This window comes from Nerophis ophidion, linkage group LG27 (assembly GCF_033978795.1).
Source record: "Nerophis ophidion isolate RoL-2023_Sa linkage group LG27, RoL_Noph_v1.0, whole genome shotgun sequence".
NCBI classification, from domain to species: Eukaryota; Metazoa; Chordata; class Actinopteri; order Syngnathiformes; family Syngnathidae; genus Nerophis; species Nerophis ophidion.
This window is the reverse complement of record NC_084637.1, coordinates 12914261-12986349: the sequence shown is the minus strand read 5'-3', so window position 1 is coordinate 12986349 and position 72089 is coordinate 12914261.

The following is a 72089-nucleotide window of genomic DNA, read 5'->3' as shown; positions in this document are numbered from 1 at the left end:
CGAAAGATATATATATATAACCCTGAAAGACATAAAACAAACACAAAATACATCAACATGGTTGAGATTTCCCAACGCCATTCCAATCGAGTGCCGTAATCACCCACAGCTCACTCAAGTCCATTTTTGCCGTCAGCAAGACAAATAAATGCAAATAATCGATTCAATAAGCTTTCTTGTTCTTGCCCTGGCATATCAATAAACCGGTGCGCCTACAGAATTGATTTTGAACACCACACAAAGGGAAGCATAATGTTGAGCAACTTCTAACCTGCTACTCTACCACACAATAGCCCTGGTTTCTTAAAGGTTTGTGTGTACTAAAATACATGCAAACTGGACTGCACATGCAAAGTTAATCTACAAACCCCGTTTCCATATGAGTTGGGAAATTGTGTTAGATGTAAATATAAACGGATTACAATGGGACATGTAAGCAAATATTAACATTGCTTTATGTATAATTTTGACCCGGCAGATTTGGTCACATTTTCAGTAGACCCATATTTCATGAATGTTTTTTTGTGACCAACAAGTATGTGCTTCAATCACTTTATCACAAAAAAGAAGAGTTGTAGAAATGATTGGAAACTCAAAACAGCCATGACATTATGTTCTTTACAAGTGTATGTGTCAGAGTTTGTTGTTGCAAGATGCAGAGATGGAGGCAGGCATTGGATAGGAAAACATGGTTTAATTCAAAATACTAGAACTAGAACAAAAAAAAGGGTACAAACAAAAAGCACGCACGTGGGCGGATAACAAACTAAGGGAGCTAGCCCTGGAGCTAGAAAACAAAAAGGGGCCTAGCATGGAAGCCAGAGGATAACAAACAGAAAAACTGGAAACAGCTAATTGCTAACAAGAACAGCTTACCGCTACGACGACCAGGAAAAAATGTAGCAGGACAGGTAGTAGCTGTAACGATGCCAGACACGACAGGTAGCAATGAAACAAGAGCGAAATTTGGCATGACAATATAATAATCCAGCACTGACTGGAGGAACAAAGCAGGTAAAATAGGAGCGGGCTGATTACAGGTGTGGCCAAGTGCCAATCAGCCGCAGCTGAGGGAAAAATAGGATACAGGGAGACAAACAGGAAGCTGAACCAAATTAAGAGTGCTGACAGGAACTAAGGACAGGGAATTCTAAACACACAGAGGTGAAACTAAAACACAAACAAACTGTCAGTGGCTAGCGTGACAGTATGTAAACTTTTGGTAAATGCTTAATAATGTGATCAAGTATTATGATTTTGACAGAGATTCTAGAGTCCTTTCTTGTGTTTCTGTCATGTCTTTTGATCATGTCTTGTTTGGCTATGTTCTGTTGACCTTTGGACTCTCTAAGTTCCTGTTTTTTTTCGCTCCCTTGTTTTGTTGCCATGGTTGCAAATTACGTTCACCTGTCTCTAAATTAGTGTTCGTCCGCTCACTTGCTACCCGAGCACTAATAAGAGGCATTATTTAAGCCTGCCATTGCCAGGCAGTCGGCCTGGCGTAATTGTGTTCGTTCCATGCTCTGTTCTTGCCACAGTAAGTCATACTCGTTTTTCATGCCAAAGTGTATGCTGTTCTTTTCAAGTTACAGTAAGTGTTGTTTGCGTTACGTTCATAGTTTATGTTAGAGTGTTAGTTTTGTTTCTTTAGCCAAGTTGTGCCACCGCAGTGAGCGCTTTTTGTTTGTACCTTTTTTAGTCATAATTAAATCATGTTTTTATCTTAACGCCATATCCCGAGTAGTCCGTCTGCCTTCCTGGGAGAACGATTCCGCAGCAAGCTGCGACCCCACCTTCATGACAGTTTCTTTATCTCAAGATCAATTTCTTGTTGTTGTTTATTTCTCAAGGGTAGGCATAATAAGCTTTCAGCTTCAGTCTATACCTTTTTGGTCAGGAAATGTATACCGATACTTTTATTTATTTATCTGCTATGCACTTGAAGTGTACTGTTTACATCAGGCCTGGGCAATTATTTTGACCCGGGGGCCAAATTTAGAGAAAACATGTGTCTGGGGGCCAGTGTATCTAATTTTAGGAAAACTAATACAAAACCTCACAATAAAGTTTTTTGAATGCTAAACATTTTATGACAGAGAGAGGCGGAGCCGACGGACTGACGGCGGGGCAGGACACGCTTTGGCCCTGCTCAAGATGGCGGACAGGAGGCGGAGAATGCAACGGAACGGGAGCGACGCTGCAGCAATCGAGATGAGGTGCGTGGCTCACACACCGGCTCACAATTTGCCTATCTCCTCCCAGTGTTTAAAAGGGGAGAAGGAGGAACGATCGGGAGGAAGAGGTGGAGTGTCAGCAGCACTGCAGGAGAGCAAGAAAGCAACGAAAGATCCGAGAATGAGCCCCAGAGGAAGACGACGACACCGGCAGCTGAAAAGCTGACCTTGACGAGCAGTGGAGGAGACCCGATTGACACAGACGCATGGCTACTTGAAAAAATAAAATAGTCAAACCTACTCGACACGATGTCCTTCCTGAATGGTCCATGCAACCCACACATCCACGGCTGGAGTCGTTCACAACCGCTTTAAAAATGGAATGGAATTTAATGTATTTCTATGAACGATAAAACCCTGAATATTGAAAACATATGAACGTTACACGCCTTCTCAATCGACATAATTTAAAATAAAGCAAAATGCAACAAACACAGCGAAATATGAATGTGAAAGGTAAAAAAACAAAAAACATCTACAATCTGATGTATGTGAATGTGACTAAACTTCAGAACTTTCTTGTAAAATTCTCCTTCCACGTCTGTCCCTGACACCCACATTTCCGGCTTTGGAAACACTCTGTGGAAACGCTCCCCACCCACACTGCTTGGTGCCTCGTCTGACCTGCTGTGACGTAGATCACCATAGTAACTAGTAGGGATATACGGGTATTGGTATAGTACCGCGATACTAATGAATCTTATTCGGTACCATACCGCCTCTGAAAAGTACCCGTTCGCCACACCCTAAGATTTTTTGTTAATACAAAGCCAATAATGCAATTTTTTCTGGTCCCTTTTAATTATAAAGGTACCGAAAAGTATTGAAATAATATTAGTATCAGGACGACACTAGTCACTAAAATATCATGCAAAAGCGCAGATTCCAACCATTGAAATATGTTGTATAGTTCAAGACTTATGGTTATTTGAAAACATCACTGCACATCATAATGGCAGCTACACTTTCCTTCTTAAAGATCTAAAAAAAAAATATTTGGTTATGTTCGGCGGGCCAGATTGAAAAGCTCAACGGGCCGCATGTGCTTCAATTTTGCCCAGGTCTTGTTTACATGAGTGACAAAGAAGTTGGGAAAGGTGGTAATAAATACTAATAAAGTTGATGAATGCTCATCCAACACTTATTTGGAATAACCCACAGGTGTGCAGGCTAATTGGGAACAGGTGAGTGCCATGATTGGGTATAAAAGCAGCTTCCATGAAATGCTAAGTAATTCACAAACAAGGATGGGGCGAGGGTCACCGATTTGTAAGCAAATTGTCGAACGGTTTAAGAACAATATTTCTCAACGAGCTATTGCAAGGAATTTAGGGATTTTACCATCTACGGTCCGTGAAACCATCAAAAGGTTCAGAAAACCTGGAGAAATCACTGCACTAAGTGATGATATTACAGACCTTTGATCATTCAGGCGGTACTGCATCACTAACCAACATCAGTGTGTAAAGGATATCACTACATGGGCTCAAGAACACTTCATAAAACCACTGTCAGTAACCACAGTTGGTCGCTACATCTGTAAGTGCAAGTTAAAACTCTACTATGCAAAGCGAAAGCCATTTATCAACAACACCCAGGAACGCTGCCGGCTTCGCTGGGCCCGAGCTCGTCTAAGATGGACTGATGCAAAGTGGAAAAGTATTCTGTGGTCTGACGAGTCCACATTTCAATTTATATTTGGAAGCTGTGGATGTAGTGTCCTCCAGAACAAAGTGGAAAATAACCATCCGGATTGTTATAGGCGCAAAGTTCAAAAGCCAGCATCTGTGATGGTATGGGGGCGGGGGGGAGTTTAGCGCACAAAGCATGGGTAACTTACACATCTGTGAAGGCACCATTAATGCTGAAAGGTCCATACAGGTTTTGGAGCAATATTTGTTATCATCCAAACAACGTTATCATGGACGCCCCTGCTAATTTCAGCAAAACAATGCCAAGCCACGTGTTACAACAGCGTGGCTTCGTAGTAAAAGAGTGCGGGTACTTTCCTGGCCCACCTCCAGTCCAGACATGTTTCCCATTGAAAATGTGTGGCACATTATGAAGCGTAGAATACGACAGCGGACTGTTGAGCGACTAAAGCTCTACATAAAACAAGAATGGGAAATAATTCCACTTTCAAAGCCTCAACAATTAGTTTCCTCAGTTCCCAAAAGTTTTTTGAGTGTTGTTAAAAGAAAATGTGATGCAACACAATGTGAACATGCCCTTTCCCAACTACTTTGACACGTGTTGCAGCCATGAAATTCAAAGTTAATTAATGTTTGCAATAAAAAATAAAGTTAATGAGTTTGAACATCAAATATCCTTTCTTTGTAGTGCATTCAATTGAATATGGGTTGAAAATGTTTTGCGAATGATTGTATTCCGTTTATATTTACATCTAACACAATTTCCCAACTCATATGGAAACGGGGTTTGCATAAATCCTGATTAGTCACTGGGCTTCCCTGCTTAGGCTGCTGGAAGAAGTGGAAGTGGAAGAAGACGGGTGTATGGATGGATAGTCACCGTTTTCAAATACGTCTGAATGTTGCCAATTTTTCATTAATATGATGTGTTTTCTGCTTTGGACCAGGTTGTCATTGCTATTCCTTTGCTCGATCCGGTTGCATCCTGGTAAATTTATGTTTCTTAGGAAGTGGTTGTGCACATTGCTTTAACGAGTTTCCACGAAGCGCCAGCCGCGCTTCACTGCCAGCACGTCTTGATGTTTCCACTGCGCCTCAGTTTTGCTGCAATAAAGACTCCTTTTGCAAAGACGTCATCCCATTCTGGGGCTCCACACTTGTAGAGCACACCGTGATACTCACCATCCGCATGGTAATTTCGGCTCGGGTGGAACGGAAACGCATTCATTTTTTTGTTTGATTATTCCATCATTCTTGTTTTTGTAATAAAAAAAACAGTCATAGGACCTGTCTGCTATGCTTTTGTGGGTGTCGTAAGAAAGAGGTGTTGGCGTGTCTCTTGCACATATCATGTAACGTATATAAGTTTCTTTTTCTTAGACACATAGTAAAATGGGCGGTTTAGCTCGGTTGGTAGAGTGGCCGTGCCAGCAACTTGAGGGTTGCAGGTTCGATTCCCGCTTCCGCATCCTAGTCACTGCCGTCGTGTCCTTGGGCAAGACACTTTACCCACCTGCTCCCAGTACCACCCACACTGGTTTGAATGTAACTTAGATATTGGGTTTCACTATGTAAAGCGCTTTGTGTCACTAGAGAAAAAGCGCTATATAAATATAATTCACTTCACTTCAATATATATACATTTCAAAATACAGTGTGCACACACACACACACACACACACACACACACACACACAATCATCAATTACCGGGGCTTTGATTTACTAATCGGTGACTCCTTGTCATGTCTTTCTGATCATGTTTTGTTTAGTTGTGTTATGTTACTTCAAGTCTCCATTAGTTCCTGTCTTTTTCACTCCATTTTTTTTGTTTCCATGACAACCCATTAGTTTTCACCTGTCCTCATGTCACGCACCTGTTTCACTTGGACTCATGCACCTGTTGTCAATCACCACGTCACTGTTTAAGCCTGTAGTTGCCAGGCAGTCAGCCTTGTTATTCATGCTGCGCTTTTTCATGCTTTTTTTCTCGTCCCAAGTAACTTTTCTTTATTCATGTCTTAGTTTGCAAGTTTTGTTTTATGTCCATAGTTCTGCCTTTGTGCGGATTTAGGGGACGGCATGGCGAAGTTGGTAGAGTGGCTGTGCCAGCAATCTGAGGGTTACTGGTTCAATCCCCACCTTCTACCATCCTAGTCATGTCAGTTGTGTCCTTGGGGAAGACACTTCACCCTTGCTCCTGATGGGCCCTGGTGAGCGCCTTGCATGGCAGCTCCCGCCATCAGTGTGTGAATGTGTGTGTGGATGTGCGAATGTGGAAATACTGTCAAAGCGTTTTGGGCTCCTTACAAAGGTGTAGAAAAGCGCTATATAAGTACAACCCATTTACCATTTACCATTACTATTTGTTTTCCTAGCCAAGCTTTGAACCTTCGCTGCGAGCGCCTTTCGTTTGTTCCTTTTTTCGAGTTAAGATTAAAATATGTCGTTACCTTCACATCGTGTCCGATCCAGTCGCTTTGCACCACGGAAAAACAAACCGCACCACAGTCCTCGTCATGACACTCCTTAAAAGACTCAACTCACACAATGTCAATGCTTTTGCTGCTACTGCAAGATGCCGCAGATTGTGCACATATTTCAAGACCATGTAGACCTATTTGCCCTAAGTGACGAATATTTATTTGAAGGCTTTAAGCTACCTTAGCTGTCCCCCCTTTCTTAAACTTATGTTTTGACATTATGTATTTCCCCCTCGGGATAAAACAAGTTTCTCTTCCGTAAACAGTTTGTGTTTTCTCCGTTTGTTTGATGTTTGGCTTTTCCGCCGTAATTGTGCACTTATATGCGGAATTAAGGGTGTTTAACTATGCAATTTATGGAATCAGGGAATTTACTAGGGCTGTGAATCTTTGGGTGTCCCACGATTCGATTCAATATCGATTCTTGGGGTCACGATTCGATAATATATCGATTTTTTCGATTCAATTCGATTCTCGATTCAAAAATGATATTTTTACGATTCAAAACGATTCTGTATTCATTCAATAAATAGGATTTCAGCAGGATCTACCCCAGTCTGCTGACATGCTAGCAGAGTAGCAGATTTAAAAAAAAAAAAAAGCTTTTTTAATTGTAAAGGACAGTGTTTTATCAACTGATTGCAATAATGTAAATTTGTTTTAACTATTAAACGAACCAAAAATATGACTTATTTTATCTTTGTGAAAACATTGGACACAGAGTGTTGTCAAGCTTATGAGATGCGATGCAAGTGTAAGCCACTGTGACACTATTGTTCTTTTTTATTATTTTTATAAATGTCCAATGATAATGTCAGTGAGGGATTTTTAATCACTGCTAAACTGAAATTATAATTAATATTGATACTGTTGTTGATAATATTCATTTTTGTTTCATTACTTTTGGTTTGTTCTGTGTCGTCTTTGTGTCTCCTCAATTGCTCTGTTTATTTCAATTCTGAGTGTTGCTGGGTCAGGTTTGGTTTTGGAATTGGATTGCATTGTTATGGTATTGCTGTGTAGTGGTTTGTGGGATCGATTAAAAAAAAAAAAAAATCGATTTTTTAATAATGAGAATCGATTCTGATTCGCACAACGTAAACGATTCAATTTGTATTCGAATTGATTTTTTCCCACACCCCTAGTATTTACATATGTATTTAGGGGAAATAAAGGCGTGTTTAAACGCAAATTATGATAGACACGCATGCGCTAACCATTCAGCAACTTAAGAACAGCAGGTGGGAACAATTTGTCCGTTTAAGAACAAGTCATGAATTTGAATGGACTCCTCTTAGGAAATCACTTAGGAAAAAAGAGGACAAGTTAGGAACTTATTGTTGAATGGGGCCCATTGTGTATTTGAAGCTGCACCGTTTTCCTCAGAATTTTGAACAAAGACGATTACTTGTGAGTTTCACGTTTTCAGAATATGCTTGTTCTATTTTTGGCAAAAGTAAAACACCTCTTTATTTTTAAGTTATCATGCCATGATTTTACCATTAAGGCCTACTTGGGAATACATTTTCCTCCATGCGGCCCCTCAGCTAAAATGAGTTTGACACCCCTGCTCTAAATGATACATATATGGTTATTGTGTCCCATCCGGACCATGGCTCTCCCCTGCTTTTTTTCTCTCATTTTTCTAGTTGCCGTGGTTTTTAAGGGAAGCGGGCAGTGATTGAGCACACCTGATTGTAATCATTCTCTACCCTACTTAGACTGATCAGACACACCTGTAGTTGAAGGATCTTTCCCTTGGGTTCCTGTCATGATATCCACGCCAACTCTGCTCCCTGTTTCTGGTGTTCTTACCTGCTGCTATTCAGGCATTTTTGTATTTTGTTATATTTTGCTCGGTTCTCCAAGCCTTCCCTTGATGCCACTCTGTAATGACCTGGTCATGTTTTATTGTTATTTTCCTAGGTTTTGTGTTTGGGGATAGTTGTAGGCTTCTTGCCATCCTCAGTAGAAGCATTTAAGTCTCACCTTAAAACTCATTTGTATACTCTAGCCTTTAAATAGACTCCCTTTTTAGACCAGTTGATCTGCCGTTTATTTTCTTTTTCTTCTATGTCCCACTCTCCCTTGTGGAGGGGGTCCGGTCCGATCCGGTGGCCATGTACTGCTTGCCTGTGTATCGGCTGGGGACATCTCTGCGCTGCTGATCCGCCTCCACTTGGGATGGTTTCCTGCTGGCTCCGCTGTGAACGGGACTCTCGCTGCTGTGTTGGATCCGCTTTGGACTGGACTCTCGCGACTGTGTTGGATCCATTGTGGATTGAACTTTCACAGTATCATGTTAGACCCGCTCGACATCCATTGCTTTCCTCCTCTCTAAGGTTCTCATAGTCATTATTGTCACCGATGTCCCACTGGGTGTGAGTTTTCCTTGCCCTTATGTGGGCCTACCGAGGATGTCGTGGTGGTTTGTGCAGCCCTTTGAGACACTAGTGATTTAGGGCTATATAAGTAAACATTGATTGATTGATTGATTGTTCACGTCCTTGTTGCTCAGAGGGCTTGAGCTCACACATTGGTTCATGTTTGTTGATGAGTGTCTCCACCTGCTGCCGTCACTAATCAACCACCCGTTTTATACCCGGCCCGCCGTTTTTGCTTTACGTGACCATTATGTTTACGTTTTTCTTGCTGCTTGCTGCTGTGCGTGTCCAGCTTAATTAAAGACAGTTTAAGTTCTTGATTTGCCAAACTCGTATAGCTTCTGTCTTTTGCATTCTGGGAAAACGAGTGTTGTTACAATACGACCGTAACGTAAACATACCCATTGTTACTAGTTAGTTCATTTGTACTTTACTCCTGGTTTTTCATACTATTGTCTGTCTCTCGCCAACAATGACATTATTTTTGTTTTCTTACCCCTTTTAACTACCCCTCTTAGCATAGTTAGCTTGTTCTATGATTATTTTATTATCACTCGGTTTTTGTAATATTAAATCTTGATTTTTTATTTTTTTTGCTATACAACCTTTCAACATTTTTTGGGGGATCCAACCTGAAGAAGATTAATAAGGACCACCGACGTAAACAAGTTGAAAAATGTATTCGTGTGATACTATTTAGTGGTCAATTGTACGGCATATGTACTGTACTGTGCAATCTACTGATAAAAGTCTCAATCAAGCAATCAATCAATCAATCAAGAGTGTAACAATAATAATAAACCCACTGAGCTAACAAGCATTGGAGAGCAATCAGTTCACTCATAATGGCTGTGCTGCCGGGCACAAAATGGCACACAATGGAATAATAAAACAAGATTTGGTAAATGAGTTGAATTAGACTTTAATAAATTACTGTTTGAGCAAGCTGCACTTCATTTAGATTAATATGTTGCTTTTTGAAATTAAAACAAGTAAATCCCAAGTTGTCTACTGTAATAGGAATATATTGTGTTTTGCTTTTTTGATTCTAGACCTGATTGACATGCTTTACCTCCTGCTTGATTTCGATTTTTTTTCCCCCCAGTTCTTTCAGACCACTACTTGCTCGACTCTTTTTTAACTCTACACTTTGGTCAATATATTTGTTTTCCCCTTCTACTGCTCTTGTTGCCACGTTTTTATTTGACCTTATTGTATTAAATAGGCATATTCCGGGGATTAAAAGAAGACAGAGAGGGAAATTGTGGGGACAAAACAGCAAAATAAATAAATAATTCCATCCATCCATCCATCCATCCATCCCCTTCCACTTAGCCAAGGTTGGGTCGCGGGGGCAGCAGCCTAAGCAGGAAAGCCCAGTCTTCCCTTTCCCCAGCCACTTTGTGCAGTTCCTCCTGGGGGAACCTGAGGCGTTCCCAGGCCAGTCGGGAGACATAGTCTTCCTGGGTCTTCCCCATGGCCTCCTACCGGTCGGACGTGCCCTAAACACCTCCTTAGGGAGGCGTTCGGGTGGCATCCTGATCAGATGTGGAGGAGCAGTGACTTTACTTTGAGCTTCTCCCGGATGACGGGATGATGAAGGGAGAGGGAACTCATTTCGGCCGCTTGTACCCGTGATCTTGTCCTTTCGGTCATAACCCAAAGCTCATGACCATAGGTGAGGATGGGAACGTAGATCGACCAGTAAATTGAGAGCTTTGCCTTCCGGCTCAGCTCCTTCTTACCAAAACGGATCGATACAGCGTCCGCATTACTGAAAATGCCGCACCGATCCGCCTGTCGATCTCACAATCCACTCTTCCCTCACTCGTGAACAAGACTCCGAGGTACTTGAACTTGAACCGAGGTTGGCAAGATTTCCTCCCCAACCCGAAGATGGTGCTCCACCATTTTCCGGACGAGAACCAAGGACCGGGACTTGCCGATTCCCAACCCAGTCGCTTCACTCGGCTGCGAACCGATCCAGTGGGAGCTGAAGATCCTGGCTAGATGCAGGACCACATCATCTGCAGAAAGCAGAGACCTAATCCTGCAGCCACCAAACCGGATCCTTTCAAGCCCTGACTACGCCTAGAAATTCTGTCCCAAAAAAGTTATGAACAGAACCAGTGATAAAGGGCAGCCCTGGCGGAGTCCAACCCTCACTGGAAACAGGTGCAACATCAGAAAATATCATATGTAAAAATATGATACCAAAAAGTTATAAAGAACACATTCGTAAAAAAAAAAAAATATTGCACTACAAATGGAACAATAAATATGCCAAAACAAATATTAGTGATAATAAATGAAAAAAAATACCTCTATCAACATTACAGTTGATTAAAACGCAATAAATACTTGAAGTACAAAAGAAAGCACATAAAGGGTGGAGGAGGGTAATATTCCTAGACTATAGTACCTTTTACATTGTTGTGCTAAAAATAGGTTAAGCGTTTGCCTTGTGCCGTTTTTTGTGATTTGGGTGTTTATTTTTATGACTATGAAAGTGCACATTTGTGTGTATGAATATAATATATGTTTAATGAGGTTTGATTGGAGGCATGATATAGCCAAAAGTATTTGGCCACCTGCCTTGACTTACATATGAACTTGAAGTGACATCCCATTCCTAACCCATAGGGTTCAACTTTTTCCGCTATTGACAGCGTCAACTCTTCTGGGAAGGCTGTCCACAAGGTTGGGGAGTGTGTTTATAGGCATTGGTGAGGTCACACACTGTTGTTCAACAAGGCCTGGGTCTCAGTCTCCGTTCTAATTCATCCCAAAGGTGTTCTATCGGGTTCAGGTCAGGACTCTGTGCAAACCAGTCAAGTTCATCCACTTCAGACTCTGTCATCCATGTATTTATGGACCTTGCTTGGTGCACTAGTGCACAGTCATGTTGGAAGAGGAAGGGGCCCGCTCCAAGCTGTTGCCACAAGGTTGGGAGCATGGAAAATGTTTTGGTATCCCGGAGCATTCAAAGTTCCTTTCACTGGAACTAAGAGGCCAAGCCCAACCTTGAAAAAAAAAACCCCACACCATAATTCCTCCTCCACCAAATTTCACAATCGGCATAGTGCAGTGCGAAATGTACCGTTCCCTCGGTAACCTCCAAACCCAGACTCGTCCATCAGATTGCCTGATGGGAAAGCATGATTCCGCACTCCAGTGAAGGCGTCTCCACTGCTCTAAAGTCCAGTGGCGACGTGCTTTACACCACTGCATCCGACACTTTGTATTGAACTTGGTGATGTATGGCTTAGATACAGCTGCTCGGCCATGGAAACCCGAAATCAATGAAGCTCTCTGCGTACTGTACGTGGGCTAAATGTAAGGTCACATTAAGTTTGGAGCTCTGTAGCAACTGACCGTGCAGAAAGTCACCAACCTCTTTGCACTATGCGCTTCAGCATCCACCAAGTGGCCTACCACTTGGTGGCTGAGTTGCTGTTGTTCCCAAAATCTTCCATTCTCTTATAATAAAGCCGACAGTTGACTTTGGAATATTTAGGAGAGAGGAAATTTCACGACTGGCTTTGTTGCACAGGTGGAATCCTATGACAGTTCCAGGTAGAAACAGTCTCCATGCCTAAATGTTTGATTCTATACACATGTGGCCAGGACAAGTGATTAGGACACCTAATTCTGATCATTTGGATAGGTGGCCAAATACTTTTTGCAACATAGTGTACGTCTATGTATGCATGAATATACGTCTGTGTGTGCATGTGTTTGTTTGTATGTATGTATATATGAGCTTATGTATCTATGTTTGTATCTACAGTATATTCCATTGCTCCTCGTAAAAGGAGGACTGTGTGTCTTTGTGTAGACATTGTTGCTGATCACTGCTTTTTCAAAACCATGTCTATTTCTTTATCATACTGGATTTCACCTAAGGAAAATTAAGTACGATTTTTGCTTGTTCCCTGTGGAGAGACGGAGCCGACAGCAGGCTAGGAAGTATTATTGTCCTGACCACGATGGAGGCCAGGAGGCGGGTCATGCAGCAGAGCGGAGAGGCGGGGCACGCCTAGAGCGACATTACAGCCATCCGCGTCAGGTGCGTACACAACACTGCTGCAGCGTAAAAAGGGGCAAGGAGGAGCAATCTGGGAGGAAGTAGTAGGGGACAACCAGACGGAAAATCAGACGAGCGCACAGACGAGCGAGAACCACGGAGAGCCAGACGGAAGACCAGACGAGCACAGGAGGACGGCCGACTGAAAAGGAGACCGGCGCAAGCAGAGAAGGAGGCACCGAAAGAGCGACCGACGGACTGCGAGCGACTTTTATTTACAAAAATAAAGAGTCAAACCTCTGCAAAGCGATGTCCTCTGTTGATGATCCATGCAACCCACACGATGGCGACAGGAAGTCCGTTACATTCCCATTACCACTGTTACACTGCAAAAACTGAAATCCAAGTAAGATTAAATATCTCAAATAAGGGTGATATTTGCTTATTTTCTGTTTGATAAGATACATCTTCTCACTAAGCAGATTTTATGTTAGATTGTTTTACTTGTTTTGAGGGATTTTGGTCCTAAATGACCTCAGTAAGATATTACAGCTTGTTGCTGAGATTTTATGACCTATACTGAGTAAAACATGCTGTGGAGAGAGGGAGCTGGCAGTCCGACAGCGAGGCAGGCCACGCCGGAGCCCGGCCCAAGATGGCGGCGAGGAGGCGTGGCCGGCAGTTCGACAGCGAGGCAGGGAACGCCGGAGCCTGGCCCAAGATGGCGGCGAGTGGGCGTTGACTGCAAGCAAGCAGCGAGGCGGGGCACACCGGAATCAACCCCGCAAATATTACCAGGTGCGTGGGTCGCCCAGCTGGGCACAAGTAAAATCTCCTCTCGTACTGTATAAAAGGGACGGAGCGATAAAGAGCCAGAAGAAAGCCGATGCTGAGCCCAAGAGGAAAAGAGCACAAGGAAGATGACGCATGCAGCCAAAAAGCTGGAGATAAAAATAAATGAAGTCAACACCTGCTCGACAGAATGTCATTCCTTGGCGGTCCTGAAAACCCGCACGACGATGGCTCGAGGCCGCCACACATGCTTGAAACTAGAATATCAACTGTTGCAAAGCTGTGTCATCAACACTCACAAGTAAAACACTGCTTTTTTAAATTCATAATTTCTTATTTCAAGCATGAAAAATAAATCATGACTTTTACACAATTGTGTCTCATACACCTTCCGTCCGAATGCAGCTGAGATGGGCTCCAGCGACCCCTCGCGACCCCAAAATGGACAAGCAGTAGAAAATGGATGGATGTAGGTAGGTCTTTATTGTCATTGCAACAAGTACAACAACATTTTTGTTTACAGCACTAACCCGTTGAAGATTAGTCAAACAAACAGTGTACAGCAGTGGTTCCCAAAGTGGGCGGTACCGCCCCCCTGGGGGCGGTGGAAAGATCTGGGGGGGGCGGTGAGGAAGAAGGGGACGGTAGGGGGGCGGCAGTCCGAAGTCGAAGTCAGAAGTTCGAACGTTTGTTTGACGATTTGTACACAACACGTGCAGCAGGACGAGTCAGTGGACGAAACATCAGGGTCCGGTTACCACACGCCGCTCTGGCCCAGTCAGATCCGACAGCATGGACTACAAAACAAAAGCTCAGGTTTGTAATTTCAAGCTTGTAATGTTCAGAATTTTATCTTATAATAAAAACCGCATTCTGGCGGTCAACATCATCTTGAGTTCAAGTCAACATGAAATTGGGGACTCGCCAGAACGCGCCGTGTTGTGTTGTGTTGAGCTGGTTAGGGTGGTGTGTTCACTGATATATATTGTTACGAATGTATATGACTTTGTACCTGTGTGTGCATGTGTGTGTGTGTGTGTGTGTGCATATATGCCTGTTCGCGTGTGTGTCATTGAGGGTGGCGTGCCTTAGATCACGTCCGCCACCATTTTCTGTGAGTAAATGGAAGAAAATGAATACGTGAGAGGGTAAATTGCTTTTCATACCTTCAATGTTGTCATTTTTGTCTTTAAGTAGGCCTATTTATGAAATGTGATACAATGCTGTATTTTACAATGACATTGAGCTAAGGCCAAAGTTCAAAAAGTCATATCAAGATTTTTGGTTACAAAAAAAAATCTCTGACTGCTATCAAGTGCTGTGGAACAAGGTCAAGATGTACTTTATTGCCTTCCCAACCTCATATTTAGTAGAACGGGGCTTCAGTGCAGTCGCCTTGCTTCTTTCCAAACAAAGAAACCGACTGAAAATTACTGACCGCGGAGATCTACGACTTCTTCTTAGTGAGTTCCAGCCTGATGTTGAGAAGCTTATGTCCCTGCACCAAGCACATCCATCCCATTAATATTAAGTGTGAGACAATGAAGGTTACTGGTGGAATGTTTATTTACCATTCTATGTTGCTGAAACAGTTAAAACTGCTAAAAAATTAATTGGTTTACTAAATTGGGTTTTATTTGTGAAATACACATTTGTGTTTAACCTTTCTCTTTTCAAATTGCAGCATACCAAATATCAAGAAAGAGGTGTTTGTTTCCATATGTGTCTGTGGAGGGGGGGGGGGGGGGGCGCTAGGAATTCACTGGGGAGCCAAGGGGGCGCCAGCCTGCAAAAGTTTGGGAACCATTGGTGTACAGGGTTACAGAACAGGAACGCTGATGGGTCACCACGAGGTGCCCCGTAAAAGATGGGAAAAGGTAAAACGCTGGGGAAGAAGATGAGTAAAAAAATACAATCTAGACTGGGCTCCTAAGCGGGGGCCTAGTCTGGAGTGGGAAAAAACCTCCGTGCAATGCACACATAAACACGTTACATTTAATCACGAAAAACTCGTAACAGAGGGGCAGGGAGTTGGGGCCCAGGAAGGTGATTGCTGCTTTGAAGCGCTGCCATCCGACCATCACCACGAGGGGGAAAAAGCGGTGGTGAAGGCGTGGGGTGTGTGTGCGTGTATGCCCAATTGTCTCGGGTGTGTTGATGGAATGTTTTTTCAGACTGAGGCTGATCCGCAAAAGTTCGACTCCAGGTGTCGTTGAGGAGGGAGGGAGGTCAAAAGCGTCTATCATTGAGGTGTCCTCGGGGGTGTTTTCAGATCAGCCTGGTCCTGTTTCCACAGCGTCAAAGCCGTTCCAGGGAGTCGAATCGTAGATTAGGATGTTTGTTTTCCACGAGCAGACAAAAACAATGACTTGTCTGTTCTTTTCGTCCATGCAGGGTGCTCCATCAGGGCAGCTAGGCTCCCCCGGACCTCTTTTGCTCGTCGAAAATATTTTGTCAATTGCGTCGAGAGTCCAACTGATCATAACAATGTCTGATATTTAGATTTGAGGACAGCGCAAAGAAAGAGACTTCAAAAAAGTTCAGACAAGACAAAAATCAAAGGGTGCAAGCTGGGAAAAGAGGGAGCGGAAAAAATGCAAGCGCCCTCACCAGAGTCAAGACAGAAAAATGGATGGATTAAAACAGATGACAGCCAAATGGACTTTGCTGTTTTATTTTCAAGGAAACAATAGAAAATACGTACTCGTATAGTAGTACAGTGGTTATTAGTGAGAATATATATTTTTTAAGGTATTTTTGGGGTTCATTGAGGTTAGCTAATTTTACTTGTTTTGGAAAGTCTTCCATCCATCCATTTTCTACCGCTTGTCCCTTTGGGGGGAAAGGGGGGTCGCTGGAGTCTATTTCAGCTGCATTCGGGAGGAAGACACATACACCCTGGACAAGTCGCCACCTTGACAAGCCAAATGTTCTTGTTCTATTGGCAGATAATTTGGTTTACCGTATTTCCTTGAATTGCCTAGAATTACTGCCGGGTCAAACTCGTTTCGCAAACTAATTAGCACATGCTTAGCATTACCGCTGGCTCAGGATTAACGCCGGGTCAAACTCGTTTCACAAAATATTATTTTTATTAGCGCATGTCTAGAATTTCCGCCGGGTCAAACTCGTTTCGCCAAATAATTCGCATACGCCTACAATTTCCGTCGGGTGGGACTCGTCACGTCACGAGTGACACTTCACCTGTCATCATTTTCAAAATGGAGGACGCCGATTTCAATAATTTGAAATCGCATAAAGGGAATAAGATTAAGAGCTATTCGGTAGGATTTAAGGTCCAAGCTATTGAATATGCTAAAAGGAACAATAAGTAGCTATGTTTTATTAATATACCGTAGCTGCGTGTGTCAAATATGAGTCATTAAATGACTCCCGCCTCCGAGTGGTAGAGGGCGCTAGTGATCCTTCTTGCGACTACTCGGCTGCAGAAGAAGGGACAACAAGCAGCAAGAGAGAGCAGCGATGGTTTATTTTTCCTCTTGCTTGCACTTTTAACATGGAGGATTACATATCTAAAATAATACCGTTTTCTAAACTGGACTTTCAACCGAAGCAGGAGGTATTAAAGGAAGATCTCCATCCAGACAGAGATACTTTTAAAACTGAAGAAAGATAAGGAAGACTTCAATAAACAAGTTATTGATGCTTTTGATCAGAAGAAGCTGCGAATGGACTTCATTTATAAGTAAAGGTAAGACCATAATAACGTTTTTTTTAATTAAATGTGATTTTCATGATGGTATCCTTACATCACACTCAAATTTATAAGCGCGGGCCTAAATTTACCGCATGCCTTTGGTAAACGCCGGACTGAGAATAAGTTTTAAATTAATTAGCGCCCCGGCTGTTATTCAAGGAAATACGGTAGTTCGAATGAAATACCCCTCATTTTTTTATTTTTTTTTTATTGTTTTTGAACACAAACTTTTTGCAGTGTAGTTAAAGAAAAAGAAAAAAAACAACAATTTCGTCTTTCCTGGATCATATTGCATGGTTCCTTTGTATTGATCGTTTCTATTGTCGGCGTAAAGAAATACCTGCCGTTGAAAGCGGCGTCGGCTGTGCACACAATGATAAATAATATTATTCGGGCGTCTGTGATAAATAAAAAGAGCCCTAAGGCAGGACACAGGCAGATAGTTCTTGGCTGGCGTTCGGTGTGTCCCACATATATTTGTTTTGAAAGGTAGGATGACGTTAAGTAGTAAAAGAAGAGAGGCAAATGCACGGGCCGTCTGAGAGAGTGCTCTACAGCCCGCAGCATTGGCTTGTAAAACCCCATCCTGCACTGATTTAAGACTTCCATCAATCAGACCTCTCCAAGTTGCGGCTGACATAAAGTTCTATTATTGTGGTCAGCCTCGGGTGGATTGAGCCGCTGGGACTTGGATGCAGCGACTTCCTTTGCCTCATTTGGCTCACCTAAGCAGGAGGTTGAGGGTGAAGCGCCAAGGGAGCTGTGGCCCTACTTCCGTGGTCTGCTTGTGCATCTATCGATCTCACTCAGGGCCCAGGCAATGGCCCGTGGACCTCGCTGATTTAATTCTTCCGTGCCTTAACGGCTGCTCCGAGCAACAAGTGTTGAATTTTGTCAGCCTTCACTTAATAAAAAATGTCAGACAATTCATTGCCTCTGTTATTTTTATATCTCAAACGGGGGCGTCCAAAGTAAGGCCGAGACCCATTTTCGGTCCGAAGCTTGATTGTTTTTTCGGGGGGCCTTTCTGAAAATGTAAATGATGAATTATTCCTCTTAGCTGTGCAATATTAAGGACATGTTTAGTCAGAGAAAAGGAAAATGTGATTAAGGGTGCGATTTATTAAAAATGTCCGTCCATTTTCTACCGCTTGTTCCTTTCGGGGTCAGGGGCATATTTGCCAACCTTGAGACCTCCGAATACGCGAGATTGGGGTGGGAAGGTTGTGGTGGGTGGGGCGCTCCAGGGGGTGAGGTTAAGGGGGCAGGTGTATATTTAGGCATAGCTCGGTTGGTAGAGCGCCCGTGCCAGCAACTTGAGGGTTGCAGGTTCGATTCCCGCTTCCGCCATCCTCGTCACTGCCGTTCTGTCCTTGGGCAAGACACTTTACCCACCTGCTCCCAGTGCCACCAACAATGGTTTCAATGTAACTTAGATATTGGGTTTCACTATGTAAAGCGCTTTGAGTCACTAGAGAAACACGCTATATAAATATAATTCATTTTACAATTCACTTAAAGCTAGAAACCACTGAAATTAAAGTATTTATTTTATATATATAAATATATATATATATATGAAATACTTGAATTTGAAATTCTGAAATTCAAGTATTTCATATAAATATATATATATATATATATGGATATACTGTATATATATGTTTATATAAACTGTATGTATATATATATATATATATATATATATATATATATATATATATATATATATACACACACATACATACATATGCATTTATATATATATATATGTATATATATATATATATATATATATATATATATATATATATATATATATATATATATATATATGTGTGTGGGTGTGTAACAATAGCTCGTGCTTGGGTTCTCTAATCACAGAAAGAGCAGTACACTTCAGGCAGCGTTTACAATCTTTTAATGTCTTTCTCGTCACACTCAAACATTGGTTCGGCCTTTTCAGACCGTACTTGCATTCCACCTTTACTCTCCATCTGTCCATGCATTTGGCTTTTCAGCCGATTGTCCTCCTTCCTGTGCCTTCCTCGTCCTTCCTCCTGTCAAGGTCTCCCACGCTCCTAATAAAGGAACAGGTGATTAGATAACTCGTTCCAGCTGAGATTTTATATATATATATATATATATATATATATATATATATACATATATACAAACCCCGTTTCCATATGAGTTGGAAATTTGTGTTAGATGTAAATATAAACGGAATACAATGATTTGCAAATCATTTTAAACCCATATTCTTGTGAATATGCTACAAAGACAACATATTTCATGTTAAAACTGATAAACTTTTGTTTTTTTGCAAATAATCATTAACTTTAGAATTTGATGCCAGCAACATGTGGCAAAAAAGTTGGGAAATGTGGCAATACATACTGACAAAGTTGAGGAATGCTCATCAAACACTTATTTGGAACATCCCACACGTGTGCAGGCTAATTGGGAACAGGTGAGTGCCATGATTGGGTATAAAAGCAGCTTCCGTGAAATGCTAAGTAAGTCACAAACAAGGATGGGGCGAGGGTCACCAATTTGTAAGCAAATTCTCGAACAGTTTTAGAACAACATTTCTCAACGAGCTATTGCAAGGAATTTAGGGGTTTTATTATCCACGGTCAGTAAAATCATCAAAAAGTTCAGAGGATCTGGAGAAATCACTGCACGTAAGCGATGATATTACAAACCTTTGATCCCTCAGAAACTACTGCATCAAAACCCGACATCAGTGTCTAAAGGATATCACCACATGGGTTCAGGAACACTTCATAAAACCACTGTCTGTAACTACAGTTGGTCGCTACATCTGTAAGTGCACGTTAAAACTCTACTATGCAAAGCAAAAGCCATTTATCAACAACAACCAGTAACGCCGCCGGCTTCGCTGGGCCCGAGATCATCTAAGATGGACTGATGCAAAGTGGGAAAGTGTTCTGTGGTCTGATGAGTCCACATTTCAAATTATATTTGAAACTGTGGATGTAGTGTCCTCCAGAACAAAGAGGGAAATAACCATCCGGATTGTTATAGGCACAGTTCAAAAGCCAGCATATGTGATGAAATGGGGGTGTATTAGTTCCCAAGACTTGGGTAACTTACACATCTGTGAAGGCCCCATTAATGCTGAATTGTCCATACAGGTTTTGGAACAAAATATGTTTTCATCCAAGCAAAGTTATCATCTTATTTCATCTCATCTTATTTCAGCAAAACAATGCCAAGCCACGTGTTACAACAGCGTGACTTCGTAGTAAAAGAGTGCGGGTACTTTCCTGGCCCGCCTGCAGTCCACACGTCTCCCATCGAAAATGTGTAGTCCATTATGAAGCGTAACATACGACACCAAGACCCCTGACTGTTGAACAATTTAAGCAGTACATCAAACAAGAATGGTAAAAAATTCCACTTTCAAAGCTTCAACAATTAGTTTCCTCAGTTCCCAAACGTTTATTGAGTGTTGTTAAAAGAAAAGGTGATGTAACACAGTGGTGAACATGCCCTTTCCCAAATACTTTGGGATGTGTTGCAGCCATGAAATTCTAAGTTAATTATTATTTCCACAAAAATATAAAGTTTTTGAGTTTTTACATCAAATATCTTGTCTTTGTAGTGTATTCAACTGAATATGGGTTGAAAAGGATTTACAAATCATTGTATTCTGTTTATATTTGCATCTAACACAATGTTCCAACTCATATGGAAACGGGGTTTGTATATACTAGTACAAAATATTTTGTAAATGATTATTTACATACATTAATTGTTTCCAAACGGTGCTTGCCACACGGCAGTAAAACGGCTGATCAAACAAAACAGAAGTCATCGTCATGGACCCACTAGCTGCAGAAGCCCGTTCTCCAATCAGCTAAACAGACTCAATAACGCCACGTGACGTGTTGGTGAATTTACAAAACTGAAACAATACATAAAGATTGCATTGTAAAAATACTAACGCAGACATTCGTAAATTTGTTTGCATACTCGCTAATGCTAACGACATTAGCTTGATAATGAAAACACTCATGCAGACAGAGTAATTATGAATTATTTTGGTTACATTCTAAAATGTTCAAAATGTAGTTTGGAGTGACGAATGAAGAATCATTTTGAGCAATGTATGGTTATACTTCCGGTTCAAGGCACGAAACAGGAAGTACATTTGTATTTAATTTTAGTATGTGTAAATCGCTGAACGTGACCTGCTGTAATTCAAATCCTTCAAACTACCGGGGCTTCCATGTTTGGAACATATATTTGATAGGAGCCTCCAGGCATCAATTACCCCTCTGCAGTAAAACACATGTTATGCAAAGAGCTTATGAAAGTGTCAGCGGCAAGGATCAATAAAGCATCTTTATGACAACAGCTTAAGAAAATGCGCTCTCAGAGAGGCACCGTGCGGTGGTTTGCGGTGATGAATGGCTGTGGCAGGTCAGAATTAATTTACTCGTGTGAACGTTGAAAACGCCACACCGATAAAGAGGTAGGGAGAGGCTATTAGGAGGCAGCTTGCACGCTTGTCCCCCCCACAACATAAATACTAAAATACATCATTAGTGGCCGTGAACAGAAACATCAATTATAACGATTATTGGCGATGGAGACATGTAAAAGGGAAAGTGCACAAAGCAAAGTGAGCTCAAGGGACTTTAATGGTTGGCGGCAAGTTTGCGAGCACGTCTATAGAAATATGACATGATGAAAGTAAGGTTGATCATTTTTAGTTCCCCCAGGATTTTGGGGCTTTTTTTTTCTGTGATTTAGCAGCAGCATTTTCAAAAAGTTGCAATGTTTAAGGCTTATTTTTTCCAATAACAAATATATCCTTGTGGAGAGACAGAGCCGACGGGCCGACGGCGGGGCGGGACACGCTTTGGCCCTGCTCAAGATGGCGGCCAGGAGGCGGAGAATGCAGTGGAACGAATCAGGTGCGTGCAATCAAAATCAGGTGCGTGGCACACACACCGGTTCACAATCTGCCTATCTCATCGCAGTGTTTAAGAGGGGAGAGGGAGGAAAGATAAGGAGGAAGAGGTGGAGTGTCCGCAACCGCAAAAGACCGATCCGAGAATGAGCTCCAGGGGAAGACAACGCCACCGGCAGCTGAAAAGCCGACCGAGACGAGCAGCGGAGGAGGAGGAGCTGAAAAGCGACCCGATCGACGCAGACACTTTCCTATTTGAAGCAATAAAAGAGTCAAACCTGCTGGACACGATGTCCTTCCTGAATGGTCCATGCAACCCACACAGTGTCGGCTGGAGTCGTTCACAACCTCTTGTAAGTTTATAAAAATGTTTTAAGTGTTTTTGTAACTCTGAGCCAGAAAAAGCACGCAATTTCAACACTGACAAAATGTGCTTGAGGGGGAGGCGTGGCCTGCAGACCTGCAGCAAAGCAAGGTGTGTCAGGACCGGCTTCGAGATCAGCGGCAGGTTTCTAGGTGGTCCACCTGGGCGCGTTCAGCTCATCACCTGTCGCTCTGTTAAAGGCAGCTGCCGGGGAGGAGAAGGAGGAGATTTGTTGGTGGATGGCGGAGCAGGACGAGAGAGAGAGAGAGAGCGAGACCGACAGACAGACCAAAGACACTTGCTGAAAAGCACGAAAGAGACTTTATTGGTTAAATAAAACCGTGTTTACACTTGGTGGTCAGAAGAACCTGGAAGCAAGAGACTTCCACAATGCTTTATTTTGCATCTGAAATTAAATGTTTTTGAATATTGACAATCATTTATCAGTACCGCCGGGATCTTGCGGGCTGTTTTTTAAGATGCCTAAATTTGCAGAAGTTCATCCCAAAAATTGCAATAGAAAGTGCAGATTGTGTTAAAAAGTTCAAGTCCCAACGATAGTCACACACACACTAGGTGTGGTGAAATTACTCTCTGCATTTGACCCATCCCTTGTTCACACCCTGGGAGGTGAGGGGAGCAGTGAGCAGCAGTGGTGGCCGCGCTCGGGAATCATTTTGGTGATTAAACCCCCAATTCCAACCCTTGATGCTGAGTGCCAAGCAAGGAGGTAATTGGTCCCATTTTTATAGTCTTTGGTATGACTCGGCCGGGATTTGGACTCAAGACCTACCGATCACAGGGCGAACACACTAACCACAAGGCCACCGAGCAAGTCCTCACAACCGCGGGAGCCCTTAATCACAAGTGTCTCAAAGGGCTGTACACGCCACAACGACATCCGCGGATCGGCGCCCACAAAAGGGCAAGGAAAAACTCACAACCCAGTGGGACGTCAGTGTGAATGACCATGAGAAACCTTGGAGAGGACCGCAAATGTGGGTAACCCCCCTCCTCTAGGGGAGACCGGTGCAATGGACGTCGAGTGGGTCTGACATAATATTGTGAAAGTCCAGTCCACAGTGGATCTAACATAATAGTGAGTGTCAAAAAAAAAAAAAAAAAACGAGGGCAGTGGGAGCGATTCAGATGTTATTAGACACATTTACTAGGATAATTCTGGAAAATCCCTTATCTGCTTATTGTGTTACTAGTGTTTTAGTGAGATTATAAGGTCGTACCTGAAAGTCGGAGGGGTGTGGCCACGGGTGTGGTGACCGCCAGTGTCTTCGATGGAAGCCAAGTTTCTCAGTCGGGCTGAGATTTTTTTTTTTCCCCTCCTCAACGGCATAAGCATCCGACGGTGGGGGCAGGCAAGAGAATCCGCAGCTGCAGGAGGCGAGGCACGACGCAAGCTCTCTCCTCATAACTACGGTAAGAGCCGACTTAATACCACCATTTTCTCACCAAAACCTGCCGGTTGACATGTGGTAGGGAACCATGTTCGCTTGACCGCTCTGTTCCATAGTCAAGCTTCACCATCAGCTTTCGGGAATGTAAACAAGGAAACAAGGAAACACCGGCTGTGTTTGTGTGGCTAAAGGCAGCCACAATACACTGCTTCCCACCTACATCTTTCTTCTTTGACGTCTCCATTATTAATTGAACAAATTGCAAAAGATTCAGCAATACAGATGTCTAGAATACTGTGTAATTATGCGATTAAAGCAGATGACGTATAGCTGGGATCGGTGCAGGATCAAAATGTCCGCGTTATCATACGCGCGCCATCATACCGCAACGTTTTCAACAGGATACTTTGCGCAAAATTTAAAATTGCAATTTAGTAAACTAAAAAGGCCGTATTGGCATGTGTTGCAATGTTAATATTTCATCATTGATATATAAACTATCAGACTGCGTGGTCGGTAGTAGTGGGTTTCAGTAGGCTTTTAAAGGCTAGAGTATACAAATGAGTTAGTTTTAAGACGGGACTTAAACGCTTCTACTGAGGTAGAATCTCTAACTGTTACCGGGAGGGCATTCCAGAGTACTGGAGCCCGGATAGAAAACGCTCTATAGCCCGGAGATTTTTTTTGGGCTCTGGGAATCACTAATAAGCCGGAGTCCTTTGAACGCAGATTTCTTGCCGGGACATATGGTACAATACAATCGTCAAGATAGGATGGAGCTAGACCGTGTAGTATTTTATACGTGAGTAGTAAAACCTTAAAGTCACATCTTAAGTGCACAGGAAGCCAGTGCAGGTGAGCCAGTACAGGCGTAATATCATCAAATGTTCTTGTTCTGATCAAAAGTCTAGCAGCCGCATTTTGTACCAACTGTAATCTTTTAATGTTAGACATAGGGAGACCCAAAAATAATACCTTTCAGTAATCGAGACGAGACGTAACGAACGCATGAATAATGATCTCAGCGTCGCCATTGGAAAAAACGGAACAAATTTAAGCGATATTACGGAGATGAAAGAAGGTCGTTTTAGAAACACTCTTAATGTGTGACTCAAACGAGAGGGTTGGGCTGGAAATAATACCCAGATTCTTCACCGAGTCGCCTTGAGTATTTGTTTGGTTGTCAAATATTAAAAGTGGTATTATTAAATAGGTGTCAGTGTCTAGCAGGACCGATAATCAGCATTTCAGTTTTCTTGTCGTTGAGTTGCAAATAAGTTATCCATTGTTTAATTAAAATGGGAACTGTCAGGATGCTGCGGGGTCGTTCTCCCAGAAAGGCAGACAGACTACTCAAAACATGGCGTTCAGGTAAAAACATGATTTAATTTTAACTAAAAAAAAGGTACAAACAAAAAGCACTCGCAGCGGAGGCACAACTTGGGTAAAGAGACAAAATTAACACGTTTACAAACTATGAACATAATGCAAATAAACACTTACTATGGCTGGACAAGAGTAGCAAGGACTTTGACATGAAAAAACTGGCATGGACAGAGCATGAAAAGAAACACAATGACGCCAGGACGACCAACATACAATGACAGGCTTAAATAGAGATGTGGTGATTGAAAGCAGGTGTGAGACATGACAGGTGAACTGATTGGTCGTCATGGTGACAAAACAGAGTGGAAAAAAAAAGGAACTTAAAGAGTCCAAAGGTCAAACAGCACCTGGTATTCCTAGGCAGTCTCCCATCCAAGTACTAACCAGGCCAGACACTGCTTAGCTTCATGAACCAACAAGATCGGGGATGCTCAAGGCAGCACAGTCACAGAAAATCATGATCAGACATGACAGGAACATTATCACCAGACCTATATAAGCGTCAATATATACCTTGATGTTGCAGAAAAAAGTCCATATATTTTTTTAACCGATTTCCGAACTCTAAATGGGTGAATTTTGGCGAATTAAACGCCTTTCTATTATTTGCTCTCGGAGCGATAATGTCACAAAGTCACCTAGGTAGTCAACCGCCATTTTCTCAAACACATTATAAACATTGAGTCAAATCAGCTCTGTTATTTTCCGTTTTATCGACTGTTTTCCGTACCTTGGAGACATCATGCCTCGTCGGTGTGTTGTCGGAGGGTGTAACAACACTAACAGGGACGGATTCAAGTTGATTTACGCAGAATGTACATCGATTAACACGGCATGCTAATCAATGCTAACATGCTATTTAGGCTAGCTGTATGTACATTTGTAGCTATATTTGCATCCAGCCTTTCCCTCCACCGACATTTAATGCCAAACAAACACTTACCAATCGACAAATTTAAGTTGCTCCAGTGTCACAAGATGCGAAAGTCCCGGTCGTTTGGTCTGCACATTTTACCGTCGATGCTAAGACAGACATGGCACGGATATGTATGGATATCCTGCAGATTGCATTTCCAACGATAAAGTCAACGAAATCACAAAGGTGAATTTTGTTGATGTTTTTGACTTATATGCTAATCAGACATATTTGGTCGCGGAATGACTGCCAGCTAATTGATGCTAACATGCTATTTAGGCTAGCTGTATGTACATTTTTAGCTATATTTGCATCCAGCTTTTCCCTCCACCCACATTTGATGCCAAACAAACACTTACCAATCGACAGATTTAAGTTGCTCCAGTGTCACAAGATGCGAAAGTCCCGATCGTTTGGTCCGCACATTTTACCGGCGATCCTGAGGCAGACATGGCCGAATAGCCTCAATAGCTATTCGCTCAATAGCTTCAGTTTCTTCTTCAATTTCGTTTTCGCTACCTGCCTCCATACTCCAACCATCCGTTTCAATACATGCGTAATCTGTTGAATCGCTTAAGCCGCTGAAATCCGAGTCTGAATCCGAGCTAATGTCGCTACATCTTGCTGTGCTATCCGCCTGGATAGCATGTATATCACTGGATGACGTCACAGATAGCGAAAATCAGGTACTTTAAAGCCGTTTTTCGGGATATTCTATGATGGGTAAAATTTGGAAAAAAACTTCCAAAAATGAAATAAGCCACTGGGAACTGATTTGAATTGGTTTTAACCCTTCTGAAATTGTGATAATGTTCCCCTTTAAAGTAAATACATTCCTATCACTGAAGGGGAGTGCTGACTTATCACATGATGGCGTCCCAGCCTGAATCAATCAAAGTGTTCTTTTAGCCAAGCATGACGTATATTTCGAGCTATTCTCCGTTCACCGATTCAGAAATAAAATGCACGTTGATGGTTTTGGCATTAATGTACTTTCAAATGAGACGGGTGCCACTTAAACTTACCAAAAAAAACATGTGAAATCCACATGGAGTTGGAAGAATAATAAAAAAATGCATTTGGGCAAAATACATGCAGTCCGCAGTGAGAATCAATTATCACGGCCTAAACTGTGTGGTAATAAAAGATTCTTTTCACAGCATTTTGCATTGATAGTCCATAATGAGCTCTCGCTCGCCATGGTGTCTGGCAAAAAGAAAGTGATGTAAGAGCGTGCAAAGTGAAGAGTAAAACAGGAAAAAGAGCATGACTTCCTCGCTTGCAATACTCTGTAGCCTGCAGCCGAAAGTAGTGAGCATGAATAAGAACAGGAAGATACAAACCGACAAATCCATCAGAGCCACTTAGTGCGTGTAAATATCTACAATGGAGCAAAATAATAGTGGATTTAAAATACTGAGCTCTTTCTGCATGGTAACTTTTTCAATAATATTTTGTAGGAATGCACTATTTTTGTTTTTTTCAAGCCAACCAATATTTTAAGTATAAATCCCGTTTCCATATGAATTGGGAAATTGTGTTAGATGTAAATATAAACGGAATACAATGATTTGCAAATCCTTTTCAACCCATATTCAATTGAATGCCCTACGAAGACAAGATATTCAAACTCATAAACTTTTTTTTTTTTGCAAATAATAATTCACTTAGAATTTCTTGGCCGCAACGCGTGCCAAAGTAGTTGGGAAAAGGCATGTTCACCACTGTGTTACATCACATTCTTTACCATTCTTGCTTGGTGTACAGCTAAAGTTGTTCAACAATCCGGGGTCTTGTTGTCGTATTTTACGCTTCATTATGCACCACACATTTTCGATGGGAGAAATTTCTGGACTGCAGGCGGGCCAGGAAAGTACCCGCACTCTTTTACTACGAAGCCACGCTGTTGCAACACGTGGCTTGGCATTGTTTTGCTGAAATAAGCAGGGGTGTCCATGATAACGTTGCTTGGATGACAACATATGTTGCTCCAAAACCTGTATGGACCATCCAGCATTAATGGGGCCTTCACAGATGTGTAAGTTACCCATGCCTTGAGCACGAATACACCCCCATACCATCACAGATGCTGGCTTTTGAACTTTGCGCCTATAACAATCCAGATAATTATTTTCCTCTTTGTTCCGGAGGACACCACGTCCACAGTTTCCAAAAATGATTTGAAATGTGGACTCGTCAGACCACAGAACACTTTTCCACTTTGCATCAGTCCATCTTAGATGAGCTCAGGCCAGCGAAGCCGGCGGCGTTCCTAGGTGTTGTTGATAAATGGCTTTCGCTTTGCATAGTAGAGTTTTAACTTGCATTTACAGATGTAGCGACCAACTGTAATTACTGATAGTGGTTTTATGAAGTGTTCCTGAGCCCATGTGGTGATATCCTTTGCACGCTGATGTCGGTTTTTGATGCAGCACCGCCTGAGTGATCAAAGGTTTGTAATATCATCGCTTACGTGCAGTGATTTCTCCAGATTCTCTGAAACTTTTGATAATTTTACCGTAGATGGTAAAATCCCTAAATTCCTTGCAATAGCTCGTTGAGAAATGTTGTTCTAAAACTTTTTGACAATTTTCTTATAAATTGGTGACCCACGCCCCATCCTTGTTTGTGAATTACTTAGCATTTCATGAAAGCTGCTTTTATACCCAATCATGGCACCCACCTGTTCCCAATTAGCCTGCACACCTGTGGGATGTTCCAAATAGGTGTTTGATGAGCATTCCTTAACTTTATCAGTATTTATTGCCACATTTCCCAACTTCTTTGTCACGTGTTGCTGGCATCGAATTCTAAAGTTAATGATTATTTGCCAAAGAAAAAAAAGTTTATTGGGTTTAACACCAAATATGTTGTCTTTGTAGCATATTCAACCGAATATGGATTGAAAGTAATTTGCAAATCATTGTATTCTGTTTACATTTAGATCTAACACAATTTTCCAACTCATATGGAAACGGGGTTTGTAAATTGATGATTTTAGGTTGATGCCAACTGGGTTTGGTTTTACTGGCTGAAATTGTCACGATGGACAAGTTCCTGCGAACGGATTCATCTGCTCATCAATGGAAATGCAATTCTGGTCGAGGCTAAAACTTGCAACCTTTCAGAATGCGGTTCAAACAAGGCCTCACCTTCCAGAATGTATTACACTCTTTCAGATCTTCTTGAACATCATCATAGCTCAGTATGGGTCCATGCACTAAATTAGGAAGAATTCTCAAACAGTGCGGCTGTAGATAAGCCTCCTACAAACCTTAAGAAACATCCTTAATCCGATCATGTTCGGTTTCTGAAAAGTAGGACTACGACAACTGGATTATGCATTTGGAAACAAGATCTTTTAACGGGGTGTCTGCACCGGAGGTGGCCCTTCCTCAATCAATCAATCAATCAATGATTGTTTATATAGCCCTATATCACCAGTGTCTCAAAGGGCTGCACAAACCACAACGACATCCTCGGTAGAGCCCACATAAGGGCAAGGAAAACTCACCCCAGTGGGACGTTGGTGACGGTGACAATGATGACTATGAGAAACCTTAGAGAGGACCGCATATGTGGGCAACTCCCTTCCCCCCAGGGGACCGAAAGCAATGGATGTCGAGCGGGTCTAACATGATACTGTGAAAGTTCAATCTGTAGTGGATCCAACATAACCGTGAGAGTCTAGTCCAAAGTGGATCCAACACAGTAGCAAGAGTCCCGTCCAAAGTGGAGCCAACAGGAAACCATCCCAAGCGGAGGCGGATCAGCAGCGCAGAGATGTCCCCAACCGATACAAAGGGGAGCGGTCCATCCTGGGTCCCGACTCTGGACGAGCGGTCCATCTTTGGTCCCGACTCTGGACAGCCAGTACTTCATCCATGGCCACCGGACCGGACCCCCTCCACAAGGGAGAGTGGGACACAGGAGAAAAAGAAAAGAAACGGCAGATCAACTGGTCTAAAAAGGAGGTGTATTTAAAGGCTAGAGTATACAAATGAGTTTTAAGGTGAGACTTAAATGCTTCTACTGATATTGCAAATGTGCCAGTCTCAATGTGTGAGATATAACCTGAAAGCAGATGCCATTCAATAAACACATAGGCAACAATTTTAATGAAGAGTAGACTGTTTATTTGCATCACAAATTAAAATAACAGAACATTTTCAAGTGTCTCCAAGGTAGCAAAGAAAAAAAGATTTATTGAAGGTAACCTAGAAAATGGAGAATGCCAGCTTAACATGGACTGGCAACCAAAATACGAATGAGATGGGGGAGAGTGAAGCAGGTATACATTAAGGCAAGTAATAAAGTGTACGTATACCTCGTCATGCTGCATTCGTGACCAATAATCGCATTAGTGTCAGGGCGTGGACTTTGGTGTGGTTTGTTTTCCGGAGGTGCAAAGCGACTAGATCGGACACGATGTGAAGGTAACGACATATTTTAATTTTACTATAAACAGGAACAAACAAGTTCAAAACTTAGCTATGGAAAAAAAAAAAATTGCACTAAGGCAAAACTATGGACATAAAACAAAACTTGCACTATGGCATGAATAACGAAAAACTTACTTGGAACGAGAAAGGAACATGGATCATCGGCATGGATAACCAGGGGGTGTCTAGGGTGAGTAGAAGGTGGTAGAGGGTGATGTCGCCAGGCTAACTGCCTGGCAACTACAGGCTTAAATAGTGGTGCAGTGATTGACAGGTGCGTGAGTCCAAACAAATCAGGTGCGTGAGTTGTGAACAAATAACAGGTGAACTGCTTGGTAGGCATGGAAACAAAAACACACAAGGGTGCGAAAAAACAGGAAGTAATGGAGTCAAAAACAAGACAGAACATAACTAAACAGAACATGATCACCAAGACATGACAACACGTAGGTGTGAAAATAAAAAATAAATAAAAAAATATTTGAGAAATCAGACTAATTTAGTGCACGGAAATGTAGTGAGTTGCCACTTTGAGTGATTTCCTCAGTCTGAAGAATTTGCCATGTGTGAACTTTTTAGTGATGGCAGGAATTCTCAAGGTTCTCGACCAGTACATCTGACCAGTATACACTGCAGGATACAGGACGCAAAACATAGAAGTACCAACAAAATTATAATTGTTTTCAGTTTATGTGTTGAGCAGGTTCTGGCCAGTGACAAAGCATTAGAACAATTAGCCATCATTTTCATGAAATCTTTTTTGTTTATAAAATGTTCTCATTCATCCAGGTCATTGTCATCTCAGCGCTTTCAATCAATCACAACAGGACTTTTTGGTTTGTCTTAGAAGACGTTTCTCCTTTCATCCGAGTTGGCTTCATCAGTTGGTGCTCATAGACTTACAAAACCCTTAAGCAGTGAAGTTGGCAAGTTGTGTAAATCGTAAATAAAAACAAACTACTGTCAGGACATGGTTTTCGCAGGTTACTGCGGGGTCGTTCTCCCAGGATTGATTGATTGATTGATTGAAACTTTTATTAGTAGATTGCACAGTACAGTACATATTCTGTACAATTGACCACTAAATGGTCAATACGTTTTTCAACTTGTTTAATCAATTCATGGTACAATTCAACAGGAAGGCAAATGGATCACTCTGGACAGGGCTTGCAGGTAGGAGCATGGTTTATTTTTGAAAAGTCAAAACAGCACCAAAAATAGAAAACTAGTCAAAGGAAAAAACAATGTCGTTCGCACTTGAAGCTAAGGCAAAGACTTAGTAAGGAAACATGGAACTTCAAGAAACTGTTGCATGAATAAACAAAAGTTATAGGGACACGGCATGAAACAAACAAAACTTACAGGGACACGGCATGAAACAAACAACTAGCATAAACTATGGCATGGAACGAACAAAACTTACTTGGCAAGGCATGAGGTAAACACTTTGCGTAAACTATGGCATTGCGTGAAACAAAAAATGACGCCTAGAGAACTGACTGGCAAAGACAGGCTTAAATGATTTCTCCTGATTAGACCCAGGTGAGCGTCCATAACACCAGCGGCAGGTGAAAATCATAAGTAGCCGTCCAACCAAATCAAACAGGTACTAAAAAAATTCAAAACAATCAGAACATAACAAAAACATGATCCGGACCACGGATCATCAATAATTTGACAATTCTTTTCAACCTGTATTCAATTGATGCTTAAGTTCAAACTGGAAAAACTTTTTTTTTGCAAATATTAGCACATTTGGAATTGGATGCCTAGAAACATGTTTCAAAAAAGCTGGCACAAGTGGCAAAAAAGACTAAGAAAGTTGAGGAATTCTCATCAAACACTCATTTGGAACATACCACAGGTGAACAGGCTCATTGGGAACAGGTGGGTGCCATTATTGGGTATTAAAGCAGCTTCCATGAAATGCTGAGCCAGTCACAAACAAGGATGGGGCGAGGGTCACCACTGTGTGGACAAATGCGTGAGCAAAATTGTCCAACAGTTTAAAAACAAAATTTCTCAACAAGCTATTCCAAGGAATATTGGGATTTCACCATCTACTGTTCGTAATTTCATCAAAGGCTGCTTGTTGTTCGCTGGAGGCAAATGTAACCTAAAAGTCGACCTAAACCGAAGTTACCCCTGAGATTGTAACAACTTTTTACTGCCAGATGTTGTGCCCTGGCCCTCTTTGTCACAAAGACCGTCATCTTGTCTGTACTGACAGTCCCAAGGGAAGAGGGAATGGAGGCTGACTTTGAGGGGAAAAGGAAGAAATATACAGACCCTTCAGCTGGCTGCAAAGAATCCACACCTACCCAGCGGAAGTCGGGTGTCGAGGCCACACTGGAACCTCCACCCTGTGAATGAAGACTCTGGGAATCAGGGCCCCCAGACTACGAAAGGCCCGAAAGACCTTGCAGAAGAAGCAGAACGAGGAAGCTTCTGGCCATGACTCCGGCGGAATGGCAAGGCTTGGGGGAGGGAAGGGTCCGAGTAGCTGCTGCAGGTAGTGGTGAGGAGACATCCCTGCTGCTGATCCACCACCCAAAGATGTTCCGGGATTAAAGGAGACAAATATTTGTGAAGGGTGGCTCCGGGCTGTTGACCCTGCAGCCGGTCGATGGACGACGGACAGAAATGTTTTGCACATGGTTCCACCTGTGCTCATGAATTGATTAACGTGGACCCCGACTTAAACAAGTTGAAAAACGTATTCGGGTGTTACCATTTAGTGGTCAACTGTACTGAACTGTGCTATCTACTAATACGAGTTTCAATCAATCAAAAGTCATGCCAATTTTACATGAAAGTAATACTATCGAGCTAACTTTTCTTGTGTTTCCTCAAAGTCAGCTGGCCTCATACAGACCTTCTCCTCTTCCTCCGGCTGATACATTGACCAAATGTCCCAAAAAAAGGATGTCCACTTTGCTGTGTTGTTACAACATTGCCAGACTGCAAAACCCCGCTAACAGAGGCACTCAAAATTGCTTGGGAGCTGCGCCCAAATGAAATAACTCATGATTTTTATGATTTGGTGACTCGGCATTGTTTGCCACAAGTTGTATCACGTCAGAAAAGACAAAAAACAGATAATGGCTTTTTTGCCGATATCCGATATTCCAATATTGTCCAACTTTTAATTACCGATATCAACCGACACCGATATATACAGTCGTGGAATTAACACATTATTATGCCTAATTTTGTTGTGATGCCCCGCTGGATGCATTAAACAATGTAACAAGGTTTTCCAAACTAAATCAACTCAAGTTATGGAAAAAAATGCCAACATGGCACTGCCATATTTATTATTGAAGTCAAAAAGTGCATAATTATTTTTTAACATGGCTCAAAACAGCAGCTTGGAAGTTGGGACATGCTCATTGGGTGCATATTGTAGTGTCCCGGAAGAGTTAGTGCTGCAATGGGTTCTGGGTATTTGTTCTGTTGTGTTTTTGTCGTGTTACAGTGCTGATGTTCTATCAAAATCTGTTTGTGTTAGAATAATCATGTATATACATCATCACGCAACTTTAGTTTGCTTAAAGTCAGTTGCTATAGGTATTAGCTATTGTGCTCAAGTTAGACTTTCGTATCTGTGCAAGGACAAAGCTTCTTGTGTGAGGGGTGGCCTCAGTCGCAGATGTTATCTTTTTTTTTAACCCACTAACAGCCAAGGACTTCAGGGACCTCAACGGAGATAAGACGACAGCACGCAGACGAAGCAGAGACAAGGCGAAATCACAAGGCCGCTGACAGCCAATGACTTCAAGGACCTCAATGGAGATAAGACGACAGCACACAGACGAAGCAGAGACAAGGCGAAATCACAAAATTATTCTGTCACATATTTTGCGTCCTGGACCTGCTTTGCATGATATATGTGACCACTCCTTTTAGGAGTGGCGTCAGTGATGTTGACTGTGGAACTCCTGAATGGATAGTGAGACGCGGGAACTGAACCTTAGAGCGTAAGGCGAGACTGTGACTAAGTGTGCAGCTCCATGTGTTCTCCTCATGAGCTAAAATGAACTCTATCTCTGCATGATTTCTTGCTTTTTGTCTGATTAATAGATGTCATCAGTGTTTGAACCTGACAGTTTGCCATTCTTGTTTGGTGTGGGTTCACAGTTTGGCGCATATTTGTAATAGTGTTAATGTTATGGTCTTGGTCAAGTGGCGATGACACCAGGATGCAGAGACAGGAGACAAGGTTGAATTACAAAAAAATAAAAAAATAAATTGACAAAAAGGGATAACTAAGGGCGATGAAGCAGAAACACACACCATTAAATCTGGACAAAATAGGTTCCTCAGAGGTCGGCAAGAGAAAGGGCCAGGGCACACTGAGAAGGGCAATAATCCAACAAAATGTAAAGAGGAATTCAGGACAAAGTCGCAAAAAACATACCAGGTCTGGTGAATCAGGTGCATGCAGGAGAGGAGTTCTGGATACAATAACCGGCAAGGCCAAGCTGACAGTGACAAGCCTAAATAATAGTGTGCTAATTGCGAGCAGGTGTGTCTCAAGGTCTGCCCCTCGCCGAGAACAAATCACTAAATACATAGGTGCAGACAAATAGAGAAGGCATGAAAACACTAAAAACACAACAGTTAAAGTTGTTTGTACGACCACCCTCAGTGTGACCTGGATGGCTGTTGATCAAGTATGCTTTGTATTCAAGTGTGTGTGAAAAGCCGTAAGGTATTATGTGACTTAAAGGAAGTGCCTTTAAGGTTTATTGGTGTTTTGTATGTCCCCCTACGTCCGTGCACATGGCGGCGCTTTAAAAAGTAATACATATTACCTTTTGAAACCGATACCAAAAATTTAGAAACCGATACCGATGATTTCCGATATTACATTTTAAAGCATATACCGGCCGATAATATCGACAGTCCGATATTATCGGACATCTCTAAAAAACATCATAGGTGCCCATTAATGTTAGCGGACTTATCAGTGTGTGTCATGTCCAGGTGATCATGTTTAGTCTGGCTATGTTCTGTTTGGTTTTTGGATTTTGTCAGTTCCTGTTTTTTCACTCCCTGCTTTGTTTCCATGACAACCCATTACTTTTCACCTGTCCTCATGTCACGCACCTGATTCATTTGGACTCATGCGCCTGCTGTCAATCACCACATCACGATTAAAGCCTGCAGTTGCCAGGCAGTCAGCCTGGCGACATCACCATATACCCTTGCTATATATGCTGATGATCCATGTTGCTCTTTTCTCGTTCCAAGTAACTTTTCTTTATTCATGCCTTGGTTTGCAAGTTTTGTTTTATGTCCATTTCTCTGCCTTTGTGCAAGTTTTATTTATACACTCTGTTTTTGTAGTACTGTTGAGTGTTAAAATTAAAATATGTCATTACCTTCACGCCATGTCCGATCCACTCGCTTCGCACCTCGGGAAAACAATCCACACCATAGTCCTAGTCTTGAAAGTATGACATTATAATTCCTTAAATCCGCCGGATAATTATATATCCGATATTTATCGTGCACCAAGGCTGCAGAGGCATAATTGTGCATATTTAGTGAAGTACGGAAAGAACCTGCTACAACATTAAGGGGAACTCTGGTTCACTGACTTGTCCTCAAGCTGCCAGTGGCTTTACTGGAGAAGCTGATTTATTCATCTAGTGGCCAGCATGTGGTCCAAAAGGTTGCCAAAGCACCAAGTGCTCTGCCAGCTTTGTAGAACTAATCATATGGAAATGGCATTCACAGGCCGCTGTGTTGCAGCCGCTCCTTAGTCCGCCGCAGCCGAGTGACTGACAGCCATGGGAATAGATTGTCCTGAATGATTCGCTTTTCCTCCCAAGCCAGGCGTGTCACCAGCCCGCCTCGGTCTTATCTACGTGCTGTGCGTCTTCTGTAGCAGTCGCCCCGCTCACGCCGTGCGCCATTTGCACGCCAGCCCTGACAGGGATCAGCCCATCTGAATAGGCAGATGTCATTTTCTGATGTGGTTTGCTTCATAACTTTGAATTTCCATGAGGCCTTTGGATGTTCCGAGGGCCAAAAAACGCCTTTTTTTTGGTTGTTTTTTTTACTTTCCACAATGTGTTAAAAAAACAAGAAAAAAAAATTCAAAAATTATGGGTATTTTATTTGAACTAAGCAAAATTATCTGCCAATAGAACAAGAAAATTTGGCTTGTCGAGACTTTCCCACAAAAGTAAAATTAACTAAACAGGGAACAAACAAAAGGCGAGCACAATGGCGGTACAAAAACTGACTAAGGAAACAAACGACTAGCACATAAATTACTATGAACTATAAACAAAAACGTACTTGACATGGAAACGTGAACGAGACATTGATCATAGCAAGGTGCGTAGCAGGTGGTAGACGTGAGAAGGAAGTGATGTTGCCAGAGTGAACAACAGAAACAGACAGGCTTAAATGATACTGTGGTGACATGAGGACAAGGTGAAAACTAATGAGTTGCTATGGTAATAAAACAAACAAGGAAGTGCAGGAACAGAAACTGAATGTCCAAAAAAACAAAACAGAACATGATCGAAACAAAACACAATCCCATAGACGTGACACAATGAACCCAAAAATACCTTAAAATAAGTTTATTCTCACTAATAACAACTGTTGTAGATTAACTACGATCAAATATTGGACAGGATGTCAGAAAAGTGTAAATAAAGTTGTACTTTACATGAGAAAAAAATTGGGGAAACAAACAATCATTTTATCTTGTTGTCTGTCGTTCGTTCATTCACCCGTAGGCTCGTAACTCTCAATCCCATCAACCGCAATGCACCTGCTCCCGGTCTTTTTTTTTACATCCGGTTTGCTGCAATGAATTGTGGAACATGCAGTATTTCAGTTAACCCTTTTTAGGCTATAAAATGGGTAAAAAAACTCAATCCAGTGTCAATGTTTCTCAAATAATCAACATCAAATACATGTATAAATCAGAATCATTTACCTTTTAACTTTTTTTTAACTGTAAATAATAAAAGATTAGCTTATCAGCAATTAAATCAAATATGCAAATTATGAATGATCATCACATGAACTATATAACCCATAAGTTACAACAACTGTACTACTATATGAGTATGTATATTCTATTGTTTCATTGAAAATAAAACAATAAAGTCCATTTGGCTGTTATCTGTTTTAATATGAGACACAATTGTGTCAAAGTCAGGATTTTTTTTTTCATGCCTGAAATAAGTAATTATTACTGTAAAAAAAATAGTTTTATACTTGTGAGTGTTGATGACACAACTTTGCCACACTTGATACCGTAATTCTTTGAATTGCCGCTGGGGCGCTAATTGATTCCCCCGGCACGGAACAGCTGCTGCTCACTGCTCCCCTCACCTCCCATGGGGTGATCAAGGGTGATGGGTGAAATGCAGAGAATAATTTCGCCACATCTAGTGTGTGTGTGACAATCATTGGTACTTAACTTAACTTAATTTAAAACCTCTTCTCACTCCTGCGCTTACCAAAGGCATGCGGTAAAAGTAAGCATGCGCTAATTATCTCAAAACCTCTTCTCACTCTGGCACTTACCAAAGGCATGCAGTAAAAATTTGAGTGTGATGCAAAGATACCATCATGAGAAGCACATTTAATAAAAAAAAACGTTATTATGGTCTTACCTTTACTTATAAATGAAATCCATGCCCGCTCCTTCTGATTAAAAGCATTGATAACTTTTTTATAGAAGTCTTCCTTATCTTTCTTCAGTTTTAAAAGTCTCTCTGTCTCGATGGAGATCTTCCTTTCTTACCTCCTGCTTCGATTCAAAAGTCCAGTTTAAAAAACTGCTATCAGACCGCTGCTATCAGTTAGCTCGGCTACTCACGTGCGGGCGACGACAGAATTATCTTCGGACAATTCCCCCTACCGTTCGGCTGAACCTTTATTTATAAATTTCAACATTTACAAGCAGTTGAAAATAATAATCAAAGTAAGTACAAAAACAGTACAAAACAGTATAAAAAAACGTATAAAACAGCGCCAGGGGGTTTTAAATTCAAAATAACTAAAATAGAATGCAATATACATATATATATCACATATATATGCGCCAAACTGTGAACCCACACCAAATATTTATGTATAGTGGGGCGGTTTAGCTCGGTTGGTAGAGTGGCCGTGCCAGCAACTTGAGGGTTGCAGGTTCGATTCCCGCTTCCGCCATCCTAGTCACTGCCGTTGTGTCCTTGGGCAAGATACTTTACCCACATGCTCCCAGTGCCACCCACACTGGTTTGAATGTAACTTAGATATTGGGTTTCACTATGTAAAGCGCTTTGAGTCACTAGAGAAAAAGCGCTATATAAATATAATTCACTTCAATTCACTATATATTTCATATATATATAAATATTTCACAGCTTTTTCGTTGTTAGAGGTAGAGTGTTTTAATGTAGGGTTCTAAATCTTTTTAAAGGCACAAAAAACAGGTCGGGTGTTGAGAAACTTAAATTTATGAATATGAAACTTAAATTTATGAATATGAAATTTAGCCAATAGTATAATGAGGTTGCAAAGGTAAAATTAATTTTCTATTTTTTTTCAATACAGTGTAAAACCAAATATATATTATTGTTTTAGTTGCTTAAGAGATATTCCTGGGTCTGAATTTGTTCATTGCTATTTTTATGTTTTTGTGCATTACTTGTTGCCGTCATCATTAAACAAACAGGTTACTCATTGGTTACTCAGTACTTGAGTAGTTTTTTCACAACATACTTTTTACTTTTACTCAAGTAAATATTTGGGTGACTACTCCTTACTTTTACTTGAGTAACACATCTCTAAAGTAACAGTACTCTTACTTGAGTACAATTTCTGGCTACCTCTGTTTAGGACCAAAACCCTTAAAACAAGTAAAACACTAACATAACATCTGTTTAGAGAGAACAAATATCTTATCAGACAGAAAAAAAGCAAATATCACCCTTATTTGAGATATTTAATCTTACTTAGATTTCAGTTTCTGCAGTGCATATGCAAGAGTCGCAGAAGGTGCCGAGGATTATTGCAATTCACAAAAACTTAGCATTTATCTTTTTGTGCTTCACTAATTTTTTGACTAAATGCTTTGTTTAGTAGGCACAAATGTTGTCTTGGCTGCTTAATTAAATAGTGAATGTCTGTTTTGTTAAAAGAAGCTTCATTTAATTAATTCTGCTGCGTCGTTCCCAACATTGCTTTCACTCCGAGCTTATGTTTGGACTGCAGTCGTGGAGAGAAAAAAGCCGACGTACTTTACTGGATGGGTAATTGAACAATGATGAGGGAGCCCATTTCTAATCGTAAGCATTCGGAGGATGTTCACCCATCCTCATAGTAACATGGCGCTTTTAGCCTAAAACGCTGCTGATTTGCATCATAATGCAGTTGTATTATGTGAGGAGCTGCAGGAAAACAACGCACTGCAGGTGGTTTTTCTTCTATTTTTGTCTTCATTTACACACCACCAACCTTAATCAATGCGAAATCGTCAATGCATATCATAGCAACCAATGATCCCAAAGGATCACAGACTTTGTGCCCTGTTGGGTACAGCTTCTGACGTAACACTGCAAAAACTGAAATCTATGTAAGATTAAATGTCTCAAATAAGGGTGATATTTGCTTATTTTCTGTCCGATAAGATAATTCTTCTCACTAAGCAGATTTTATGTTAGTGTTTTACTTGTTTTCGATGTTTTGGTCCTAAATGATCTCAGTAAGATATTACAGCTTGTTGCTGAGATTTGATGACCTATAATGAGTAAAACATACTTGAAACTAGAATATCAACTGTTGCAAAGCTGTGTCATCAACACTCACATGTATAAAACTACTTTTTTTAAGGTAAAAAATTCTTATTTCAAGCATGAAATAAGAAAATCATGACTTTGACAGAATTGTGTCTCGGAATTAAAACAGATAAAGGAGGTAAGTATAGGTAAATGAAGGTAAAAAAAAGTAGGTAAACGTTGATAAAAGGTAAAAGAGTAGGTACATGTAGGTAAAAAAAAAGGTATAAGGTTGGTAAATATATGATAAAAGAAGGTAAAAAGTAGGTAAGTATAGGTAAATGAAGGTTAAAAGTAGGTAAACATTGATAAAAGGTAAAAAGTAGGTAAGTATAGGTAAATGAAGGTAAAAAGTAGGTAAGTACATTTGGCAGAGTATAGTAATATTTAAACAATTAACATGTGACATTTCAAAATATTTTTAACAGAAATAGTTCATACACAAATATATATATATATTTGTGTATATATATATATATATATATACATACATGGGGCAAAAAAGTATTTAGTCAGCCACCGATTGTGCAAGTTCTCCCACTTAAAATGATGACAGAGGTCTGTAATTTTCATCATAGGTACACTTCAACTGTGAGAGACTGAATGTGAAGAAGAAATCCAGGAATTCACATTGTAGAATTTTTAAAGAATTTATTTGTAAATTATGGTGGAAAATAAGTATTTGTTCAACCATTCAAAGCTCTCACTGATGGAAGGAGGTTTTGGCTCAAAATCTCACGATACATGGCCCCATTCATTCTTTCCTTAACACGGATCAGTCGTCCTGTCCCCTTAGCAGAAAAACAGTCCCAAAGCATGATGTTTCCACCCCCATGCTTCACAGTAGGTATGGTGTTCTTGGGATGCAACTCAGTATTCTTCTTCCTCCAAACACGACGAGTTGAGTTTATACCAAAATGGATACATGGATGATACAGCAGAGGATTGGGAGAATGTCATGTGGTCAGATGAAACCAAAATAGAACTTTTTGGTATAAACTCAACTCGTCGTGTTTGGAGGAAGAAGAATACTGAGTTGCATCCCAAGAACACCATACCTACTGTGAAGCATGGGGGTGGAAACATCATGCTTTGGGGCTGTTTTTCTGCTAAGGGGACAGGACGATTGATCCGTGTTGAGGAAAGAATGAATGGGGCCATGTATCGTGAGATTTTGAGCCAAAACCTCCTTCCATCAGTGAGAGCTTTGAATGGTTGACCAAATACTTATTTTCCACCATAATTTGCAAATAAATTCTTTAAAATTCCTACGATGTGAATTCCTGGATTTTTTTTTCACATTCTGTCTCTCACAGTTGAAGTGTACCTATGATGAAAATTACAGACCTCTGTCATCATTTTAAGTGGGAGAACTTGCACAATCGGTGGCTGTGTGTATATATATATATATATATATATATATATATATATATATATATATATATATATATATGTATATATATATATATATTCCTTGCGCATTAAATGACTGAAAGAGCACGCACTTGGAGCGATGATGTCATGTTATCAATGGAAAAATGCATTTTTAGAAACCCCGAGAGTAAGAAGCAGTTGCCTTCTTGCCTTTCCGGTAAGAACAATGAACTAGTTTTTAGTATAAGTTTGCTGGTTTTAAGAAATGTAATGCCGAGCGCATATCATTATGTCAAGATCATGGCACTAGCATTTACTTAATTTAAAGAATATTTTTCAACACATTGCGAAAAAAGGTCTCATATTTGTTTTTTCTACCTAGAAGAATGCACTTGTTATTAGTGAGAATGTACTTATTTTAAGTTATTTTGGGGTTCATTGAGGTTAGCTAATTTTACTTTTTTTGGAAAGTCTTGACAAGCCCAATTTTCGAGTTCTATTGGCAGACAATTTCCTTAGTTCAAGTAAAATACCCCTCATTTTTGTATATTTTCTTCTTGTTTTTGAACACTGACTTATTTGCAGTGTAGCTCTGAAGTCCTTTACGGGAATGACAGTCCCTTCTGCAGCTTGCACTGATAAATGCTGAGGATGGTCTGTTGATGGATCCGTCTTTTTCCCCGGCGCCTCCTATGCCTGCAGCGTCAGTTAACGCTCGAAGTGCTAGAAAACCTGTCCACACGTTGCCACACCGAGCAGATCTGTTCGCAACCACAGTCTGCTTGATCAATCCCTCCAGCAATTTGCAAATTCGTAATTGTGGCAGTTCACGGATCTTAAAAATTACCTGTGGCCTTTGCAACTTTGTCCAATGTCCGCCACGTCCCCACGCATTTTGGCTTTTTTTGTCAATGAAATTTGCCTCTGAACATGCCCTTGTTATTCATTCTGATGATCCATGCAGCTTTTTTCATGCTCTTTTCTTGTTAAATGATAAATGGGTTGTACTTGTATAGCGCTTTTCTACCTTCAAGGTACTCAAAGCGCTTTGACACTACTTCCACATTTACCCATTCACACACACATTCACACACTGATGGAGGGAGCTGCCATGCAAGGCGCCAACCAGAACCCATCAGGAGCAAGGGTGAAGTGTCTTGCTCAGGACACAACGGACGCGACGAGGTTGGTTCTAGGTGGGATTTGAACCAGTGACCCTCGGGTTGCGCACGGCCACTCTCCCACTGCGCCACGCCGTCCCTTTCCAAGTATGTTTTCTTAATTCATGCCACAGTTTGCAAGTTTTGTTTTATCTCCATAGTTTTGCCTTTGTGCAAGTTTTTGTTTTCATAGCCAAGTTTTGTACCTACGCTGTGAGTGCCTTTCGTTTGTTCCTTTTTTCGAGTTAAGATTAAAACATGTATTTACCTTCACGCCACGTGCGATCCAGTCGCTTTGAAACACAGGAAAACAAATCGCATCAAAGTCCACGTCTTGACAGTTTTTTTTGTGTAGACGAAAAAAGGAACAGCAACGTGTAACAATATATTAACTCTTTGTTCCTCAAATGTAAATGGTAAATGGGTTATATGGGGGAGGCACAACTCGGTTGGTAGAGTCGCGGGCCAGCAACTTGAGGGTTCCAGGTTCGATCCCCGCTTCCGCCATACTAGTCACTGTCCTTGTGTCCTTGGACAAGACATTTTACCCACCTGCTCCCAGTGCCACCCACACTGGTTTAAATGTAGCTTAAATATTGGGTTTTCTCTATGTAAAATACGTTGAGTCACTAGAGAAAAGCGCTATAGAAATATAATTCACTTCACTTCATCATCACTCATACTGAAAAAAAGTACTGCTGTGTCACAGGCACCGTTTGGAAACAATTAAGGTATGTCAATAAACATATACAAACTATTTCCGACTGGTGGTCGGTGCGGCTAATAAATGTTGTGACAGACTTCTCAAACCGTCGTGCGGGTTCCAAGGACCGTCAAGGAAGGACATAACGCCGGCACGTTTAGACTTCTTTATTTTTCTGCTTTTCAGCTGCTCCATTAGCCGCTTGCCTTTCTGCTTCGGGCGTCGTCGCCTCTCTCGCGCTCTCAGTCTCTCCCTCTCAGCGTCAGCTTCCCTCTGGGTCTTTCTCGTCTCTCCGGCTCTCTCCCTCGTGTTCACGGCTGTCGCCCTTTTATACAGTGCAAAAGGATTACTCAATTGTGCGATCCGCGCACCTGATCTTGATTGCGGCGTAGCTCCTGGCTCCCCATGGCTCGCCATGCCTCGCCGCTCGCTCGCTGTCCACGCCTCCTCGCCGCTATCTTGGCCCTGCCTCGCTGTCGGACTGCCGGCCACGTCTCCTTGCCGCCATCTTGGGCCGGGCTACGGTGTGCCCAGCCTCGCTGTCGGACTGCCAGCTCCGCCTCTTCACAATGTAAACATTTTTATTTCTTCTAAAATTTGGTGGGTGCTGCTTAAATGTCTGGAAAGTACAGCATTCATTCCAGGCCCAAAAATATTGACACAAAATACATTTTTGTAAAGAATGATTGTACAAAGTAGCTTTGCAAGCAGAAAATAAAGACAAACCCATTCCGAATCACTTGTACCTTCATCAAAGACTCTTGTTGGCAAACACGGGTGATAAGAGGGAGGATGCGGGGAATCACCTTTGTACTTAAAGAGTTATTTCTTAAATGAAATAGTGTTTTTGGCACAATCACATCACACTGAGAGTCCAAAGAGCCTAAGAGACAGCTTAGTTGCAGACAGACAGCACCAAAAGTGGGCTGCAAAAGACCCTGCTTAGCCGATCCATCGCTCAGAAGATATTACTGCTTTTTACAGTGTGTGTTGTTCACTTCGACATTTCAAATCAACTTCAACGTAACCCTGATGGAGGTCAACTAAATTCCATCTGCCGCACGTGAAAAACACTTACTGTCCAATAGAATTATTGTGTGTTGCGGCCATATTTGATGGAGGACTCCTTGTCTCCAAGAGGTCAAGCCGATGTGTTTGCTGCAACGATAAAATATTGACGTGCTGTATGTATCTCCCAATCTGAAGTACACTATATTGTAACGTATAAATATAAATATAAAATATAAAGTATTTGGCCACCTTCCTTTTACTCACGTTTGAACTTGAAGTGCCACACCATTCCTGACCTAGGGTTCAATATGATGTCGGTCCACCTTTGGCAGCTATTACAGCTTCAACTCGTCATGGAAGGCTGTCCACAAGGTCGCAGAGTGTGTTTGTAGGAATTTTTTACCATTCTTCCAAAAGCCCATTGGTGAGGTCGAGAAGGCCTGGCTCTCAGTCTCCGTTGTAATTCATCCCAAAGGTGTTCTATCGGGTTCAGGTCAGGACTCTGTGCAGGCCAGGCAAGTTCATCCTCACTAAACTCTGTCATCCATATCATTACGGAACTTGCTTTCTGTACTGGTGCGCAATCATGTTGGAAGAGGAAGTGTTGCGATCCGTGACTCGGATCTTCACATATTGTTTACTTTTCCATCTTTGTTCTCATTCTCCGTTTGATCCGTTTATTTCCCGTTTAGTCCATCACCATGGTTACTTATTAGTTTCAGCTGCTACTCCCGGTTCCTGCACACCTGTTCTCTGTTAATCACCTTCCCTTTATAAGCCAGCCTCTTCTGTTTATTCTTTCTGGGACTCTAGTTTGTTTTCACGCAACGTAACGTCAGGTGAAGTGTGAAGCAAATTATATTTATATAGCGCTTTTCTCAAGTGACTCAAAGCGCTTTACATAGTGAAACCCAATATCTATGTTACATATAAACCAGTGTGGGGGCACTGGGAGCAGGTGGGTAAAGGGTCTTGCTTAAGGACACAACGGCAGTGACTAGGATGGCGGAAGCGAGAGTCGAACCTGCAACCCTCAAGTTGCTGGCACGGCCACTCTACCAACCGAGCTATACCGGTTATACTATATAGGTATGCTTTTCTCGCTAGCTCATTAGCTCAGCCACCTAGTCATCTTTAGCTCACATGCTAATCATATTTGTTTTTACTTTTCATGCCTTCATGCCAAGTCTTAGTTCTTTATATTTCCTAGCTTTCACGCTAGCGTCTTTTGTTTCCCTTTTTATTAGCTCTAGTGTTTCTGTTCAGAGCTCACCTTTTGTTAATAAATTTGTTACATCCTACCTTTGTTGTGTTCTTCGTTTGACGCATCCACGAGGGAATCGAATCCGGTACCACGATGCCGAACCGGCGTTACAGGAAGGGGCTCGCTCCAAACTATTCCCACAAGGTTGGGAGCATAGAAAATGTGTTGGTATCCTGGAGCATTCACTGGAACTAAGGGGCCAAGCCCTACTCCTGAAAAAAAACTCCACACCATAATTCCTCCTCCACCGTGTTAGAAAAATTGTGTGTAAATTATCAAAAAACGTTCCGCTCTCTGAGTTTCCATTGACCAGATGAGAGCTGTCCTTGTTCGACCAAGCAAGGTCTTGGAAGAGTCCGCTGTGTACGTTGGAATGCGACAAGAAGGGTTTTCTATTGTCCTCAAACACCTGCCGAAGCTGAATCCAGGCAGGACAAGCCCAAGCCCGAGGCATCTTCTTTTTTTGTCTTCAATGTGACCAAAAACAATGACTGTTTACATACACCCCATTTCTGTTGTGACATGTGTTGTTCAGTAACCATTTAATATCTAAATAAAAGAGGAGACGTAAACTTTTTTTTCAGAGCTTGGTGCAGGACTGTCCAAGGTGTACAGTGGCCATGTCTCACCTCAGATCTGAGTCCAAATTTAAGTCTGTCTCTGTTTGATTCCTTGCCTTCTGTCTTGTTTAATAGATGTCATCAGTGTTTGAACCTGACACACCGACTTTCCCACTCGGCACAATGCAGTCCGAAATGTACCGTTCTCCTGGCAACCTCCAAACCCAGACTCGTCCATCAGATTGTCAGATGGAAAAGCACAAGCACTCCATGCAGCTGATCGGCCATGGAAACCCATTCCATTAAGCTCTCTGCGTGCTGTGCGTGGGCTAATTGGAAGGTCACGTGAAGTTCGGATCTCTTTAGGAACTGCAGAAAGCCGGCGATCTCTTTGCACTCTGTGCTTCAGCATCGGCTGACCCCTCTCTGTCAGTTCACTGAGTTGCTGTTGTTCCCAAACTCTTCCATTTTCTTATAATAAAGCCGACAGTTGACTTTGGAATATTTTGTTGCACAGGTGGCATCCTATGACAGTTCCAAGCTGGAAATCACCAAGCTCCTGAGAGCGGCCCATTCTTTCACAAATGTTTGCATAAACAGTCTCCATGCCATAGGGCATGATTTTATACACCTGTGTCCGGGCCAAGTGATTAGGACGCCTGATTCCGATCATTTGGTAATATAGTGTATGTCAAACTATACAAGCCTGCGGTGAAGTGGCGACTTGTCCAGGGTGTACTCCGCTTTCCGCCCGAATGTAGCTGATATAGGCTCTAGCATCCCCCCCTGGGACCCCAAAAAGGACAAGCGGTAAAAAATGGTGGATGTATGGAAACTACATAAGCTGCAACAGGTTTAATAAACATTACATTTAATAAACATTAGCATTTACATTCTCCACTAAAATGATTACTAATGTATTCACAATGAAGAGCTGGTGTTGCCCCCATTACTTTCATTGTCTCTTGTTATTTGGCGCTCTAATAGGATTTTGCATCCCGGCGTGCTATGGCTGGGAGTCACTCTCTGGGATGAAGAGCCGCAAAAAAAATTGGAAAAAAACAACAAAATGTTTCCGATTGCCACCGCTGTGATGACATTTTTTGTCTCCTCAAGTGTGACATTGGAGTCTATCCGACCGGCAGCAATATAATCTTTTCCCACCTCCCCCATATCATTGTGCTTTTCTGTAACCTTCAACTGGGAAACGGCTTTTGTTCCTGACACCGTAAAATATGTGATTTGCTTTCCATCAGATAAAGAGCGATAATGGAACGCAAGAGGGAAGCAACTATGGCGCGGAGGCACGCATCGGGCCGGGTCGAGGAAGGTATTTTGACGCCCTTTGAAGGTTCGTCGGAGGTGAAACGTGCTTTGAAACTCACCTTGATCATCGTTTGCCGTTTGAATCCTGCTCAGCCTCGGCTTTCCTTTAAGTCAGGGGTCACCAACATTTTTGAAACCAAGTGTTGAGTACAGACAAAGGGAAGGAGGCAACACTGGGACTGAACTGCGGTTTTAGAAAGTTTATTAAAACCTTTGATGAATGTGTGGGGTGTGGATGCTACTACCAGAGAATGAATGTGTGGAAATAACAATGTGGAATTTACCAGAGGGTGTTGTCCTTGCATGTTGGATGTATCTTTCGTCGAATCCAAGGGGGAAGGCAAAGAGGCAGTCGACAGTGAGGCGGGCGGTCGGGGGCTGGAGAGAGGCAACGATGTCCGGTTCCAAGCAGTGATCAAGGATCGGGGAGGGCAAGCAAAGATCCAGGAGGAGGTCGTGAGGCAGGACACGATCACAGGAAACACTGTGGGAAACACAAAAGACATCAAGTCGGGACAGAGGAAGAGCACAAGAAGGCGATCAAAGAACAAGGGAGTGGTGCCAGACGTGATGCGTATTCAAGGGGGATTGGTTACGTTCTGGCGAAGGTCTCTTGGCTTCACTGGTCTTTTATGTCGCTCCCTTTCGTCAATCAGATTCCTGATTGTGTGCAGGCTCGTTTCTGCGTGGGTGTGCTGCGCTCAGCACAAGTGGGGACGTGGCTGAGAATGATGTCAATGGAGGAACGCCTTGGCGCGGTGTCAGAATAGGCGTCCGCAGATCCAGCCGCAGAGGAAACGTGGGTTCGACTCCGCGCCATGACACCAAGAGCTACTTCTTGGGAACTGATTAATACGAATGGCTACCAGTTTGATACATACTTAAATAAATTGCCAGAAATAGCCAAGTTGCTCAATTTACCTTTAATAAATAAATCTATATATATTAAAAAAATGGGTATTTCTGTCTGTCATTCCGTCGTACAATTTTTTACCTTTTACGGAAGGTTTTTTGTAGAGAATAAATGATGAAAAAAACCGGTTTAAAGAGGAGAAAACGCGAAAAAAATGAAAATTAAATTTTGAAACATAGTTTATCTTCAATTTCGACTCTTTAAAATTCTAAATTCAAGCGAAAAAAAATGAAGAGAAAAACTAGCTAATTTGAATCTTTTTAATAAAATTAAAAAAATAATTTATGGAACATCATTAGTGATTTTTCCTGATTAAGATTAATTTTACAATTTTGATGACATGTTTTAAATAGGTTAAAATCCAATCTGCACGTTGTTAGAATATATAACAAATTGGACCAAGCTATATTCCTAACAAAGACAAATCATTATTTCTTCTAGATTTTGCAGAACAAAAATTTTAAAAGAAATTCAAAAGACTTTAAAATAAGATTTATATGTCATTCTACAGATTTTCTTGATTTGCCGGAATATTTTTTTTTTATTTTAATCATAATATATTTGAAGAAAAATTTCACAAATATTTTTTGTCAAAAAAAGCTAAAATGAAGAATTAAATTAAAATGTATTTATTATTCTTTACAATAAAAATAAAAATAAATACTTGAACATTGATTTAAATTGTCAGAGAAGAGGAAGGAATTTAAAAGGTAAAAAGTTATGTGTTTAAAAATCCTAAAATCATTTTTAAGGTTGTATTTTTTCTCTAAAATTGTCTTTCCTGAAGTTATAAGAAACAAAATAAAAAAATAAATGAATTTATTTAAACGAGTGAAGACCAAGCCTTTAAAATATTTTCTTGGATTTTCAAATTCTATTTGAGTTTTGTCTCTTAGAATTAAAAATGTCGAGCAAAGCGAAACCAGCTTGCTGGTAAATAAATACAATTTAAAAAATAAAGTCAGCTCACTGGTAAGTGCTGCTATTTGAGCTATTTTTAGAACAGGCCAGCGGGCGACTCATCTGGTCCTTACGGGCTACCTGGTGCCCGCGGGCACCGCGTTGGTGACCCCTGCTTTAAGTCGTCCGAAAATTGAAATACATAAAAAGCTCCAGCAGAGGATCTGAGGTTAGACTGAATAACCTGCACAGGTGCTTTCAGGATGCATGCCATCATTCCATGGTGGCTTGTGCATGGGCACAAATGAGCCCCTCTCCCTCTTGTCTTCTCCTGCCGGGAGCGAGCCAGGGTTGCAAATGACTGCGGCTTCCAGACGCTCATATTTTACCTTCTCATTAGCACCAAAGGAAGATGAGGTAATTACCATGCTGGAGCAGCAGCAGGGATCTCAGCTCCAGGAGAGACGCTCCAAGTGATGAGATGTGTGTTTAGGGATCCCCTGCCTGGGTGACAACAGAGGGATCTAACAGGTTAAAAATGTAAAAAAAAAAAAAAAAAAAAAATGTTTTTGATTCTGGAAAAACTGCAAGGACCCCAAGTATTTGAAGTGAGTCCAAACAGACGGAATCGTGGTGCTTCCGCCAACGCTACGAAAATTGAACTAACATTGCCAACAACAGATGAGCCATGACAGATCCGCGCGTTGCAAACAATTTTTAAGCGTCCGTCACACGCATTTCTGTCTTGTCTTGGGTTTTTCTGTCTTATGGTTTGCATGTTTTAATTTGAAAAGTAACTCTCCTCTCGTTTCAGGTCACTTTCCCTTCCTTTTGTGTCATCAGTCTGACGTCGTCCCTGTTCTCTGATTGTTTCCAGCTGTTCTCTATTACCTTCATGTGCTTTATAAGCTCACTCCTTCATTTGTTCTGTGCCAGATTCGTGCTCTCTAGCGTCCATGTCCTTGTCCATGCCTTGCCTTGTCTCGTGCTTATGTCCCTTGATCCTGAACCCCTTTGTGAATATTTTGAGTTTTCACTTCTTCCTCCTCAGCAGAGTGATTTTGATTATTTCGTTATTCAGCCGCAGTGGTAAGTTTCAGTAAAATTGTTTTAATTCATTCCTCAACTTTTTGAGTGACTATTTTTGTTAAAACTTTATTAGATTAGGTAGTGTAGAAATGTTCATAGCTGTTGTTTTGGTCCTCCTGTTGGAGCGTTTTTTGTTAAATACTTTTTATAGCATATACGGCGTCAATTATAGTTTTTTAAGTCTTTACTTTTGTGTTTTCCTCCGTTCGGAGTGATTTTCGGTTGTTCCTTCTTTTTCTGGAACCTTTTCGCCGAGTAGTTTTTTTTTTTTGTGATTATAGATAGTTATTTCTTGACTTTGGAGGTAAAAGGAAGTTGTCAAAATAAAAGCCTGTCTAAAGTCCCAACTCTGCATCTGAGTCCAATCCTTTTACCAAGCGTGACAATTTCATCCTTTTAGGACCTTTTGACTGCATGCCGAAATGCTGTTCTTTGAAAGACATGTTCAACTTTCCCAAAAGAAAAAAACAAAAACAAAACAGTCAACATATAATTCTCGGATTCATTTCAATCTGGCAAATGACATCAAACCAAGAACATCATCTAACCATGTCAGAAAATGACAATCCTACTTTAAAGGCCAACTGAAAGGAGATCTTCTTATTTAAACGGGGATAGCAAGTCCATTCTATGTGTCATACTTGATCATTTTGCGATATTGGCATATTTTTGCTGAAAAGATTTAGTAGAGAACATCGACGATAAAAATCGCAACTTTTGGTCGCTAATAAAAAAGCCTTGCCTGTTCCGGAAGTAGCAGACGATGTTTGGTGCCATCACGGGTTGTGGAGCTCCTCACATCCTCACATTGTTTAAAATCATGGCCACCAGCAGCGAGAGCGATTCGGACCAAGAAAGCGACGATTTCCCCATTAATTTGAGCGAGGATGAAAGATTCGTGGATGAGGAAAGTGAGAGTGAAGGACTAGGAAAAAAAAGACAGCGAGAGGGCAGCGAGGGAGCGATTCAGATAGGGAAGATGCTGTGAGAGGCGCCGTGGGAGCCGTGGGGGTGGCAGGACCACTCGGCCAGGACCAACCGGATTAGAGCCATACTGCTTTGAACCCGACGCTGACGGTGACGGTCAGGAGGACGCATATTAATGCTGGAGTAGCAGACGACATATATCGCCTTCAGAATACAGAATGTGGCAGCCGTGGGAGTGACAGGACCACTCAGCCAGGCCCAACCGCAACAAGGGATAGAGCCATGCAGGATAGTGAGAGTGAAGGACTAGAAAAAAAAGAGAAAAAAGGCGAGGGCAGTGGGAGTGATTCAGATGTTATTAGACACATTTACTAGGATAATTCTGGAAAATCCCCTATCTGCTTATTGTGTTACTAGTGTTTAAGTGAGATTATATGGTACCTGAAATTCAGAGGGGTGTGGCCACAGGTGTGGTGACCGCATGTGAAGAGGCAAAAGAGTCCGCAGCTGTAGGAGGACGCAAGCTCCGCTCATGTCTACGGTAAGAGCCGACCTATTACCACCATTTTCTCACCGAAACCTGCCGGTTGACATGTGGTCAGCAACCATGTTCGCTTGACCGCTCTGTTCCATAGTAAAGCTTCACCTTCGGGAATGTAAACAATGAAACACTGGCTGTGATTGTGTTGCTGAAAGCAGCTGCAATACAATGCTTCCCACCTACATCTTTCTTCTTTGACGTCTCCATTATTAACTGAACAAATTGCAAAAGATTCAGCAACACAGATGTCCAGAATACTGTGTAATTATGCGATCAAAGCAGACTGCTTATAGCTTGGATCGGGCTGGAAAAAAATTTCCGCTACAACCCGATACGCCACGCATCATCATACCGACGTTTTCAACAGGATACTTCGCGCGAAATTTAAAACTGCAATTTAGTAAACTAAAAAGGCCGTATTGGCATGTGTTGCAATGTTAATATTTCATCATTGATATATAAACTATCAGACTGCGTGGTCGGTAGTAGTGGGTTTCAGTAGGCCTTTAAAGGGGGGTATTTTGCCTGTCGTTCACAAACATTCGGAGAGACAAAAAACACATGTCTTTCTTCAAAGCCCTCTAAAAAAAACTTAAGTAAAAATATCATTCTCGGAAATGATTACAATCATCAAAATACAAAAAAATGTTGTACATTTTACATATTGTTATGAACGTGTCAGTTACTACATTATATAAATACTTGCAGTGTGTACAAACCCCGTTTCCATATGACTTGGGAAATTGTGTTAGATGTAAATATAAACAGAATACAATGATTTGCAAATCCTTTTCAACCCATATTCAGTTGAATATGCTACAAAGACAACATATTTGATGTTCAAACTGTTAAACATTTTATTTGCAAATAATAATTAACTTTAGAATTTGATGATAGCAACACATGACAAAGAAGTTGGGAAATGTGGCATTAAATACTAATAAAGTTGAGGAACGCTTATCAAACACTTATTTGTAACATCCCACAGGTGTGCAGGCTAATTGGGAACAGGTGGGTGCCATGATTGGGTATAAAACAGCTTCCCAGAAAATGCTCAGTCTTTCACAAAAAAGGATGGGGCGAGGTACACCCCTTTGTCTCAACTGCGTGAGCAAATAGGTTTTGGAACAAAATATGCTGCCATCTAAGCGCCGTCTTTTTCATGGACGCCCTGCCTTCCGCCCGATTGTAGCTGAGATAGGCGCCAGCGCCCCCCGCGACCCCGAAAGGGAATAAGCGGTAGAAAATGGATGGATGGATGGGCCCCTGCTTATTTCAGCAAGACAATGCCAAGCCACATTCAGCACGTGTTACGACAGCGTGGCGTTGTAAAAAAACGAGTGCGGGTACTTTCCTGGCCCGCCTGCAGTCCAGACCAGTCTCCCATCGAAAATGTGTAGCGCATTATGAAGCGTAAAATAGGACAGCCGAGACCCCGGACTGTTGAACGACTGAAGCTCCACACAAATAAAACAAGAATGGGACAGAATTCCACTTTGAAAGCTTCAACAATTACTTTCCTCAGTTCCCAAACGTTTATTGAGTGTTCTTAAAAGAAAAGGTGATGTAACACAATGGTGAACATGTCCTTTCCCAACTACTTTGGCACATGTTGTAGTCATGAAATTCTAAGTTATTAATATTTGCTAAAAAAAAAAACAAGTTTATGAGTTTGAACATCAAATATCTTGTCTTTGTAGTGCATTCAATATAAAATGGGTTGAAAAGGATTTCCAAATCATTGTTACGTCTAACACAATTTCCCAACTCATATGGAAACGGGGTTTGTATATAAAACATTGCTAGAGGGTTTTGAATTATTCTTAGAAGGCTTAGGGGTTTACGCAGATTACTGTGAGGATCGTTCTCCCAGGACGCCAACGGACTACTCTGGACCAGGCGTGAAGGTAGGAACATGTTTAATCATCAAAAAGGGCGCAGAAAGCGAAGGCAAAACTTAACGCATGATACAAAAACTAACACTTAGACAGAAACTATTGACATGAAATAAAACTTGCTAACTGTGGCATGAATAAACAAAACTTACTTGGCAAGGCATGAGACAAACAATACAGAGCACGAATCCATGGCTTGAATAGAGCAACGAGAACTAAGCATGAAAGGTTGATCTGCCGCTTCTTTTCTTTCTCCTATGTCCCCCCCTCCCCTTGTGGAGGGGGTCCGGTCCGATGACCATGGATGAAGTACTGGCTGTCCAGAGTCGAGACCCAGGATGGACCGCTCGTCGGGACCCAGGATGGACCGCTCGCCTGTATCGGTTGGGGACATCTCTACGCTGCTGATCCGCCTCCGCTTGAGATGGTTTCCTGTGGACGGGACTCTCGCTGCTGTCTTGGATCCGCTTGAACTGAACTCTCGCGGCTGTGTTGGAGCCACTATGGATTGAACTTTCACAGTATCATGTTAGACCCGCTTGACATCCATTGCTTTCGGTCCCCTAGAGGGGGGGAGTTGTCCACATCTGAGGTCCTCTCCAAGGTTTCTCATAGTCAGCATTGTCACTGGCGTCCCACTGGATGTGAATTCTCCCTGCCCACTGGGTGTGAGTTTTCCTTGCCCTTTTGTGGGTTCTTCCGAGGATGTGGTAGTCGTAATGATTTGTGCAGTCCTTTGAGACATTTGTGATTTGGGGCTATATAAATAAACATTGATTGATTGAAAACAGTCTTAAATAAAAGTCTCTTGATTAGAGCAGGTGCGTACCGAACACATGAGGCAGGCGAAACTAATAGGTCGCCATGGTATTCAAAACACACAAGGGTGCACAAAAACAGGAACTAAAAGAGTCCAAAACTAACAGAACATAACTTAACGAAACATGATCTATACCACAGATCATGACATTTTCAAGGCTACAACCGTGACTCCCATTAACTGCATCTTTCAAGCGTTTTTTAATCATTTTTAAAATCGTAACACGTTTCCTTCGCGTAGAGTCGATCAGGTTGTTGATTGTGGCCTGTGGAATGTTGGTCCACTGCTCTTCAATGGCTGGGCAAAGTTGCTGGAAATTGGCAGAAACTGGAACACGCTGTTGATCCACAGCATCCTAGACATGCTCAATGATGCGGTGACACGTCCGGTGAGTATGCTTGCCAGGCAAGAACTGTGGATATGTTCAGCTTCCAGGAATTGTGTACAGATCATGAACTTGAGCTGATGGTCTCGGGTGAATAGAACAACATTGGGCCTCAGGATCTTGTCACAGTATTTTGTCTATAACATACGACTATTCCTACCATAACCCCACTCCCACCATGGGTCACTTGATTTACAACGTTGACATCAGCAAACTGCCACCTGCCCTGAACAGTGAAAACCAGAATTCATCCCTGAAGAGAATACCTTTCCAACGTGCCAGACGCCATCGAATGTGAGCATTTGCCCGCTCAAATTGATCAAGACGACAAACTGAAGTCAGGTCGAGAACACAACGAGTACGACGAGCATGCAGATGAGCTTCCCTGAGACGGTTTCTCACAGTTTGTGCGGAAATTATTTGGTTATGCAAATCAATTGTTGCATCAGCTTTATGGGTGGCTGGTCTCAGATAATGATGGAGGTGAACCTGCTGGATGTGGAGATCCTGAGCTGGTGGGGTTACCTGTGGGCTGCAGTCGTGAGGCCGGTTTGATGTACTGCCAAAATCTCTGAAATGCCTTTGGAGATGGCTTATGAGGGAGAAATAAACATTCAATTCACGGGCAACAGCTGTGGTGGACATTCCTGCAGTCAGCATGCCAACTGCACGCTCCCTCAAAACTTGCGACATCTGTGATAAAACTGCACATTTTAGAGTGGCCTTTTATTTTGGGCAGCCTACGGAACACCTGTGCAATATCCATCCATCCATTTTCTACCGCTTATTCCCTTTGGGGTGGCGGGGAATAAGCGGGTGGCCTGAGATAAACCGAACAGCACATTTATTATTATTGGCATTTGTCATGATCCGCTACCCGGATCATAGGTTTTCTGGATTTTTGAGTTTGTATTGTGCAGTTCCTTGTTTGTTCTGTCACCATGGTTGCTTAATTGTTTCACCTGCTCCTTGTTTCCGGACTCACACCTGTTTGTTGATTGCCGTCCTTATTTAAGCCTGCCCTTTCAGTTGACTCGTTCTCGCATCCTAGCTTTTGTTACCCGTAACAAGTGACGACGCTGATCCCCGTTTCTGGTAGACCTGTTTTTGTATTTTGCTAGCTCCCACGCTATGCTTATGTTACCTTCTAGCTCCCGTGCTAGTTCTGTTGGTTTTGCCTTTTCTGCCTAGTGCAAGTTTTCTGTTTCTTAGTCTGTTTAAGTTTTAATAAATCTAAATTTTCTTAGCTTTACGCTGTGTTCGAGCCCGAACTGCATCTTGAAAGAACGCTTCACCATGCCCAGCAAACGTCACAGCATGGTGAAATCTGTTGAATAAAGTACAGTTTTTAGATTTGAATATTAATCAACACTTATCACCACATAACTGAGATCGGTAGGTTGCGAGTTCACACCCTGGCCAAGTCATACCAAAGACTATAAAAATGGGACCTATTACCTCCCTGCTTGGCACTCAGCATTAATGGTTGGAATTGGGGGCTAAATCACCAAAAATTATTCCCGGGCGTGGCCACTGCTGCTACTCACTGCTCCCCTCACCTCCCAGGGGGTGATGGGTCAAATGCAGAAAAAAATTTCGCCACACCTAGTGTGTGTTTGACAATCATTGGTACTTTAAATTTAACTTAACACACACACACAACAAAAATGAAAATGAGTACCATTGAGTACTGATACTGTTCGGTCCAAACTGGAAATATTGCCATCCTCCCAAATAATTTGATTGAACTCTGACATGATTGCCTTTCATTACATAATCTCTCAAAACATTTTAATCATTCCAGTTCCAAATATGACGTTACATGTTTTAATCATGTGTGAATGAGGTCTTTTATATCAGACAAGCTTAGCATTAGGGTCAGGCCAACTATTTAGTGCCATCATTTAAATGCTTGCATGTTAGCATTATCACAACAATTTGTGTCATCCACAGATTTCTATAAAGTAGCAATTTGATATTGGACCTGCCGCATGACCCACAGTCAAATAAAACACGCCGAGAGCAGAAATTGACCACGTCGCCCCGAGTGGCGACACCTTTTCAATCAGGGCCCACATAATGTTGGTGAAGCTGATGTGTTTAGAACAAGCCACTGACAAGGGATTTAATTAGCGGCCACACACCCACCGATGAAATTGGATTTTACTGCGTGTGTGACGAGCGACACTGTCGAGTCAGCGGCCTTCTTGCTATTTGACTTCCCGGCGTACAAAGCAAGGCAGCAGCGGCATTACATCAGAGGGAAACTATTACTCCTGAGTTGTGGGGGAACGTTACGTGTGGCAATGACTTGTGTCATGTCCCATTAATAAGGGTAATGATGGCATTAGTGGGGTACTGCGGGATGTAATTCAAAGATCTGCCAAGCGCGAGTGACAAGGTCATCGCAAATGACAGCATGCAAGCCTGACAGTCGCTTACAAGGAGAAATGTGTACTTCTTTTTCAGGATGACAAAAAGTATCACAGAAGTCAGAATCCAGACTGATACAATGTGCATATACATATATATATATATATATATATTTACATTTTTACATATATATATATATATATATGTATATATATATATATATATATATGTAGGTGTGGGAAAAAAATCACAAGACTACTTCATCTCTTACAGATCTGTTTCATGAGGGGTTCCCTCAATCATCAGGAGATTTTTACCACACCTACATATTGCGCTCTACCACGGTATCGAGCACTATTCTCTGGATAATCCAATCAAGACATATATATATATATATATATATATATATATATATATATATATATATATATATATATATATATATATATATATATATATATATATATATATATATACATATATAAACACATATATATATCCATCCATCCATTTTCTACCGCTTATTCCCCTTTGGGGTCGCGGGGGGCGCTGGTGCCTATCTCAGCTACAATCAGGCGTAAGGCAGGGATATATATAAATGTATTCACAGATGTATGTATATATATATATATATATATATATATATATATATATATATATACATATATATATATATATATATATATATATATATATATATATATAGGAATGTATACGAATGTAACTGTCGCAAGAAACCCGATAGCCCTCTCAACGGAGGGTGCTTACAGACATCAGTCGTTTACCAAGAAAAGGTAACACGCAAGGACATTAACACATCCGACATGTACGTAGGATTAACCGAAGGAGCGTTCAAAACCAGATGGAATAATCACAAGGCCTCCTTTAAAAACCAGACTTTGCGGAATTCTACAGAACTCAGCAAAGACATTTGGAACCTCAAAGACAATAATGTTGAATATTCAATAACATGGCAAATTCGTGCATCCAGCACACCTTACAACAGTGGTAATAAAAGATGCAACCGATGCTTAAAAGAGAAACTGTTTATTATATATTATCCAGATCTGTCATCCCTCAACAAGCGCAGTGAAATCATTTCAACATGCCGCCACAGACAGAAACACCTCCTAGGTAACACATGAGCCAATCACCACACCCTACGCCTGCCTGTACCCACCCACTCTGTGCCCTATATAAACCATTGTATGTGAATGCTTCCATTAAAATCTCCTGATGATTGAGGGAACCCCTCATGAAACAGTTCTGTAGAGATGAAGTAGTCTTGTGATTTTTCCCACACCTATATTATATATATATATATATATATATATATATATATATATATATATATATATATATATATATATATATATATATATATATATATATATATATATATATATATAAATCTCCTGATGATTGAGGGAACCCCTCATGAAACAGTTCTGTAGAGATGAAGTAGTCTTGTGATTTTTCCCACACCTACATATATATATATATATATATATATATATATATATATATATATATATATATATATACTGTATATATATATATATCTATATATATATATATATATATATATATATATATATATGTGTATTTATATATATATATATATGTATACATATATATATTTATATGTACATACATGCATACTGAAAAAAATTATGTGTCCACTGGATGTCACAATAGCAATTCTGTTTGGCAAGCAAACAGCTTATACCGAGGCTAAGCAAGAGGTGCGCACTGACATATACCTGCAGAATATATATATATATATATATATATATATATATATATATACTGTATAAAAAAAAAAATATATATATATATATATATATATATATATATATATATATATATATATAGTATTTTTGTGTGTATGTGTATATGGTAACACTTTAGTATGGGGAACATATTCATTAATTAGTTGCTGATTAACGTGCAAATTAGTAACCTATTGGCTTTTAATTAGTCACGGTTAAGTGCCTTTTTCTGCATGGCCTTATTATACAACCAGTAAGCCATAAACTAAGAGTCTTCCCTTAATAACATCAGAATTATTGCTTAATAGTAACCCTAACCCTTATATGGTCCCATAGTGTCCAAATAAATCTAAATTAAGTCGGTAACACTATAGTATGGGGAACATATTCACTAGGGGTGTGGGAAAAAAACAATTTGAATTAGATTCAAATTGAATACGTTGTGCGATTCATAATCGATTCTCAACGATGTTTTATTTTTATTTTATTTTATTTTATTTATTTTAGAAATCTAACATACCATTACACAGCAATACCATAACAATGCAATCCAATTCCAAAACCAAACCTGACCCAGCAACACTCGGAACTGCAATAAACAGAGCATATGAAAGGAGACACAAACACGACACAGAACAAATCAAAAGTAGTGAAACAAAAATGAATATTGTCAACAACAGTATCAATATTAGTTATGAATTCAGCTTAGCAGTGATTAAAAATCCCTCATTGACATTATCATTAGACATTTATCAAAAAAATAAAAAAGAACAATAGTGTCACAGTGGCTTACACTTGCATCGCATCTCATAAGCTTGACAACACACTGTGTCCAATGTTTTCACAAAGATAAAATAAACTGGGGTGGATCCTGCTGAAATCCTATGTATTGAATGAATACAGACTCTTTTTGAATCGGAAAAATATCGTTTTTGAATCGAGAATCGCGTTGAATCGAAAAAATCGATATATAATCGAATCGCGACCCCAAAAATCGATATTGAATCGAATCGTGGGACACCCAAAGATTCGCAGCCCTAATATTTACATACGTAAATGAATATGTATTACTGTGCTTGATTGTGTTTAACAATCAAAATGTGCACGCTAGAGATGCACGGTTTGCGGTCTCATCTGCGGAGTCCGCGGATAAACCGCGGGTCGGGCGGGTGACATGACGAAAAAATAGATTTTAATCAGACTCAGTCGGGTGGCGGTTGAACCATCCGGAAATATTTGATAAACATGGTTCTGGGATCGGTATCCTTTGCCATTCCAAGAGCCATTTAAGACCCGTTTCATAAAGCGAAGAAGACAATAGGAGACGATATCATTCTCTAGAATGACTGCCAGCGGTCACCCAGATAATGAGTATTAGGGCGTGCTATGAAGTCATTGGCTTTGTCGCCTTCTACAACATGTACGATCTGCTTGTCAGTCCAGCATCATGTTGTGTGTGGCTTCCGCGGTGACACGCACACGACTGCAAGGCATACTGGGTGACACACAGTACACTAATGGTTGTGATATAAACAATTTTAACACTCTTAGTAATATGCGCCACGCTGTGAAGCCACACAATACAAGATTGACAAACACATTTCGGGAGAACATCCTCACAGTAACACAACATAAACGCAACACAAAAAATACCCAGAATCCTTTGTGTCTGTGACACTTCCTGACTATTTTATACACCCCGCTAGCAGCAAACCCCCCCCCCCCCGTGCGTCGGTAAGGTGGGCGGGGTTGGGGGCGCGGGGGTGTAAAATATATTCAGCATGTGTCACATATACAAAGAATTCTGGGTATTTGTTGTGTTGCGTTTATGTTGTGTTATTGTGAGGATGTTCTCCCGAAATGCGTTTGTCAATCTTGTTTGGTGTGGCTTCACAGCGTGGCACATATTAGTAAGTGTTAAAGTTGTTTATATCACAACCATCAGTGTACTCTGTATCACCCAGTATGCCTTTCAATCTTGTACGTGTTATTGCGGAAGCTGCACACAATATGTTGCCGGACTAACAATCGGTTTTGTACATGTTGTTGAAGGTGTCAAAGTCAATGGCTTCACAGCACGTCTATATTCTTGTCATCAGGATGAACGCTATTGGATAGTCGCGAAAACGTTAGCGGTTCCAATTGTCTTAATTACTCTGTGAAACAGGTTTAAATAGCTCTGTGAGTGGTAAAGGTGGCCTACCACTGATATATTTCAGCGGGCAGTTGGCGGGCGGGTACGGTTCTGATATAATGTTGGTTCGGGTGGACAGCGGGTGGATTACGACTTTGGTGATGCGGTTGCGGATGATATGATTGATTATCCGCGCATCTGTAGTGCACGCCCATTTTGAATACTGGCTGGAGTATATGGAGAAAGGTCTTAAAGTTTGTGGTTCAATGTAAAAAGTTTAACTTTCAGTGTGCTTTCCTGTTATCCTAAAATTAAACTGCACTGAAGAGATGCATGATTCATCAGACAGGAGGTACAACTGCAGCCAGCGACTCACATTATTCAGAGGTACTCCCCCAAAATGGATGGGAGGAAAGTTCCAAGCAATTAATTCCAACTATCCGCCTCCTCAGGCGCTGGTACGTTCAATGTGTGCAGAATCTCCGCTTATCTGAGTTATGTTGCTAATTTTTTTTTCCTAAAGAGAATCCACAATAAGTCGCCATGAGTAAATGTGATCATAAAAGCAAGCCCAGACTCAAGGATGCTTCACATCTTGATGAAATGGAAGCAAACAAAGTTGAAACAGAATCTTTCAGTAGCCTAAGAAGTCTAAACCGTTTTCGACTTTGCGAAAACCACACACCATGACGAGGACGATTCAAGCGGGTTGACTTTGGCTATGATGCCTTCCTCACATCATCGGGATCTATTTTGTTTGTGGGTCTTTAATCAGACTTTTATTATGGATCTTTCTGCAGGGATATGTTTCATTCTGTGGCGTGCACACATTTTACTTTGTAAAATATATTCAGGAAGTCTCACAGATACAACGGATTCTGGGTATTTGTTGTGTTGCGTTTATGTTGTGTTACTGTAAGGATGTTCTCCCGAAATGTGTTTGTCAATCTTGTTTGGTGTGGCTTCACAGCGTGGCGCATATTAGTAAGTGTTAAAGTTGTTTATATCACAACCATCAGTGTACTCTGTGTCACCCAGTATGCCTTTCAATCTTGTACGTGTGATTGCGGAAGCTGCACACAACATGTTGCCGGACTAGCAATCAGATTTGTACATGTTGTTGAAGGTGTCAAAGGCAATGGCTTCACAGCACGTCCATATTCTTGTCATCAGGATGAACGCTATTGGATAGTCGCGAGAACGTTAGCGGTTCCATTTGTCGTCATTACTGTGTGAAACAGGTTTAAAGTGGTAAAGGCGGCCGACCACTGATGTATTTCAGCGGGCGGTTGGTGGGCGGGTACGGTTCTGATATAATGTTGGTTCGGGTGAACGGCGGGTGGATGGCGACTTTGGCGATGCGGTTGCGGATGATACAATTGCCATGAGTAAATGTGATCATAAAAGCAAGCCCAGACTCAAGGATGCTTCACATCTTGATGAAATGGAAGCAAACAAAGTTGAAACAGAATCTTTCAGTAGCCTAAGAAGTCTAAACCGTTTTCGACTTAGCAAAAACCACACACCATGACGAGGACGATTCAAGCGGTTTGACTTTGGCTATGATGCCTTCCTCACATCATCGGGATCCATTTTGTTTGTGGGTCTTTAATCAGACTTTTATTATGTCTCTTTCTGCAGGGATATGTTTCATTCTGCGGCGTGCACACATTTTACTTTGAGTTACAGTTCTGCAGAATATTTTTCTTCTTACAGATTCGCCGCCACGGGATTGATTTCTTTTACCTAGAAGTAATGGCTTCTCCGTGGGAGAGGCATCTTTCCACTGCGGGACATCTCACAGCCATTGTTCCTGCTACCGCAGCGATCCGTCTAACTTTACTGCAACAACAGTTGCTGTGGCTGCAAGAGCTTCTTCCATCTGATTGAGTGAGAGTGCATTTGACCTTCAGCCATTTTACTGAGACTGTATTAAAAAAGGCCCAGCCAGAGTTCTGATTTTTATGGTGGAGCCTTCCCAAGGTCCCACTGACCTGATGGATATTACGAGGATAAATCAAACTTTCATGCCGGCACGCTCATCCATAGAGGAGCATGACTTCGATGGGAAAAATGGCGTGTGCGTCTGTGTGTGGAAGAGATTTGTAGTTTTTGTATCCATGTATCGTGTACGGTGGAGTCTGGGTGAGTTTTCGCTTCATCCCTCACTCGAAGCGCGAGTGAAGAATGCACTATTGACCGAATAAGTTCGGAAACAGAAAGCGATAATACGGAACTGTCTGCTCACAGATACTACCTGGTGGTTGTTTGAGCACACTGCAGCTAGTCCTGGATAGTCCCACTCTTTAAAATCCTACTAAAAACCCACTACTACCGACCACACAGTCCTATAGTTTACATATCAATGATGAAATCTTAACATTGCAACACATGCCAATACGGACGGTTTAGTTTACTAATTTCCATCCATCCATCCATCATCTTCCGCTTAACCGAGGTCGGGTTGGCGGGGGCAGCAGCCTAAGCAGGGAAGCCCAGATTTCCCTCTCCCCAGCCACTTCGTCCAGCTCTTAACGGGGGATCCCAAGGCGTTCCCAGGCCAGCCGGGAGACATAGTCTTCCCAACGTGTCCTGGGTCTTTCCCGTGGCCTCCTACCGGGTGGACGTGCCCTAAACACCTCCATAGGGAGGCATTCGGGTGGCATCCTGACCAGATGCCCGAGCCACCTCATCTGGCTCCTCTCGATGTGGAGGAGCAGCGGCTTTACTTTGAGTTCCTCCCGGATGGCAGAGCTTCTCACCCTATCTCTAAGGTAGAGCCCCGCCACCCGGCGGAGGAAACGTATTTCAGCCGCTTGTACCCATGATCTTATCCTTTCGGTCATGACAAAGAGCTCATGACCATAGGTGAAGATGGGAACGTAGATCGACCGGTAAATTGAGAGCTTTGCCTTCCGGCTCAGCTCCTTCATCACCACAACGGATCGATACAACGTACGCATTACTGAAGACGCCGCACCGATCCACCTGTCGATCTCACGATCCACTCTTCCCCCACTCGTGAACAAGACTCCTTGGTACTTGAACTCCTCCACTTGGGGTGGGGTCTCCACCCTTTTCCGGGCGAGAACCATGGACTCGGACTTGTAGGTGCTGATTCTCATTTCGGTCGCTTCACACTCAGCCCAGCTGCCTGCGCCTCGTCGAGAAATGTGTTAGTATTCTTATTATATATATTTACCATATATATAATAAATTATTGAACATTACCACCACCCGGTGTCTGTTTGCCGTCACTTCCCCTGCAAGCCATAACAAAGCTTGCCCGTCCGGCACTCAGCGCCAGCTCCGCAGCCCGGTCCCTTCATCCCCATCTCTTCCAGTCCCTCGAAACGGACTCTGGTGTGGCAGAGACCCAGCAGAACCGCCCTTGGTCACACAGCCCTCAAGGGTCCTGAACCAAAAGGCAACAAAAACATACGAAAACAAGAGGGGAAACACTAGGAACACAAAAGGATGACACAAGAGCACAGAGCTCCTGTCACCAGAAGCCACTACATGGGCGCTATATTGGAGAAGAAACAAAAAATACAACCTTAGCTACTGTATGTGGGTTATGTTATGAATATGCATGCGGCTGTCAATCAAACAATACTCAAAAGCACATTAAAGCCCCGCGGCGTATTAAACGCTGATGTGTTCTGTGCGTTTTGCATGTGTGACGGAACCCTTTCATGCGCACAACCCAAGGCGTGCGCACAGGGGTGAGGGCGAGGACAGTGGTGCACGGGTACGCGTGTGCGTTGACCACAGTCTCACCACCAGGCTTTCGTCACGCGGATTTAAACCACAGTAAGCGCTGACAGCCTGATCAAGCTGCCTTCTACGGAATTACCGGGGTCAGATCATTTTAATGACGCACACACACAGTCAATGACTTCCCAACTCCGAAAGCCTCTTATTCTGTCTCTTCATCAAAGTTTACTGTGACAGCTGTGTTGGAGCCAAACAAGTTATTTTGTTCATTCAATCAACAGGGGAAGGTAGACGCTAGACTTTATGGGGGGGAAGGCAGAGTGAGGTGGGGAGGTTTGCGAGATGATTTATTTAATGGAAAAATTGGTAAGGTTCGAAGAAAATAATGCCCATTATTTACAATCCTTATGTGAGAAAAGAACCTTTTCTGTGTGTTCTAGAATTCAGGGGTGCCCAAAGTGAAAATGTGAGAATAGTCCACAGTCCAAAAAGCGATTTTTACCATGCAACAGCACCAGGAGTGAGGAATTATGCCTCATATAAGGTAATAAAGAGAGTCAGGTTCAATAGATGGCCACTGGTTAGCCTGTTAATATATATATATATCCATCCATCCATCCATTTCCTACCGCTTATTCCCTTTCGGGGTCGCGGGGGGCGCTGGCGCCTATCTCAGCTACAATCGGGCGGAAGGCAGGGTACACCCTGGACAAGTCGCCACCTCATCGCAGGGCCAACACAGATAGACAGACAACATTCACACTCACATTCACACACTAGGGCCAATTTAGTGTTGCCAATCAACCTATCCCCAGGTGCATGTCTTTGGAGGTGGGAGGAAGCCGGAGTACCCGGAGGGAACCCACGCATTCACGGGGAGAACATGCAAACTCCACACAGAAAGATCCCGAGCCTGGATTTGAACCCAGGACTGCAGGAACTTCGTATTGTGAGGCAGACGTACTAACCCCTCTGCCACCGTGAAGCCCATATATATATATGTATATATATACATATATATATATATATATATATATGTATATATATATATATATATATATATATATATATATATATATATATATATATATATATATATATATATATATATGTTTATATATATATATATATATATATATATATATATATATATATATATATATATATATATATATATATATATATATATATATATATATATTTCGATTTCCTGTAAACAACTGCCAGCTCAGTCACCGGAATTGCAACGTGTAATTGACATTTTGTTTTGTTTTTACACCAAATAATTGTAAATTGAAAAACTGTACCACTGATATTTTTATGTAAAAATTTTGGTGCCTGAACTGCCAATTTTTTTGGTGTAAAATCTATGGCAATTATTATTTATTTTTTTTGACAGTGCATTACTGTAAAGGGAATAATTGTACAACTGTCATTTTTATTGTAAAATTTTGGTGACTGCAAGAGCTTTTATAGTGCGTTACCGCACTGCAAAACGTCAGTGTTCAAAAATAAGTAAAAACAAAAATGATGGATATTTTATTTGGACTAAGCTAAATTATCTGCCAATAGAACAATAAAATGTGGCTTGTCAAATATTTTGTCAGGCTTGCCACTGACAGGTTGTTTGTGTTTTAGTTTTTCCTCTGTGTGTTTTTAGTATTTCCGGTTTTTAGTTCCTGTCAGCGCTCTTATTTTGTAAGTTTCCTGTTTTTTTCCCTGTGTGCTGTTTCCCCTCAGCTGCGGCCGATTGGCACCTGACCACACCAGATGTCAATCAGCCCGTTCTTATTTGTACCTGCTTTTGTCCTCCAGTCCGTGCTGGATTATTGTCTTGTCGATGTCGCTCTTGTTGTCACTCTTGTCGTTGCTACCTGTCGTGTCGTGTTGTATCATATCATATCGTGTCAATGCAGCGTTGCGGTAAGCTATATTTGATATTTTCTTTTGTTCCCTGCTCCCAAGTTTTTTTTCGTATTATACGTACGACTTCTGTTTCTTGCTCGATACCAGCTAGCTTCCATGCTAAGCCTTTTTGTTTGTTATCCGCCTCGTGCGCGCTTTTTGTTGTACCCTTTGTATGTTTTTGTCTTAGTGTTTTAAATTAAATCATATTTTCCTGCAAAATGCCTCCATCCATAGCTGCATCTTGGGGTTCATCCTAAACTAACTTTGACAGAATAATCCAGCACTGACTGGAGGACAAAAGCAGGTACAAATAGGAGCGGGCCGATTGACACCAGGTGTGGCCAGGTGCCAATTAGCCGCATTTAAGGGGAAACAGCGCACAGGGAAAAAAACAGAAAACCGACAAAATAAAAGCGCTGACAGGAACCAAAAACAGGAAATACTAAACACACACAGAGAAAAAACTAATACACAAACAGTCAGTGGCAAGCCTGACAACTTTCCAACACAAGTAAAATTAGGTAACCTCAATGAACCGAAAAAATACCTTAAAATAAGTGTTTACTCACAAATAACAAGTTCACTTTTTTGATAGAAAAAATAAATATGAGACCTTTTTTCTCAATATGTTGAAAAATATTCTTAGAGCTTATGAGACACAATTGTGTCAAAGTCATGATTTTTGATTTCATCCTTGAAATAACAAATTAATACTTTAAAAAAGTAGATTTATACTTGTGAGTGTTGATGACACAGCTTTGCAACACTTAATATTCTAGTTTCAAGCATGTTTTTTCTCAATATAGGTCATAAAATCTCAGCAACAAGCTGTAATATCTTACTGACATAATTTAGGACCAACACACTCAAAACAAGTAAAACACTCTAACATAAAATCTGCTTAGTGAGAAGAGATATCTTATCTGACAGAAAAGAAGCAAATTTCACTCTTATTTGAGATATTCAATCTTACTTAGATTTCAATTTTTGCAGTGTATGAATTGAAAAACAGTAACAGTGTTAATTTTACTGCAACATTCTGGCGACTGAGCTGCTACTTGTGCATTCCAATGCATTACTGTAAATGGAAAAAATGGTACTAGTGATGATTTCACTGTAAATTTTGGCGTCAAGCATAGTTTTGTATTTTATTATTGTTTATTTGGTTATTATCAGAGTCTGTTCTGCCAAAAGGTCATCCCTAGAAGCACACAGCTTATGGACAGGGACCCACAGTTAAAATCAATCAATCAATCAATCAATCAATGTTTACTTATATAGCCCTAAATCACTAGTGTCTCAAAGGGCTGCACAAACCACTACGACATCCTCGGTAGGCCCACATAAGGGCAAGGAAAACTCACACCCAGTGGGACGTCGGTGACAATAATGACCCAGTGGGACGTCGGTGACAATGATGACTATGAGAACCTTGGAGAGGACTCAAGCAATGGATGTCGAGCGGGTCTAACATGATACTGTGAAAGTTCAATCCATAATGGATCCAACACAGTCGCGAGAGTCCAGTCCAAAGCGGATCCAACACAGCAGCGAGAGTCCCGTTCACAGTGGAGCCAGCAGGAAACCATCCCAAGCGTATACATCATCACATAATATACAAAATACAGTACAATACAATACATTTCCAAATCTACCCACCAAATAAGCATGTACAAAAGTGACAAGCAGTAGGAAAAATGGATGGAATAAAAAAAATGATTATATAAATCCACCAAATCAGTCTCAATATCCTATTATTCAAATTTGATTAAAGGGTTGCATCTTGAAGATCTGCGATGATGTCATCATACATACAGAGCTGCCAGGTTTTTACAGTAAAATCTACTGACTTTAAGGAGCATAGATATGGGCAGCATCTGGTGACATTTAATTTGCAGGAAAGGGGTGAGTTAAGGGTTGAATTGTCCATCCTCGTTCAATTCTCTGTCACTATCTTTCTAACCATGCTGAACTCCCTCTCTGGTGATGCATTGACGTTTGGCACGCACAAAAGGGCCTTCATCAAATCCACCAGAGTCTGGAATCTTCCAATCTCTCCCTAGCATACCCCTGCCCCTTCAATCCGTCATGGATTAACTGAAATGTTTGTTTCCAATCAATTTGGAACTTGCAAGCGTACTTCTTTTTCTTACTCGTCGTCGCTATGACCGTCTCTTCTTCGTTCTTCTGCATTGTCTCTGTTATGTTTTTTTGACATTACTACTTGCCGTAGTTTTGAAGCAACGCATGATGGGAATCTGGATGTCGTGTGTGAAATTCGGGAGTCTCCTTGAAAATTCGGGAGGGTTGGCAAGTGTGGCTGCTCCAGCAGAACGAGATTGGAAATGGAAACAGTATTATAAATATTTTTTTCACTAACTGCTTCTTTGCAATCACTTTTACCATCATATTTATACATCTCCTATTGGTTGTTGTTGTGTTTGCTGCTGTTTTTGTCTTTCTGTCTTATCCCTCTCTTATCCCTGCAATTTCCTCCCTCTGTCTTCCTTTTTTTCCCTTTCTATCCCCTCCTGCTCCGGCCCGGCTGCACCAAATAATAATATGAATCCATTTGATAAAGTCAAATACAAATAAGGCCAAAAACACAAACACAAAAAAAAGAGACCGAATGTGTTTTGATAGCTTTCGTATCTTATGTTGTTCATTATTTCCATTTTGTGCGTGTATGTGTTTGTTGTTGTCTTCTGTGTCACAGTGTGATGTTGCCTCTGTTATGATCCGCTGCCCGGATCATATTCTGATTGGATTTTTGAGTCATTTTTGTTTTCTGTTGGTTTTGGACTCCTTCGGTTCCTGTTTGTGCACCTCTGAGTTGGTTACCATAGTAATTATTTTCACCTGCCGCTTGTTCCGGACGCGCACCTGTGTTTTGTAATCACTGACATTATTTAAGCCTGCCTTCTCCAGTCAGTCAGTCTGGCTTCGTAATTTTCAATACGCAACAGATGACGACTTTTGTTCACGGGTCTGTACCTGCTAGTTTCCCCGCTAGGCTCTTTTACTTGCTAGCTCCCACGCTAACTCCTTTATTTTTTGCCTTATGTGCTTTGAGCACGTTTTTCTTTGTTAAGGTCTGATTTATTTTTAGATAAATAATTTATTCCTACCTTCACGCTGTGTCCGAAGGCCGTCTGCATTCCTGGGAGAACGAACCACGATGCGACCCGGTGGTTACAGCCTCTACCTATTCGATATCAAGTAAAGTTTAGTGCGGTGCTGCAACAAGCAGCGGCACATCAAAGCCATCCAAACCACATCAAAAGTAACTTTCCACGCTACATCAAGCAATCGCTAAAGGCGTTGTAACGGATTAGATAAAAGTAAGAGCGTTTCTAACATCGTTATTATATCACACCGTTATTTAGAACACTTTATACAGGTAATAAAGGACCAATTAAATTGTTAGCAACAAAAATTTAACACCACTGACAGGCCCTGAATGGTGCCGAAAAAGACAAGCCCAGGAGTCTTTTATTAAATGTGTACATTTAATATACATTCATTTTATGTACATTTAAAAGCCTACTGAAACCCACTACTACCGACCACGCAGTCTGATAGTTTACATATCAATGATGAAATATTAACATTGCAACACATGCCAATACGGCCTTTTTAGTTTACTAAATTGCAATTTTAAATTTTGCGTGGAAGTATTAGCTAAAACATCGCGGTATGATGACGTGTACGCGTGACGTCACGCATTGCAGAGGACATTTTGGTCCAGCGACGTTCACAGCTATAAGTCGTCTCTTTTCATCGCATAATTCCACAGTATTATGGACATCTGTGTTGCTGAGTCTTTTGCAATTTGTTCAATTAATAATGGAGACGTCAAAGAAGAAAGATGTAGGTGGGAAGCGGTGTATTGCGGCCGCCTTCAGCAACACAAACACAGCCGGTGTTTCCTTGTTTACATTCACGAAAGATGATGGTGAAGCTTTACTATGGAACAGAGCGGTCAAGCGAACATGGTTCCCTACCTATGTCAACCGGCAGGTTTCGGTGAGAAAATTGTGGTAATAAGTCGGTTGTTTACGTAGACATGAGCGGAGAGCCTGCGTCGTTCCTCCTGCACGCGTCAAAGAGGCAGCTGCGACTCTCTTGCGTCCTTACACCGGCCGCCCCCGACCATCGGATGCTTCCACCGTGGAGGAGGGAAAAAAAAAAAAAATCTCAGCCCGGCCCGACTGGGTGCCTTCGCTTCGTCGAGAAACGTGGCTTCCCTCAGAGACACTGGCAGTCACCACACCCGTGGCCACACCCCTCCGACTTTCAGGTTGTACAGGTACGACCATATAATGTCACTAAAATAGTAGTAACACAATAAGCAGATGAGGGATTTTCCAGAATTATCCTAGTAAATTTCTCTAATAACATCTGAATTGCTCTGCCAAATATTTTTTATTTATTTATTTTTTTTCGTCCTTCACTCTTACTTTCCTCATCCACAAATTTGTCATCCTCGCTCAAATTAATGGGGAAATCGTCGCTTTCTCGGTCCGAATCGCTCTCACTGCTGGTGGCCATGATTGTAAACAATGTGAGGATGTGAGGAGCTCCACAACCCGTGACGTCACGCGCACATCGTCTGCTACTTCCGGTACAGGCAAGGCTTTTTTGTTGGCGACCAAAAATTGCGAACTTAATCGTTGATGTTCTCTACTAAATCCTTTCAGCAAAAATATGGCAATATCGCAAAATGATCAAGTATGACACATAGAATGGACCTGCTATCC